This window comes from Taudactylus pleione, unplaced genomic scaffold, assembly GCF_031769625.1.
Source record: "Taudactylus pleione unplaced genomic scaffold, aTauple2 ptg000073l, whole genome shotgun sequence".
Taxonomy (NCBI): Eukaryota; Metazoa; Chordata; class Amphibia; order Anura; family Myobatrachidae; genus Taudactylus; species Taudactylus pleione.
In genome coordinates, this window is record NW_028284475.1 from 4363843 (window position 1) to 4435931 (window position 72089).

A 72089-nucleotide genomic window follows, 5' to 3' on the forward strand; every position below is an offset into this window, starting at 1 on the left:
CCCCGCCATCCCTACATACAGCGCTATCCCCGCCATCCCTACATACAGCGCTATCCCTGCCATCCCTACATACAGCCCTATCCCTGCCATCCTTACATACAGCTCTATCACCGCCATCCCTACATACAGCCCTATCCCCGCCATCCCTACATACAGCTCTATCCCCGCCATCCCTACATACAGCCCTATCCCCGCCATCCCTACATACAGCCCTATCCCCGCCATCCCTACATACAGCCTGTTAAATTCGTAAATAAACCTCTAAATACATTCCTGCCTATAAACCTCTAAGATTCACCTGCCTAGAACCTCTAAGACAAAACCTGCCTGTACCTTCTAAAACCACAAGATGTCGCTATTTTTATTATACCATTAATGAAATACCAAGACAGTTGATTAGCGGTCCGAAGCGCTAAAGATTATTATTCAGGTAAAAGTACAGATGTTACAACGCTATGATCTAATAATGAGCGCAAATAAATTGTACAAACATTAGGTCATAAGGTACAGTTAAAATACATGAAACGGTTATTAAAGATCAAAATACAATGAGCAATATGAGACAGAGAGAGAGAGAAAGAGAGAGAGAGAGAGAGAGAGAGAAAGACACATTAAAATACAATGAGAGATATATCAATGTCTGCTGAGAGCACATGTTCAAGATGGCTGGTGATGGTGTGTGTGTGTGTTTGTTTGTGTGTGAGGGGGGGGTTGGGAATGCTTCCTGCCCTATTGTCCAAACCGCATGGTCTACAAACAAACTCCATTATGAAGCTACCTCATTGAAATCTCCCATAATGCCATAGTTAATTAAATATGCAAGCTGAATATCATATGCCAACACATCAGGCAAACACTGCACCATTTAATATTCCAACATGTACCACACAAGCTGATTCCAATATACAACAATACTATCCTACTACAGACCTCATCCAGTAGTCACTAGACCGTGGGGAGGGGGAAGGGCCAAAGCACATGTTTTTCCTTTGTTTGCAAGCCTCATGATCCCTAGGCAAACTCCATCCTGCACCAAGCTGCAACTCCGCAAATCATCCATCAATGACCACAACCACAACAAAGACAATACACCTATCTGACCCACACAACACCACAACTGGGCAGAATCACCATTTCCCTTGTTCACCCCACATGGAGGCAAGCCATCTCCAACAAACCGCAGACAACATACCCATCTGACCCACACAACACCACACGGCAACCACCCACGACCATTCAAAGCTGCCATCAATTCAACCTCCACGATACAACACTGACACCACCCTATGATCACATTCATGAGTATACAACACACACCAAGCCCATCTCTCCCAAGCAGAGATACCGTTCAGAACACATGGCAAGGCCCCAACACAGAACACATGGCAAGGCCCCAACACAGAACACATGGCAAGGCCCCAACACAGAACACACCAGAGGATCTCAATCAACCAGCATCAATCATTCACAAATATCACAACAATTCCACAATCAATCCCTTTCCTGCATGCTAACAGACCACTGTACCCTACAGTGCAGATGAAAAGCACAGACCAGACAACCCATCATCCACTGCATGCCAACACAGACCCATGAATATCCTTAGAAAACGACAAACCACACACCATGCTAAGCTAATAACAGATTAACACCAAACATAGCTACAGACACCCAAATAGGCTAAATATTGCACATTTTATACTCAGCTATAATAACCCAGAGGAACTGAGACCCATTCTTCCGTTGTCTGGTCAGGGAGTGTACATCTCTCTTCCTTCTAAAATCTGCAAGTGTGTCTGCTAAACTGTGTTTTCTCAGGATGTGCATGCTATGTTCCCGCCCCCTTTTACCTGTGAGGTCATCAGAAAGGGAGTATCCTTTTGGTTATCTGAAACTACTGTTAATTAGATTCTACTCTCAGCTAGCTAGCTCTATTGATTAGACTGGAATAACCAGTCCTTTGGAGAAATCTGTTACAGGGCATTTATTGGACAATTCCAAATGGATACAAAAGGTCTCCAACCTCCTTTTGTATCCCCCAACATGCAAATCTAAGCTGCTATGGAAAACAACATTTCAAATAGATATTCTCTCTAACATTCATATTTCATAGCCGCATGTTCTGATCTTCATATTGATGTCACCGGAATGCTGTGGAAACAGAGTCGATCAGTACGGTTCCACACACAGTTCAATTGTCATTTACTAAGCCATAGTTACAGAAAACATTCATTTCTTAATTATCCTTTTTGCGTTACAGGACCATTGCTTTTAAATGTATGTATGCGGGGAAAACACCACTGAATTGCGTTGTGCGTCTGAGGGTCGGTGGGGCACTCAGCGAGCAGCACTAAGCTGGAAGGGCATCTATGTGTGTGTGTGGCCATGCCAGTATGATTTTGGGAAGGATCACTAAAAAAACTGACTGTATTCTGTTTAACATTGTGTGTATGAGTTGCAGGGAATTTTGCTACTTTTCAAATATAAGTCTGTGTGATATTATAAATGGGCCACATATACACACACACATATATATATATATATATATATATATATATACACATATACAAGCACACATGTATTTTTCTGATGTTCTTAAACTGCAAATTGCAAAATGTGTTTATACAGTGAATTTAATTCTCATACAGGAAGGAGGCTTCCAGCTGTGCTGTCGGAGCCTCCCTGTTTAGTCTGCCTGTGTTTGAGGAAGGCTGACTATGTACCTTTTGTTTACAAAATAGTGCTGTGAGATTTTATTGCTAAGATGGAGTCTTGGCCCTTTACAAGACAGCAATGCGCAGATTCCAATTGCAAACAGATTCTGTCTTCGCCAATTATCCGGTTTTGACAAGCCCTATCCCCGCCATCCCTACATACAGCCCTATCCCCGCCATCCCCACATACAGCCCTATCCCCGCCATCCCTACTTACAGCGTTATCCCCGCCATCCCTACATACAGCGCTATCCCCGCCATCCCTACATACAGCGCTATCCCCGCCATCCCTACATACAGCTCTATCCCCGCCATCCCTACATACAGCGCTATCCCTGCCATCCCTACATACAGCTCTATCCCCGCCATCCCTACATACAGCGCTATCCCTGCCATCCCTACATACAGCGCTATCCCTGCCATCCCTACATACAGCGCTATCCCCGCCATCCCTACATACAGCCCTATCCCCGCCATCCTTACATACAGCGCTATCCCCGCCATCCTTACATACAGCCCTATCCCCGCCATCCTTACATACAGCGCTATCCCCGCCATCCTTACATACAGCGCTATCCCCGCCATCCCTACATACAGCCCTATCCCCGCCATCCCTACATACAGCGTTATCCCTGCCATCCCTACATACAGCCCTATCCCCGCCATCCCTACATACAGCCCTATCCCTGCCATCTCTACATACAGCCCTATTCCTGCCATCCCTACATACAGCGCTATCCCCGCCATCCCCACATACAGCCTATCCCCGCCATCCTTACATACAGCGCTATCCCCGCCATCCTTACATACAGCCCTATCCCCGCCATCCTTACATACAGCGCTATCCCCGCCATCCTTACATACAGCGCTATCCCCGCCATCCCTACATACAGCCCTATCCCCGCCATCCCTACATACAGCGTTATCCCCGCCATCCCTACATACAGCCCTATCCCCGCCATCCCTACATACAGCCCTATCCCTGCCATCCCTACATACAGCCCTATTCCTGCCATCCCTACATACAGCGCTATCCCCGCCATCCTTACATACAGCGTTATCCCCGCAATCCTTACATACAGCGCTATCCCCGCCATCCTTACATACAGCGCTATCCCCGCCATCCCTACATACAGCGCTATCCCCGCCATCCCTACATACAGCGCTATCCCCGCCATCCCTACATACAGCCTATCCCCGCCATCCCTACATACAGCGCTATCCCCGCCATCCCTACATACAGCCTATCCCCGCCATCCCTACATACAGCTCTATCCCCGCCATCCCTACATACAGCGCTATCCCCGCCATCCTTACATACAGCGCTATCCCTGCCATCTCTACATACAGCGCTATCCCTGCCATCCCTACATACAGCGCTATCCCCGCCATCCCTACATACAGCGCTATCCCCGCCATCCCTACATACAGCGTTATCCCTGCCATCCTTACATACAGCGCTATCCCCGCCATCCCTACATACAGCGCTATCCCTGCCATCCCTACATACAGCGCTATCCCCGCCATCCCCACATACAGCGCTATCCCCGCCATCCCTACATACAGCGCTATCCCCGCCATCCCTACATACAGCGCTATCCCCGCCATCCCTACATATAGCGCTATCCCCGCCATCCTTACATACAGCGCTATCCCCGCCATCCCTACATACAGCGCTATCCCCGCCATCCCTACATACAGCGCTATCCCCGCCATCCCTACACACAGCCCTATCCCCGCCATCCCTACATACAGCGTTATCCCCGCCATCCCTACATACAGCGTTATCCCCGCCATCCTTACATACAGCCCTATCCCCGCCATCCCTACATACAGCCCTATCCCCGCCATCCCTAACTACAGCTCTATCCCCGCCATCCCTACACACAGCTCTATCCCCGCCATCCCTACACACAGCTCTATCCCCGCCATCCCTACATACAGCGCTATCCCCGCCATCCCTACATACAGCTCTATCCCCGCCATCCCTACATACAGCGCTATCCCTGCCATCCCTACATACAGCGTTATCTCCGCCATCCCTACATACAGCGCTATCCCCGCCATCCCTACATACAGCGCTATCCCCGCCATCCCTACATACAGCGCTATCCCCGCCATCCCTACATACAGCGCTATCCCCGCCATCCCTACATACAGCGCTATCCCCGCCATCCTTACATACAGCCCTATCCCTGCCATCCCTACATACAGCGCTATCCCCGCCATCCCTACATACAGCGCTATCCCCGCCATCCTTACATACAGCGCTATCCCCGCCATCCTTACATACAGCTCTATCCCCGCCATCCTTACATACAGCGCTATCCCCGCCATCCTTACATACAGCGCTATTCCTATCCAGTATATCTTACATGTATATGTACATGAGCATCAGGACCTGTGTGTGAGATGTATATGGGTCAGTATATGGCCGCATCGTGTTACCATGCTATACATGTACTGTAGCAGCCATAAGCATATTGTGATACTGTATCCGGATGCTTCTGGGTGTATACTGGGCACTAAATGGCCATACACACGGAAGAGGACTTTCTCGTGGGCGTGTCATTGGCGTGTAGTCAGTGTTGTGTCATGTTTATGAATCACGCCTATGCCGAGAGTGCACCTATTATAGGCGCAGCTATACACCTAGCATGGGTCAGGTGTAAGTGACGATACCAGCGACGACCATTGCTCTCGCGCACGGATAAACTGGAGCGGTGTGACATGTACGCATGAAGACATACATGTATTTATTTTATCATTCCGTGTTGAAATCCATTCTGCAGTCACTTGCTGTCCTGGTGTTGGCCAGTATTAGGCCGTTATTGTTGGTCGCCATTTGTGTATTATCTGGTAGTTGGGTGTAAGAGTAAATGACGCACTTTTGTACCGAGCATGTATTATTAATTATTAACAGTTTCTTATATGGCGCAACATATTCCGTTGCGCTTTACAATTGGAAACATTTATAGAACAAAACTGGGTAATAACAGACAGGTATATAGGTTACAATCTATAGGGAAATAGGCAGTAATACACAAGGATAGGTGCTATATATATTGCATTTTGGTGCAGCCAGACTGCAGAGTTTCTTGGTTGGCTGCATGATCCAGTCACACAGGAATGTCGGCCAATCAGGAGGATGTGGCAGAAAGACAATGCGTCAGTAGGTGAATAGCTTGCGTGAGCCGAACCACTTCTGCAAAATACACACTGTTGATGTGGACGACCATTAGCCACTTGTGATTGGCCGGGTGCATCTGGACCCCTCCCACAGAGACACATACTGTTATTAGTGCGGCTGCCGTGGTCTCTCACATCTGTTATCTGTTACTTGTATGTTTTTTATTAGTTTAACTTAACTCATTATTTTGTTTGTGTTTGCGACTGATCTTAATGATGTTTTACATGCTAATGGGCATATTCAATTGGGCACGAGGTTTAGCGAGGAAAAAACCTTGCGCTTCTTGCGGGCAATTTTGGTTTACCGCTGGTATCCAATAAAATAAAAGTGGTCGCAGGGTTTTCAGAGCTGAGAACCCTGAGCCGCGTAATAAAATAAATGTAAAAAATGGACACTTGCCTGCCCGGTGGTCTCTGCGGCTCCCGGTGGCCTCCTCTCCAATCATCTTCTCACTGGGGAGGGGGCTGCTGGGAGTTCTGGGGGCAGTTGGGAGGCTCCAGGGGCTGCAGGAAGGCACAAGGGCTGCTGGGAGTTGTAGTTCTCCCAGCGCCCATTTTGGGTAGGTGGGCGTACTTACACTGGACACACACACACACTAATGCGCATACGCACTCGCTCATAAACACTCACACACACTAACATACTCACTGTAGCTGCAGGAGACCGGGTCCCGACGCTGGATGCAGAAGACAGCAGTTCGGAAGGTGAGTATTACTGACTAATTAAGTTAATTGGAAACTTCCTATTGCTTAATTAGTCATTAGGAGGGGTGCCGCCGGGGTCCCAGAGTATTTCCCGACCTTTTTTTCCCCTAAAATTGTGGATTTTAGGAAAAATTGGTCATGCTCTACAGATGCGCAAAAAAAAACCTCCCGGCGCTCAAAAAATAAAAAAACCCCGCTCCTGATTGAATAGCAAAAATCCCGCTCCCGTAGACAATCCCTCGCGGGTGTGGGATTTTTGCTATTCTCACCCCCAATTGAATATGCCCCTATATGTGGCTTTAGTAGCTAAAGGTTGAGTCTCCCATATCCAAATATTCCGAAATACAGAATATTCCGAATTGCGGAATATTTTTAGTATGACTGAGAAAGTGAAACCTGTGCTTTCTGATGGTTCAAAGTACACAAACTTTTTTTAAAGCACAAAATCATTAAAATACAGTATACAATAAACTTGAGGCTGTGTGTATAAGGTGTATATGAAACATAAATAAGTCTCATGTATGTACACAAACTTTTTTTGATGCTCAAAATTATTAAAAATATTGTATAAAAAGACCTGCAGGCTGTGTGTATAAGGTGTATATAGAACATAAATGCATTCTGTGTTTAGATTTGGGTCCCATACCCAAGATATTTCATTATAGTATGCAAATATTCCAAACTACGGAATATTCCGATATCCAAAATACCCCTGGTCCCAAGTATTTTGGATATGGGAGACTCAACCTGTATTAATAACATTGATCCACTCCCCCTGCATTGATCCAGGGGAGCTACAGAGAAGAAGCACACCTGCCAGATCACAAGCTGCAAGGTGGGTGGCCTTCAGTCTGTGGCACGTTACTGTTATCAGGCTTATGGCACTTTAGAGTTGTGGAACTACAAAGCACAGCATGTCCTGAAAGAGGGCAAGCTGGAGTCAGTGTATACCCTGATGGCCGTAGCAATTACATGTTGCCTTGGGTGGTCATGAAGGCCAGACTGTGAAAATGCAACGGTAGGGATCCCTGAAATCATATTGAATGTATTTTGGGGGAGGTGGGGGCTTTCCCAGACTCCTGCATAATGCCCACTTGCAAGTATGCTCTGTATGTATGTGATACTTCATCAAGTACTATATAGGGCTCTGTAACTTTAGCATTTATAACTGTGCATCCACATCTCCTGGCAGAAACCAGGTACATGTACTACTGCTACCCACAGGTGTCAGCCTCGCGCACATACCACTGATCTCTCCTGGCATAAGACTGGCGCATAGGCCACCGTCGCTGTGCTTGACACATCCGACTAAAGACAAAGGAGTGAGGGCATTTCTCAGCTTCATACATAGACCCATCCTGAGCCTGCGGGCAGTGCCGTGTGTAATTTAGTAATATTAGACGCTGTTATATTGATCTTTGATATTTTCGTGTGTGTTTGTTTTACTGACCGGCAGCAGACTTACTGACACTTGGCACCCACACTGTAGATCCATCTGTACAGTGTAAGTTATCTTTTCTGCTGGGCTCCAGCCTCCTCTAGTGTCAGCAATTCTTTGCTTAGCACAGATGGTCATTGAGTTCCTGCATGAAATTATCTGCAGCAACAGAGCGACCTTTAATGAACTTAATGGAAAAAAATAAATAAATACACAGCCCCTTTTGTTCATTCCTATTACCGATCTGGAACCTCATCAATCGCTTGTCCATTTTTTTGGGTGACGGCAGTGGGACGGATTACTGGCGGGCTAATCAAGAGCACCCTGTGCCTTGCAATTAATATGGTTGAAGTTAAGTAGCGCAGTGGATTTGGATGTAGCCGTTCATAGGCTCAGACCTCCAGAACCGTTCATTTGAGTATTTATATAAGGAGATGCTCCTTTATAGGATTATGCAGGACAGCCCCCTCCCCTAAGTGTGCATAGATGCCCTCCTTCACGTTGTCTTCACCCACTTGACAGTAAACTGTTGTCAGCAAATATGTAATTCCACCCAGGTCACAAATATCACAGCCCTCCCCTTTAGGATCCCGTTTAATCCTTAATGAATGGTCTTCCGTTGATGGTCATGGCCAGATTAGTCCATGGGGACTTGTGCAGCAGAGGACGGATTCGGCTGATGTCAGACTCTGGATGTGGAATCATTTCTCAGCTTCCAAAGTTGTAATTCTCCGTAATCACTTTCGTAAGCAGTAAATCTGAGGTTTTATCCCCCAGTATAACTATAAACTAACGTGTAAATAACCGGCTCGGCAAGGGAACGAAGGGAGACATTCTCCTACCCCTAAGTCCTGACTGCTGGAGGGAACCTGGTGGCTGCTTTTCTTTGGCCATGCTGACTGATTGCTGACAGCAATGAATGACCGCTACCTCAGCCCTTGTCATCCCTATTGTCCATGGCGGTGCTAGTAATTCCGCTGGCAGATCAGTTAGCACAGTTCCATTATTTGCATTCCCTTGCTCACACTGTACATATATGTGACATGCAATGTAATAGTGTGTTGGACATATATGCTGGAGTGGGCACAGAATTGGGGTCCCATGACGACGGGCTACAGGCTTACATTTTATGTACACAATATATCCCCATCCTGTTATGTGCTAGATACACCCAGATTTGCAGTATACTATTGTCGGTGCCGACAGCAAATGTCTTTCTGTTTTTGTATTCAGTTATGGCATTAATACTGCCTCGCAGCTGGTACAATATGCGTAACACCGAGCGAGGGCATATTTCGTCCGGAAATGACATTAATCAGTGAGGCAGGAGCTGTGAAGGTGCTGGGACTGGGGAGGGGGGTACCATGGTCCTAAAAACAAACATGGATATAAGTTAAGATTACCGACACAACTGAAATGGACACCAGTAGTATTTCTGTATGTTGGTTGTTTATCTTGAATTAAGAATTTGAAGCCACAGACAAAAGAATAACCTTAGACAATGGAAGGCAATGTCCGGCCCTCCAGCTGCTGTGGAACTCCGCATCCCAGTATGCACTAACAGCAAAGCTGTGGCAGGGCCTGCTGGGATGTGTAGTTCTGCAGCAGTTGGAGTGTCACAGGTTGCCTGCCCCTAATAGGTTGATCTATAAGCCATTTCAATGCACCGGTATGTTCAGCAGATCTTGGGGCAAATGTATAGAGCAGTAATACAGGGGTTATTAGTATTACTGCTTCTCCAAAATGTATGAATAGGCGTACCGTGCTGAAATCAGAGTTTTCTCCAGCGGCGCCTTCGGTTTCTCTCAGTAAAGTCAGCTATGGCGGCGATGCGTGACGTTCACTTACTAGGCGCTGAAAATCAGAGCTTCTCGCTGCTTGTCTAGTTACACAGAGCGCCGTCTTTGTGTTATTTACCAGCCCTTGCGCAAGTTCCTTTCCTACCACAATGAAATCACGTGGCTCAGTCATATTATTGCGAGGTCAGTGGCGGGGAGATCAGCATTCCAATACCAATATATATATATATATATATATATATATATATATATATATACATATATAGTAAATTTCTCATCCTACCCAACAATGTTTTTCTTTCAAGCTCGGAATTGAAATGTTGTTTTCTCAACACAATGTGCAAAGTGCCTTAACGGATCCCTGATTGCAGCAGATCGTCTGTACGATGTATGTGACATGAAACATATATTACGCTCACTGCATACGTCAGCCTTTTGTTGGCGCTGTAGACACAGGCCCCGCCCACACGACCTCTCTTGATTGGTTCCATAATGCAACATGTAACAAAGAGCACACGCACACGTGACGCCCATCTCACACAATTGTAGAGGTTACACTTTTACTGGCCCAAACTGTTGTAATGAATGTTGAAGAGACACACTGTATTACCTATCTGCCTATAGATGTACGTCTACACGTTACTCTATAGGGAATGCCCATAACTTGGAGTAACACTGCTGCAATAAAGTGGACAACACCTGCCCCTTATGTCCAATCAAAGGCTTCTCTCTCCGCCGATCTATCTGTGACTGTTCATGACCCTACGAGACCCTTGAGAGGGGTACAGAAAAATGGACTAATGTTATATAGCTTTCATAAGTTTACAGGGTTACCCAATGTGCACAGGAAACTAATGGATTTTAATTGACATAAAGGACAAATCAACTCATTTGAACATCTATAAATGGAGAGGGTCAAACTCGTATCTTTATTTGCCCATGTGACCCCCCCAGGTCCCAATCAGAAATTACGTCATGCATTGATACTGACAACGATGTGACCAGTTTGTTTTTATAAACATATATGTTATATAAAGTACAGGGGGTACATGTGCCTGGGGTACTGTGTCATACAATAAAATGCGCGTCACTGTACAGATCATACAGAAGGAACAGTCGGAGGTGACGTTAGGTCATAGTGGGCAGAGGAGTTAGTTGTGCAGAAGACTTGGTGACTGGTTCCATAGTTCTCTTCTAGTCTCATCTAGGATTAGGTCTGGAGGTTCCCACTCCTCGTTACGGCTGGGCTGACTGGTGGATAGATCTTAAATCATCCAACACCGAGCTTATACAACACAAGAAAATCTAATTTGTGGGGCGTTGCCACCAATCAGTCCTCCTACTATTTCACTTTCAAGCCAATACGGTTGTCACACTGCCGATATATATCTACAGCACTGGAACTGTTCCCAAGATGGCGTCCGGTCCACATGACAACAACCTTTAATAGTAGGACTCTTTCTCCACCCATCCTGCAAGTAAAGGTGGAAAACAATCAGATATCTGTGTGATCACAAGAGCAAAATATCAGGTTTTTATTCTCTTGGTAGAATGGCGGCTGCAAATTTTCCTTTTTCCAATATAAATAGTATTTAGAGGATACAAAAGCTGTGTAATGCAGAATGAGCCGTCCAGTGTCCTCTTACTGGCACTGCCGAGAATACGTAAGGACCTGTTGGGTGGGTGGGAATCGAGAGGGTCTGTGGCTAACCGCTAAACTAGGAACCCCCTGGAGCACATACAGGGCTGGATTCAGAGTGGGCGGAGCTGCGTCTATTGGCGGTCACCGGTCTGCAACTTCATGCAAATGCCGCTTCAAAGACTTTCCCTGGTGTAGATCCGTGCGTCCCATTGTGCAAGCGCTGGGACGCCCCCATTTCTGCATCCGTAGGCGCTGTAATACCTATTGGTGCAAGTTTATACGTATCATTAAAACTGGCACCAGCCCTACGACAGATGCAGGTTGGCCTCCTCCCTCCCAGTATGGCCTCCTACGTGAGTGGTCCTGCGTCTGCGTACGTAAGCACTGTCACCAACAGGCCTGCGTCAGTCCCAGACCACGCCCATTATATGGATCATCTCTGTGCGCGTGCTAAGGCGCCGCCCTATCTCCACCCAGTATCGCCCACTACATTTCACCACACTTCCCTTGGTGCTTCTGAAATCGCAACTGCGACTCTGTACGAAAGCAATAGGGGCACATACATGGTGCGACTTAGTTGCAGTAGCAAAACATCGCTCCACTCTGATGTCAGCAGGGCATACACCTCTGTATCAGGTCTACAAGGCGTTCACATGAATATGTGTATGTGGTGACATGATTTAGAAAACATTTTATACTTCAATCCACATTTACGCCGTCTGGATAACTGAAACTGATATTATAGAGAAATTCTACCATAAACTAAAAACGTTTTGGGTGGAGTTACAGGAATTCAGATCTTCTTGCGTTCCTGACGGATTTAATGGCTCGAACCGCACTTCTGCCCCCTCTTAGCACTGGGGTATGAAGCAGGCCAAGCGGTCGTCACTGTCCCTCCCTGATGACCTTTCCAATCATGTCAATGCAAACTGTTCATGTAGAAAGTGCACCAACAATGGCCTGGCCTGCGCGCAACTGGCAATGTGACAAGAGGAGAGAGAAGTGCATCCTGGGACCATTACAGTCACCTCACTCATATTATCTCACTGAGCTCTGAGTTTTTCCTTTATATAGACTTTATACACATAATTAGGTGATTCTCAGGGGTGCCCATCTCCCACCAGTTTGCCAAAAGTCTCTTATGACCGAGAGAGTTGTGGATAATTATTTCTGAAGAGTCTCTCACCCATTTTATCTGCATAATTCAACGCTGAGAACTGGCCACCTGGGAAATAATTGCTGAATCTGTTTCCCTTTGGTTTCAATGAGATTGAGTTCTCGAGAATATGCACGAAAATAAAATTTGGTATACACTTGGTGTAGCAGAAAGACGCCTCCTGCAACCTTCAGTGATCCGCAACTGCGTCTGAGTACTCAGCCATCAGATCACTTGCGCGGACATCATTCCATCTGAGTAAGCCTCACACTGCCGGGGCGGTATGCAGTCGGGAAGCCGGCGGACTTAATCCCGGCGAGGGTTAAATGACAGGCATCTAAATCTAGACGTCTGTCATTTTACAGACGCCGGGAGACCGGCATCCCGATCGAAGGGATGCTAGGCGCCGGGCGCGGGCAGTCGCCGGGGGGAGGGTTAGCTTTAGGGCTCCCGGGGGGGAATTAGGGTTAGGCACTCCCCCGGGAGGTTAGGGTTAGGCTAGGGGGAGGGTTAGGGTTAGGCACCCCCGGGGGGGACTTAGGGTTAGGCACTTAAGAGGGGGGATTAGGGTTAGGCACTGGGTGGAGGATAGGGTTAGGCACCCCTAAGGGAGTGTTAGGGTTAGGGGAGGGAATTAGGTTAGTCTATATTTACCTCAGGGACGATCAGGATTTTCATCCATGTCGGGAAGCCGCTGTCGGGATTCCAACCGCCGGACGCGAGTCCGGCGGTAAATCATACCGATTCCGCCGGGGCTGACCCTGGCCTCTGTACGCCTACAAAACGGTGGTGACGCATCCCCGTTTTATACAACAGTCCCCGCCCCCTGCCCAAAAAGGGCACTGAGAGCGATCACAGAGAGCTCATGCTCAGAAAGGGTCCTGCATTAGGCCCGCTGTTTCCCGCCATGGGGGTCTACGGCAATGCATCAATGTGACACTCGCCGGAAGAGAACCAGCGAAGACCTACCACTCAGGCCAGGGCTATTCCTCCATTCTGCTTCGGCGTAATGCCAATGGAAAATTCCAGTGCTCTATTACGGCGCGTGGCAGAACCAATGAGGCCTGTACGCTGAGTAAGTGCTTTGGGGTAATTGAGCTGAAGAAGAAAGACGTACACCAAAAGGGGGAGGAACCTCATGTCATACAATTGCTATAAAGTAACAGTCCACTGTGACGCCAATAACCACGATGCATAAACATCCCACAGGCCGGCCTCAGCCATTCCCTTACCTCCTGGGTCACGACGCAGGATCAGCTTGCGCACCTCATCGTACACAAAGATCAGTAAGCTGTACGGGAAGGCACAGAACCACCAGGTGACTCTATGGGGAACGTAAGATACAAGAGTCATTAGTCACAAGTAGGACAGCAAATAGTTCCAGCAGATATAACATTGGCACATTAATTCACTAATATGTGGCCGATAGCAACACAGACATTATGGCACTGGCAAAGTTATTGAAAACATTGTATCAGTATAATGTAACTCCATGGATGAATTGATAAAGTTGTTTTGTTTTTTTTGAGTTTTTAAAAATACACTCCTCAGTTTTGTGCCTGTACATCGTGAGCGCCATCTATAGGACATAAAGATGTAGTTTACCAGAGGTATGAAAAACAAAGTTATAAATAGCGGCAGATAAAGCAGAGCTTACGCCAGTAAATAGATATACAGATGTACAATGCTGCCTACGCGCTTATTTAACATATTTGTCTTGACAATTATGTTATTTTTTTTATTATTTCTCCTATTCTACAACTAGACTGAAAAGCTTTTTTGGGGCAGAAAATAGAAAAATGCCTAAGCGAGTTTGCGTTTTTATTGCCACCATGTCACATGTGGCCTCTAGTGATACCTATAGATTGTAAGTTCTATGGGCGGTATTCAGTTGTTATAGCGCACCGATCTCCCGTCTAAAGTGATGGGAAATCGCGGGGCGCTATTCAATTGTTGCAGTTCTTCGTGCTGATCTCGCCCAAAGTGGTCAGGTTTTGCCGCGTAAAGCAGCTACCCCCGACCAAAGTGCTGGGCATGACCGCGAAAAGTGACTTTTGGGCGCCCAAACGTGTACCTTTTCGCCCATTTCAGCTCGCACGCCGCTGGGGCTGTGAGCTGAAATGGTGCGCCGGCAGCTGATCGTGCCCGACAGGAGGAACAATTGAATAGCTCCTGTTGGGTGCGTACAGGGGCACAAGAATTGAATTCCACCCTTTGGGAGAGGGTCTCTGAATGTGCCTCCTGTTGTGTTGGTAGACAGATGCTCCAGGAGGGAATATGTTATATAAAAGATATAGTATATATTTTGAAAGTAATGACTTCTTTTTATTCTTAAATTTGGCTCTTGGGCCTTTATCATGTATCAGCCCTACAGGAGGTTTTCTGTACTGTACCGGAAACCGCTCACAACATCAAGTAAAAACTAGGGACAATTTACTAAACCCAAACCACCCTAGCTACTCCACTTTCCTGGCCAGTCACACCCCAAATCAGATATAGTACCTCATTCAGAGGCGCTCGCAAAATGCGAGCGCTCGCTCTGAATGAGGACGGCCGCATCTCTAAAAAGAGCCGGCCTCCTGGCCGCTCGCTAAGCTGTGGGTGACCACCCACAGCTTTAGCGAGCGGCCAGGTTGATGGTCGCGATGGTCAAGACCATCGCGACCATCGGGGGTTACGACAAGACCCTTGTGGTAGTGTCTCATCTGCCGCAAGCCCCAGAGAGCTTCCGTCTCTAATACAGCCGGAGCTCTCCCACTGACATCACTGGTGATGTCAGTGGAGCCGCCCACAAACGGCAGGCGTTCGTTTGGGAACGCCTCCATTTGTGAAGCCACCCCCCCGCCACACCTACAAAACGGGGCGAACTGTCGATCACCATCGACAGCTCCCCCTCTTGTAGTGAGCCCCAGAGCGAGAGAATTTCTCTCTCGCTCCGGGGCTTGCGCACGCGCAGTGCGGCCGCTGCGTGTGCGCAGAGACCAACATCGACCCGCTTGCGAGCGCTCAAGTGCTTGCGAGGGGGTCTGAATGAGACCCATAGCACCACCCACAAACCAATTGGTCCCATCCATATATATTTTTTATATATTTAGGCCACCGGTGCAAATCAAGGACTAGAGCAGGAAAGTGACATTTTCATTAGTTAAAACCCAAAAAGCTAATTTTCAAATGATGAGATACACAAAAGAGCCAATGATACTGGTGAGACATTTTATGACACTGGCTATGGGATAGCCGACGTAGGCGAGGGAAAGTGGGAGAGCGAGGAGAAGTGTCAAAGAGGAGGTCCCACTAAAGTCAGCCTCTCGCAGAGACTGTCTGATAACAGAGCGTCATCGCTTCTACTCACACTACCAGCAGCTGCTGGCTTTCCTGTCTACTTACTTAAGTGGGTACATTCGCAGGGCCACGTCCATCCCAGGACAGTAGGACAAGAAAGCGGCCAGAGCAGTCTCCTCTAGAAGGCCAAAGATCAGTATCTTGTTCCTGCAGAAAGAGAGCCACAGACAGGTCAAAAACTTCATTCGTACTGTCGTTGCTCATCATAATCTACACCCAGGGGGTTTCAGCTCCTTACTTCATGCCTTGCTGGAAGACGGAGTTCCTCCTGGTCTTACAGATGATCAGATCCGCCCACTGCACCACCACGATGCTGGCGAAGAACGCCGTGTGACACGTGAACTCCACCACCTTTCGCTGTTCATACGTCTGGAAAATAACGGTATGAGCTATGGTGGGAGAAGAGACTGCAGAAGACTTTCATGGCATAAGAGGTGTGGGTCCTTCTCCACCCCCGGTGAAGGCTCCAGTCATCTCTGAATACAAAGATTCATGATATTTTGGGGCGTATACAATCTATAGAACATACACTGTGTGGGAGATGGTATACTGTCAGAATGTCGACATTAGAGATGTGTGCAGACCCCCATGTTTTGATTCTAATTCGCCATCGTGTTTTGGTTTTGGCAAACCCACCCTCAAGAGTTTTGGTTGGGTTTTGGTATTCTTTAAAAATGTATAAAAACAGATATTTCCAATCAGTTTTGACCACCTCACAGCACCTAAAGTCACAAAATAGGGACTTAACTGCAAATACATCTCGAAACACACAAAACCCGGGTTTTACATCTGACTTCTGACTCAGTTTGACTCTGAACGACAAAGTTCCGGTGTGTTCAGCTCTCAGCGATACTGAACCGCTGATCTCTAGTCGACATTGACATTAGGTCATCAAACAATATATATTGACATGGTTAAAATATCAACTTGTTCATAATGTCAACACCTGAATGTTGATAGTATATGTTATTATTAGGGGATATGGTCAATATCCTGGCAAAGGGGATGCCGGTGCTTAGAAAACCGCCGCCGGAATCCCGTCACCTTTCAGAATCCCGTCACCGGCATACGAAGATAAGTAGTGGGGTTAGGAGGAGGGTTAGCATTAGGTGTTAGGCACTAGGGGGAGAGTTATGCACTAAGGGGAGAGGATTAGGTTTAGGATACGGGGAGGGGGAGGTTAGGTTCAGGCACTAGGGGGGGAATGTTTAGGGGAAGGGTTAGGATATCTACCAGCATCTGTTGGTATCCTAACCCTAAATGGTGACTATGAACATGTTGACATTTTAACCATGTCGACATATTGCTTGTTGACCTAATGTCCATGTGGACATTTGGAATCTGTTGAAATTCTGACTGTTCTCATACTACACCCGTGGGGGGACTCCTTGGACTTCTTAGGACAATAACGTGGTATAAAGACCATGGCAGGTAGATGGTGGCTTCATAAGAGTCCGCCCGTTGTGTTATAGATGCGATACTTACCCACTGCTGCCCGTAGCTGTCTTCCACATCATTACAGGACCTGTCATCCCAGTCTAAGCGTATGCCAATCAGTCTAGAGGGCAGGAACCCGTTCTCCGCCAGGATTACAAAGTAGGTGAAGAACCCGCCAAGCGCCTGGATCATACCTGGAAAACGGGGGGGGGGGTTACTGATTTGTGGAAAGCAATCATGGCATAATCCAGAGCAGTTACCCCTCTATAAAAAGAAGGGAGAAACATAAGTGTAATTGTGCTTCTCTATGTAGCTGAGAGGACCAGCAGAGCATCTATGAGTGTTGGCTTCAGCTCTGCGGTGTATGACCTTAAAGACCCCATACATCAGGCGACTGATTCCCCAATCCGACCGATTTCGCTGGTTGGAAATGCCGATCAGTGGCCATCGATGATCGCCGATCCAGCAGGGAATCTGTGAAAGTCTTCATGTTAAAAACTCAGATTTGCTGGTCAGGATCATATTTTGATTGTGATCAGCAAATTAAGTAAAACAAACATGTTGGATTACAACGATGCCCCAGCCCTGGCATCTGTGGATCGGGGAATTGGCCCAATCCATCACTGATGTATGGGGGGCTTAAGTCTGAGTGACAGGCTTGCAGTCTCCTAGGTAACAGAAATACTATGCACAGATTGCTGTATTCACACACAGAGTGATGGCAAATTTAGTGGAAATAATCAATATGCTGTAGATTGTCAATGTTGCTGTTTGTCCTATATGAGCACCTCTTACAGAGGGGAAGGGAGATAATAATACAGCATCACACCAAACTTTAATTTTTATCTCATGTATGGGGGGCTCCAGTTACAACTGAAAAAGTTCAAGGGTTCCTGTTATTTGTATTGTAAAGTCACAACTAGGTGGACCCATTAATACAATGTACAGCTAGCATGTACCAAAGGCAAGTGTGCAATGCATTCAAGTGGCGTAGGGGGAGGGGCTGGGGGGGCGGTCCAGCGATTCAGACGCACAGGGCATGCCTCTGATGTGGGTTTAATCATACACTTGCACTCGAGGGAAAATAATCTGCGTGAATTGGGTTAGGATACTGCTGCAGATACTATGTCATCAGCCACTATAGAAATCTAGATTGCAAGCTCTTCAGTCCAGACAGTAAATTCGGAACTATTTTTCAGCATTCTACTACGTCTCCCTGCTTTCCTTTAATTACCGGCCACATCAGCATTCATCTCAGGCAGATGAAATACAGCAGAGGAATTGTCAATGACCTAGCCATGTATTATCCGCAGACAGGCAGTACAATGTATTCCCGACTCTCAGTAATACAGCGCAGCTCCCTGTCTGGTCACCGCTGTAATCTGTCATCTCACTTTCTAAACAGAGCAATTAATGGCTAAGACCTGGAAAAACAAATTGGCCAATTTTTGCTTCTCGTTTGAAAAGCATACTAATTAAATAATGAAAGTAATTCCAGCGGTAATGAATAAAGAACACAGAGCTGTATATGCTTCACAGAGTCATTGATCTAGGACGACAACAAGCGAAATAAGGGAAGGGGGTTACTCAAATTCTCCATGCACTATATGGCATGTTATAGAGTGGGTACATATATATATATATATATATATATATATATATACAGTCAGGTCCATAAATATTGGGACATTGACAGAATTTTCATATTTTGGCCTCTATTTACCACCACAATGGCGTTGAAATTAAACAAACAAGATGTGCTTTACCTGCAGACTTTCAGACTTTTACAGCCACAGTACAAGGTACAAGCTACAGTACAAGTCACAGTACAAGCCACAGTACAAGGTACAAGCTACAGTACAAGCCACAGTACAAGGTACAAGCCACAGTACAAGCCACAATACAAGCCACAGTGCAAGTCACAGTAGAAGCCACAGTGCAAGTCATAGTACAAGCCACAGTACAAGGTACAAGCCACAGTACAAGCTACAGTACAAGCCACAGTACAAGTCACAGTACAAGCCACAGTGCAAGTCACAGTACAAGCTACAGTACAAACCACAGTACAAGGTACAAGCTACGGTAAAAGATACAGTACAAGTCACAGTACAAGGTACAAGCTACAGTACAAGCCACAGTACAATATACTGTACAAGCTACAGTACAAGCCACAGTACAAGCTACAGTACAAGTCACAGTACAATCTATAGTACAAGCCACAGTACATGATACAGTACAAGCCACAGTACAAGGTACAAGCCACAGTACAAGCTACAGTACAAGTCACAGTACAATCTATAGTACAAGCCACAGTACATGATACAGTACAAGCCACAGTACAAGGTACTGTACAAGCTACAGTACAAGCCACAGTACAAGCTACAGTACAAGATACAGTACAAGGTACAGTACAAGCTACAGTACGAGCCACAGTACAAGCCACAGTGCAAGCCACAGTGCAAGCCACAGTACAAGCTACAGTACAAGTCACAGTACAAGCTACAGTACAAACCACAGTACAAGGTACAAACTACGGTACAAGATACAGTACAAGTCACAGTACAAGCTACAGTACAAGCTACAGTACAAGCCACAGTACAAGTCACAGTACAAGTCACAGTACAAGCTACAGTACAAACCACAGTACAAGGTACAAGCTACGGTACAAGATACAGTACAAGTCACAGTACAAGCCACAGTACAAGCTACAGTACAAGCCACAGTACAAGTCACAGTACAAGCTACAGTACAAGTCACAGTACAATGTATAATACAAGCCACAGTACAAGCCACAGTACAAGTCACAGTACAATGTATAATACAAGCCACAGTACAAGCTACAGTACAAGCCACAGTACAAGTCACAGTACAAGCCACAGTACAAGGTACAAGCTACAGTACAAGTCACAGTACAATGTATAATACAAGCCACAGTACAAGCTACAGTACAAGTCACAGTACAATGTATAATACAAGCCACAGTACAAGCTACAGTACAAGGTACAGTACAAGCCACAGTACAAGCTACAGTACAAGCCACAGTACAAGTCACAGTGCAAGCCACAGTACAAGCCACAGTACAAGCTACAGTACAAGCCACAGTACAAGCTACAGTACAAGCTACAGTACAAGCCACAGTGCAAGCCACAGTACAAGCCACAGTACAAGTCATAGTACAAGCCACAGTACAATATACAGTACAAGCCACAGTACAAGGTACAAGCTACAGTACAAGCCACAGTACAAGATACTGTACAAGCTACAGTACAAGCCACAGTACAAGTCACAGTACAAGCTACTGTACAAGCCACAGTACAAGCTACAGTACAAGCTGCAGTTCAAGCCACAGTACAAGGTACAGTACAAGTCACAGTACAATGTATAATACAAGCCACAGTACAAGCCACAGTACAAGTCACAGTACAATGTATAATACAAGCCACAGTACAAGCTACAGTACAAGTCACAGTACAATGTATAATACAAGCCACAGTACAAGCCACAGTACAAGTCACAGTACAATGTATAATACAAGCCACAGTACAATGTATAATACAAGCCACAGTACAAGCTACAGTACAAGGTACAGTACAAGTCACAGTACAAGATACTGTACAAGCCACAGTACAAGCTGCAGTTCAAGCTACAGTACAAGATACAGTACAAGTCACAGTACGAGCCACAGTACAAGATACAGTACAAGATACAGTACAAGGTACAAGCCACAGTACGAGCCACAGTACAAGTCACAGTACAAGATACAGTACAAGCTACTGTACAAGCCACAGTACAAGCTACAGTACAAGCTGCAGTTCAAGCCACAGTACAAGGTACAGTACAAGTCACAGTACAATGTATAATACAAGCCACAGTACAAGCCACAGTACAAGTCACAGTACAATGTATAATACAAGCCACAGTACAAGCTACAGTACAAGTCACAGTACAATGTATAATACAAGCCACAGTACAATGTATAATACAAGCCACAGTACAAGCTACAGTACAAGGTACAGTACAAGTCACAGTACAAGATACTGTACAAGCCACAGTACAAGCTGCAGTTCAAGCTACAGTACAAGATACAGTACAAGTCACAGTACGAGCCACAGTACAAGATACAGTACAAGATACAGTACAAGGTACAAGCCACAGTACGAGCCACAGTACAAGTCACAGTACAAGATACTGTACAAGCTACAGTACAAGCCACAGGACCTCATTCAGAGTTGGACATTCAGATGTGTCCACATACATCTTCCTTCCGTGCGCTACAAGTCGCATTGAACAAAGCTTGAGCGCTGTGCAACTCAGTAGTACCGAGCGTCTTTTGGTGCAATTTTTTACCGTCAAAAGCGATGCAAATAGGACACACAAGCAGCTTCTGCTGATTAAATGATATGCGTCACGTCTGTATTCTGTGTGCGGCTGCGGCTGTATCTGCATGCGCAATGCTGCGTTACAGTGTCACCGGCAGCACACAGAATACAAACATGCCGCATATCATTTTATTCAGCAGCAGCCGCTTGCAAATAGGACACATTTTAAGGCTAATTTATGCACGCCCATGCGACGGCGTTTAAATGGTCAGATACGCCTGCGTTCTTCTAATCACACCTCCTATGGAACCCTCTCCCGGGCTAGTTGTGCGATATGTAGAACGTAGGCTACAGCAGCTTACACCAACTTCAGATGGCGTAAGCTGCGGGCACCAAATGGGAACTTGGTAAGTCTAAATGTGGTCCACAGTGCCCAATAATGAACTGTGACAGGTCTTTGTCTCCATCAGCTGGTCACAAGTGGTAATGCACCCTGCCCAAACATCCAAACTTTATTGCAGGGACTACAGACACTTGAGTCTGCCTCACCTGAGATTGCCTATGCTCACCAATTTGCCCGTATGCCATGCTGATTAGGCGCTCGTTCACCAGTTTATCTGTCCTTGGGTTCCTGGGCTGTCTCTTCATTATATCACTTTCAGCAGCTTCGTATGCCAAGGAGATGGCGGGTACCTGATTTAAAGAGAGTACAAAAGGGACTAGCTTTAAGGTGTGCCAGTCACCTGTAACCCAATAATAAGTAGATTGCAGTCAGTCATTAGATACTAGTGTACTGATAGGCCGAATTACTGTTTCCATCCACCACAATATGGCTGCCTCTGTGTGTACATGTCTGATACATTTTAATGCAAGTATCTCTCTTGTAAGCGGCTACTTACACCTCACCCTTTCTTCCCCGCAAAAGCGGTCGCTGTGTGTGTAGTTTAGATAGTGTGACCGTGCAGACCACCTGGAAAGTTTCCTCCGCCTGTAGTCCGGCCCTGCGTATACCTAGGTTGGGTGGGGCCGTAGCCGTGAGACACCTGGGCAGTCAGACCCCCATTATAATCTGCCCAACCGCCAATGTGGAAAACGCGGGTGCATAGTATCTTATTGGAGCAATTCCAAAACCCAGGCTGTGGCCTCCACCCGCGTATGTGCAAAAGAAAGCTTTCCTGGTGCTTTGTTAGGGGGGGGGGGGTCATAACTGAGGCCCCTTGTATGTGTTCTTAATACTTCCACTGATCTGTTCCTCTTATTGCAAAGACATTCGGTCATCTGTTTTGTTTCACTTCTTTTGTTACAATATATGATCTCAAACAAGACCTCACCCGTCACTTTGTGCATTAGGTTTTCTCTGTGTAATTATATCGTCATATGTTGGCGTTATTCCTGTACTCTGCAGTGTTTCAGTGTTACTGTAGGTGCCTTATATATACAAGCTACAGATAATATAATGATAGTTACACAACACATAATGTGAGGATATACCCACCATGTCTGTGCCCAAATCAATACACAGGATGGTAACTGTGCCCAGTGGGAGCGGAATATTGACAATAATAAAGAATAAAAACGGCGTTATTTCCGGGATGTTGCTGGTCAGCGTGTAAGCGATGGACTTCTTCAGGTTGTCGAAAATAAGTCGGCCTGAGGAGGAATGGGAGAAAACAACTTGGCTGAAAAAGAAATATTCCATTCATATTGTACATGACAATGATTAAACTCACCTAGAGTAAGCGTTATAGGCACTCGTAATAACTCACAGGGAACATTACACTGGTGTTTGTTTAGTACAACATGGAAGAATGATGTTTTATGAATAGAGATTAGATGCAGTCATTGACTAACATGTAGTATTGCAGGTAATTATTAATAAAATTATTCATGATTGGCATAATAATATTAGTGGACAGTTATCGCCGGTGACTTTGGTTATATAGTTCCCCTCCCCAGCTCAGGAAATCGTGCTCTCTTTATAATGAATCCTTTCCGCAGAATGACCATTTTTTAGTGTCTACATTACAGGGTGACATCTAGATCATACAAACCTTCTTCCACCCCAGTCACGATGGAGGCAAAGTTATCATCCAGCAGGATCATGTCGGCGGCTTGCTTGGAGACATCGGATCCTGCTATGCCCATGGCCACTCCGATGTCTGCTTTCTTCAGGGCCGGAGAGTCATTAACGCCATCTCCTGTGACAGCCACAATGGCACCCTACAGGGGATAGTTACACTTAGTAGCAGTGATAAGTTATAACCAGGGTGTTTGGGGTGACGGGGTTGTGGGGTTAATGGTGCTACAGTGCTCAGAAACGCACATTTGGTCAAGGTCAGAAACACGCGGGCGCAGGCCAATGCAGTATATGAAACAATGATGTTTCAAAGAGCCATACCATGCAGCCCCATCTGAATATGTTCTAGTGTCCTCTACACAATACACAGAGCATTCTAGAGACTTCTACACAATACATAGAGCATTGTAGTGACCTCTACACAATAGTCAGTGAATTCTTGCGACCTCTGTGCAATACAGAGAACATTCTAGTGACATCTATAAAATACACACACATAATTCTAGATACTTCTATACAGTACAGAGGCATCCCAGTGACTGATATACAATGCAGAGATCATTCTAGTCACCTTGATAAATTACACAGATCATTCTAGAGATGTATATACAATGCAGAGGTAATCTTGTGTCCAAAATATGATACAGAGAGCATTCAATGTACCGTTTTACAATATAGATAGTAATCTGCTGATTAATATGGAAACATAGAATTCAATGGCAGAACAAGACCTACAGGTCCATCCAATCAGCCACGTCATCTCTGGTATAGCTTTATCCGCATGCCATTAACACCATTTAATCCTAAACCTTTATTTGACAATCGGTATTCGGCTCACAAGCCCGCAGCAGTATTATATTTGAAGCCCACCCCTCTTCATGTTAATACTTGTACATCATTGGCATGCTGCATGGCGGTGCTAAGGTCTTATAATACATTCCTAGGAAACTGGCGCTATCACTGATTGAAGAGTTGTTTTTAAATTACAAGTAGTAAGGAAAATGAGTGTTGTGATGCCGGGTAATGGTGTGGTCATACGGAAGATGGACTGTACCTGTCTCTGACAGCCCTCCACGATGATCAGCTTTTGCTGCGGCGAGGTGCGGGCGAAGACGATCTCTGTGTGGTTCTTCAGCAGGTCGTCCAGCTGTTCTGAGGTCATGTCCTTCAGATCGGATCCATGAACCACACAAGCCTTCGCCTCTCTGCCAAGGGATCGAAACGTAGGGTTCATTTGCTGGTAATCTAATATTCCAGACGAGGGCGGAATGCTCTACCTATTGCTCAGTGAACGCTGCCATATTTCTTGGAATGTCAGCTCTCCATAATGTCCTAGCAAAATGATGTCTAGGGCCTACTTATCAAAGGTTGAAAAGCACTATTGTGTTTAGCAAAGACAGGTACTATTTTCTGAGGAGAAAAATGGCACAACTGTATCTCTATATATAAAAGTTTTTTTTTTTAAATAAGGAAATTCATCACTCCTTAATAGCATCATAAAATATTGTGAAATTGTAGTGAAAACATTTTTATTTACCGTCAGGATACTTTTAACAGGTCCCTCAGTTAATTTAGTATTCTGTAATAATCAAGCTCTGCCACAAGGTAGCACTGCTGCTACACCATTGATACTAACAATCCCATACATCCAACATTTGGTCCATGAGGAACCACTAAATGGATAAGAGAAGTCAGCTTATAAAGGCTGCTACTAGCAATGTAGCTAGATATATAATGTGTGGAAAACTTTCAGACGTTTATCAGAACAGAACATTTTAGCGTAAAGGGCCTGGTTTACAGGAGGCTGCAATTTAGTGGTGGGTAACTGTAGAAGTATGGGCACTGCGGGGGTATTTTGAGATACATGTAAACACCCGCCTATGCCAGGCTGCGCTGGTCACACTATACCATGGAGACCTGCAGCGGGAGACACCAATGTTATTATGTCAGTAGTCAGCGCGGGGCGACATTACTGAATAAATATCACAGAATAATCTGAGTAGTCTTGGAGTGGTTACAGTTGAAAGTCCAAAGATCATTAAGTATGACAGTGGAACTACAAGTCCCAGCAAAACCCTGGCAGCCACTACTTGGGCATGCTAATGCTATGTATGTTTTTCTTTTGTGTACCGGCTGCCCGGCGCTGCAGACCTTTGTGGAGCCATGATAGATACAACAGTGGCGGTTTTGAGTGTCGACACCTGGTGGCCGTATATTGTACTGCAGTATATATATTTTTGTTTAATTGCCTTTTTTTTTGCACAGTGTTTTACGGCTTACGAGGATTTCATGACATTTTAGTCTCCTGGCACTCTTTTACCATCCATTGTATTTACTTTCCCGTCTGTCCCGATAGTAGCACGGGAAAGACTTACCGGGGGTTCACTTGATTTACTGGGATGTTAAGACGAGCTGCAATGTCTTCCACTGTCTCGTTCCCCTCTGAGATGATGCCAACACCCTTGGCAATGGCTTTGGCAGTAATTGGATGGTCTCCTGTTACCATGATGACCTGGAAGACAGCAGAGAGCATTGCAGCCTGATTATTCTTGGGAGCTTTCTGCCCCAGCTGTGAGTACGACTGCGAATGGGTCTGATGTAGATCTGTACATTATGTGTGAATGTAGGAATCCCATATAATAGCATTGGAAGGAGGGAGCATCAGAAGGAGTCGTGGTGTACCCCTTCTTGTCATTTAATACCTGTATTTGTCATCACACCATCAGTGGGTACCTGAATACTATGACCCGGTCCCCCCTCCAGAAACACTTCTACCTTGATCCCGGCACTGCGACACTTTCCGACGGCGTCCGGCACAGCGGCCCTGGGCGGGTCGATCATAGAGATCAGGCCTATGAAGCACAGGTTGTCGGTGGGGAAGTTGAGTTCATCTGTGTCAAACTTGAATCCCCTTGGGAAATTTTCCGCAGGCATATAACAGTGACAGAACCCTGGTGGTAAAGATGGAAGAGACCAACAATGAACATCGCTCTGATCCCCACATTCTATACAATTCTGATACGTATTTGACTAACTTTCCATGACAGTATGCGCGCCTATATTAGGGTTGCTATAATATCCCTTTAATCAGGAGCACATATGACCTACACAGGTTCTGGGGCTGGCTGACTTCAATTCTGCATTTCACCTGGTTTTAATCAGCCACAGAACCAGTGTAATTCATATGTGTCCCTGATTAAAGGGACATTATAGCAACACTAGCCTATATAAGTAAATGGCAAATGCTGTGTTGTTTGCTGGTCACTTGCAAGGGTGCCCCCTAGTGGCCGAGCAATCACAACACGTGGTATAATTGTTGCAAGCCTTTGCCAAGCAATAACAACAGCATTATTATTCCATTCCAGTGTATGGGAGGATTCACCAACAAAAATAAACTTTCCAGGGCCGGTGGCGTCAGGTGACCAATGTAATTATGCACTGTTCACAAATATATTCAGCTGTTGTGGGTCTACACGTCCCAGCACACCTTACCAGGGCTGCCTGGGTATGCTCGACCTTGTAGTACTTTCTTCTAGCCGGAATGGATGACCATGTGCAGCCTGTAATGCATACATGGAAATAGAGCTGGTGACCCACCCAGTACTCGCTCTCCCAGCCCTCCAAGCTCAAAGTAGGCATTTTGGAAGGCGTCTTTCATCTCCTCGTCCAGCGGCTGCTCCTGTCCATGAATCATAATGCTGGAGCACCTGTCCAGGATCCTCTCTGGAGCCCCCTTCATCACCAGAAGGTAACTGTCTGGACTGTCCTCTCGCTCGTGAATAGACAGCTGTGGACATGAGAGAACAGAACAGTCACTAGTTTGTCATCCATCTCCAAACCCTCTTTAGCGTCAGTAGAACACGCATACCCTGGTACCCTGGCTCCTGTGCTGCTCATCACAAAGCAGACACATCAATAATGCATCGATGTCCTATTAAATATATAGTGTCACAACAATAATTCCGGTTTATGCAATTTATGCTTATACACAGCAAGGTTTAACGATATTTTAATTGCTGTCGTTTGCTATTCCCTATTGGTCTTACTGCAGTGGCTGCCTCGCCGGCTTCGTGGGTCTTTAAGTTCTGTGGCGCTGCCGAGGTATGAAGCATAACGAGGCATAAAGCTTGTTCTGACATTAATGAGCTCTGGGCTGCATGTCAGGGGAGGGATAATAAATTTGTTTTTTATTCATGTTCTCCGAACCAGTCTGCTCAACGGCTAGGACTCAGTCATTAAATATAGAGTATAAATTGGTCTCGCTGTCTTGTCTGATGTCTGCAGATCCCTGTTTTTCTGTAGGGTCCTTGTCTCAGGGTCAGTAATGGTTAAAGAAGGAGATTCATTAAACCTTCTTTATTTTTACACTGCAATGTAGACTTGAGCTGGTACGCCCCTCCAAAACCTAAATCTTTCTGAGCATTTTGGAGGAGATGTATCAAACCTCCTAAAAAGGACAAGAATCTAGCAATCATTCGTCTAGTACATTCTATAAAATCATAACTAGAATATGGTGCTATGGGGAGCGCCAAAAGCAGGGCGGATTTCCTTCCTGTGCCGCTCCCACCTTCCCAACACGATGTAACACTGAGGGGGGGTTTGGAGCCACCAGCACAAGGCCAAAGAGCACTGCCTGGGGCGTGTTTACCCCAGCTGGCTGCAGGGTGGGAGTAGGGCAGTAACGGTGTCGCACCCAGGGCCCTGGGGAGTGGCACAGCTAGCACACCCCTAGTCACTCCACTTGACCTCTTTACAAGATTTGATAAATCTCCCCCGAAGAATGATCTACAGTGATTCGGAGTGGGGTGTACACTATCTCATGTACACATTACAATAGCTAGCTATTTTTTTCCAAATTTAACCACAAGCAGGAACATTTATGGAATCTGGTGAAACAGTGTTTGACCGTTGTAACTAACCAGACAGAAAAATAAGAGAATTTGATTGGCTCCTATTAATAGCACCATATTTTCCTGTTTCACCTGTTTTCATAAATGTATTCATTAGACTACGAACAGGGTGTACACATCCAGCTAGCACTGACTGTGCTTGTCCTCCAGTAGTAAACACACCTGTAAATTTTAGTCTACTGGTCGTTGAGGGACGTATGTAACCTCACACAACAGGATAGTACTCAACATATCACACACTGCACAATAGAGATACTCAAACTGATTTGAAAACGGTTTTTGAACTAGTTCGTTGAATCTGTGCAAAAAAAATTAACCAAATCATCGGAAATTGCCAAAGTTAGCAAAATCTGACCATGGTTCGAGACTCAATGCCCAAGGCTGTTTGTAAAACCTAGAGCCTGCTGGATGGTCATTGAGCCTTGTTGGATGGTCATTGAGCATGTTGGATGGTCATCAACACTGTTTGGTTATCATTGAGCATATTGGATGGTCATCGAGCCTGTTGGGTGGTCATTGAGCATGTTGGATGGTCATCGAGCCTGTTGGGTGGTCATCGAGTCTGTTGGGTGGCCATTGAGCATGTTGGATGGTCATCGCGCCTGTTCAAAGTTCATCAAACCTGGCGGGCTTCATGTTCTAAGCGCTTGTGCCACATTCTTACATATAGCAAGTTTAGTACATTTCTTGAAGTCGCCTGACTTCCACTTCCCAACTGCGAATGTATCACCTCCAAATCACAGACTAACAAGTTCAGTGCCATGAATCTGGCTTGGTTTGAACAGGCTTTAACAGTACAATGAATGGAACTCTGTGCACCTGTTTTCTACCAGTCTCCCCTGTTATAGAATAACATCCAAGGTTGTTCTCACCTGATATTTGTTGGTAGAATTAAATGGGATTTCGGCCACTTTGGGATTCCGGTCTCTCATCTTCTTTACAGGGCCACAGGAAAGCTCTATGCACTTGAGAAGAGCTGACTCTGATGCGTCCCCTGCGGTGTCTCTCTGTATAACAACATAGTGACAATGAGCATTATACATGGAAATTTGTGAGCCCTTCTCTTTATAACTAGAAGTATTAGACCACTGAATAATATGATGGGGCCTCAGTAGTTGGCATATCTGTGATTAAGGGGAAATGTATCAAAACTGCTAAAGAGGACAAGTGGAGATGTTTCCCATAGCAACCAATTAGCTACTATATATCAGTTATCTAGAACATAAAATACTAGGTACTAGCTGATTTGTTGCTATGGGCAAATTCTCTATCTGTCCTCTTTATGAGTTTTTTTATATTTCCTTTCTATGACACAAGCAGGGCCCGTCACCCCCATATGCACTGAGTCCTTTTGGGACCCAGGCTGTAGACCGTGGCCAAAGATCTCTCTTGCCACAAGGAGAGCTATGTACTTTACCTCAGATGGCATGCGCTAGGTTGTGGCGGAATCAGTATGATTTACCGCCGGCCGCATGGTTCTAATCCCGGCAGCAGCAGCCTGGCAGAGGTGAAAATCCCGACCTAAACCTAACCCTCTTTTAGGGGTGTATAACCCCAACCTGCCCCCCAAGTGCCTAACCCTAACCCCCCTCTAAGTGCCTAAACCTAACCCCCCCTTCCCCGCAGCCTAACCGTAAGTCTCCCGGGGGCGGTGCCTACCCCTAGCCTCCCTCCAGGGGTGCCTAACCCTAAATCCCCCCAGGAGCCCCTAACCTAATCCTCCCCTCCCCGCCGCTGTCTGCGCCCGGCACCCAGCTTACCTTCGACCGTTATGCCAGGTGTTGGGCTCCAGGCATAGGTCTAATGACAGGATTTCGACGCCTGTCATTAGTACCTTTCCGGGCATTAGACAGTCGGGAAGCCGGCGGTCGGGATTTCATCCATCGGCTTCCCAAATGCTTCCCGCTGTGGCAGTGGGGGAGGTTTTAATTTGATTTTATTTAAAAAAAAAAAGAAATGAAAAAAACAACCATGAAACTAATTTTTTATTTTTTTTGGCCAGGTGTAGTTGAAGGTACCCAGCCTGTAAGTGACCTTTCTCCTCCCCGCTCCCATCCACCGCGCTTCGTAAGACCCAGGAGGAGTGAGGTGACAGGTCAGCGAATGACCGGACCACCGCTCGCCTCTTCTTGCACTGTATAATGGATAACAACGTTCCGACAAGCGCATCACTCACTCACTTTGGAAATAGGAATCTTGTCTTGGCCCACTTTAAAGACGGCACGGTTGCAGACACCAGCGATACGAGACAGCGAGGTCCAGGTGGGGGATCGTTTGTCAAATGTGGTTCCTAAATAACACAAAATAAAGCCTATTGTCGGGGCTTGTGACTGTCACAGATGTATGTCACACTTCATAAATAAGATTTGGGAGGGGGGGTTGTATCAAGCCTTGGGGAGAGATAAAGTACCAACCAATCAGCTTCTAACTGTGCTTGAAAAATGACAGAAACCGATTGGTTGGTATTTTGGGGTCTATGTACTTAAGCCTTCGAGAGAGATAAAGTGGACTGAGATAAAGTACCAACCAATCAGCTCCTATCTGTAATTTTTCAAACACAGCCTGTAAAGTGACAGTTAGGAGCTGATTGGTTGGTACTTTATCTCCCTCTTAAAGCGCTTACAATCAAGCATCAATAATAAACTATATAAAGAGCTATTGGACTATAAAATGGGTTCCTTCTGACCTCCGCTAAGCTGTTCATCGACAACCATCTCCCTATGTACAGTTGTCGGCTCCACCTCCTTTCTTGCTGTATTACTATTGGCTGTCCCTTGTGACTGTTGGGACAACCAATTACAATATTGCAACAGGAGGCAGCGACAACTTCATCCTGTGTAAGAATGGTCAAGATAGGTGGCATTGGTTGTCATCAAGAAATGTTTAGCAAGTTGCTCATCCACTATAAGGGAGTCATGGTCAACATTTTAATAGTATTTGGTGGAAATATAGGTAAACCGCTGGACACTCAGAGGTTTCAATCGAAATTAATTGCCAAACCTGACTGGTCCTCAGTGGTGTCCGCCTCGTGGATTTGGTTGTCGAACCACATGTGAGCCACGGTCATTCGGTTCTGGGTCAAGGTTCCTGTCTTATCGGAGCAGATGGTTGAGGTGGACCCCAGGGTCTCCACCGCCTCAAGGTTCTTCACCAGGCAGTTTTTCCGCGCCATCCTCTTTGCCGTCAGGGTCAAGCACACCTTTGGGAAAGGAGGTATCACAGCCTTACTAGATGTTCCGAGACTTTTTGTGCACATTCTAGTTTAATCTCTGTTCTTAGTGACCAGAAGTGATCCATATATGGTGGGGCCTTACCGTGACTGTGGCCAGGAGACCTTCTGGCACATTGGCTACGATAATTCCAATAAGGAAGATGACAGCTTCCAGCCAGGAGTAACCGAGAATGAGGGACAGAACAAAAAATGAGACTCCTAGGAAGACCGCCACTCCGGTAATAATGTGGATAAAATGTTCTATTTCCATGGCGATCGGTGTACGGCCTACTTCCAGGCCTGAAGCCAGTGTGGCGATGCGTCCCATTACGGTGCGGTCTCCTGTGGATATAACAATACCCCGAGCTGTCCCTATAAGTAAAGAAAAGAAAATGAGAAATATGAAGGGTTTTCCTACCTTCATTGCTTTAAACCGTTTGAGTAAGGGATTCACCATTGTAATAGTGGCCTATCTGTTTGTGCCCAGTGACAGTATACTCAATTTTCTCTGTGTGATGGAGAGCAAGTATGGTCGGAAGCAAAGTCAAATGTAATACAACCGTTTGTCCTATGACCAAAACGGTCGGATCTTATTTGATTTGGGTGCCTATCTGGGTGGCCAAATGAAATGATGTTCCTGCCAGTCAAGTGGTAGGATTGGCTTATATGTGTGATCCCCTTCGGGCTGCTTTATTGAAGAGCAAGTAGCCCAATTGAAAACGAGTGTTAGATCTTTTTGCCGTTGTACCCTACACATTATCCACTGACCATTACCGCTCTGAGTTCGCGTTTCTTCCTTGGATGGCTAAATTGCGGCAATAAGGGATTCATCAATCTCGTTCACCAGCAAAAAGAAAATAAATATAATATGTGTATAATGAACTAATGAAGTTGTGGGGTAAGAAATTTGATAAGCTGTCTGAAGATGGGAGTTTTCAGGGAACGCTGGAAGGTTTGGAGTCTGGGGAAAGTCTTATTGCGCACGGTAGGGAATCCCACAGATTGGATGCAGGCCCCCCCAAAAAGTCCTGTAACCGTGAATGGGAGCAGGTGATGCGTGTGGATGAGAGTCGCAGATCTTGTGCAGAGAGGAGCAGGTGAGCTGGGAGATATTTTGTGATAAGATTAGAGATGTATGTTGGTGTAGTCTTATTTATGGCCTTTTATGTTGGAAGAAGTATTTTGTATCGGCTCCGGTAAGATACAGACAGCCAGTGTAAGGTCTGACAGAGCGGAACAGCAGAACGTTTTGTAAGGAAGATGAGTCTTATCGCTGCACTGAGAATACATCATAGGGTTGAAAGTCTGGTTAGGGGAAGACCAGCAAGGAGGATACTGCAGTAGCCTATGTGGGAGCTATACTTATTCAGTGTCTGAGTATTGTACCTTTCCCCATCCCCAGTCATCCCCCGCTTAATAAAGCAGTACTCTTTTGAAATGGAGAATTTTTGGATACTGTAGTAAGCAATTCAAAAAGTCCCACTCTGGCAACATAATTACAAGACTCTTATTCCTCAGGCTGCATAGAGGCAGAACAACATACACTGCGTGTCTGCTGTGACCCCCTCTGAGCCGCGGAGCAGCCTCTCTATTGAGCAGGCACCTGCTGCCGCGGGATCATCCGCCCCATGATTAATAGGCAGCTGTGCTCCACGCATAGTGTCCGCAGCCAAATGCTGCAGATGTTTCCACAGAGCAGATACCGATAAACTGATAGAGATACTCAGATTCATTTCCATAGCTACACAGGATAAGCTATCACACAGGGCGAGCTTTGAGTCAGAGCTAATGTTATCTGGCTGTCACCAAAGATGATATTATACTAGTATTGCATAGTTGTTATTTTATAATAAGGTTAACTATTATCAGAAATTAAATGGGGAGAGACATGCTGCTTAGTGGAGTTGGATCGTGCTTCCTGACTGTTATTATTTATGGAGAGGGGATGTGCATAGGCTGCTTAGCTGTTATCAGTGATGACATGGGAGAGGATTGTGCTGCCTGGCTGTTATCACATGTGTAGTGGGGATGTACATGGGCTGCTTAGCTGTTATCAGTGATGACATGGGAGGGGATTGTGCTGCCTGGCTGTTATCACATGTGTAGTGGGGATGTACATGGGCTGCTTAGCTGTTATCAGTGATGACATGGGAGGGGATTGTGCTGCCTGGCTGTTATCACATGTGTAGTGGGAATGTACATGGGCTGCTTAGCTGTTATCAGTGATGATGTGGGAGAGGATTGTGCTGCCTGGCTGTTATCACATGTGTAGTGGGGATGTACATGGGCTGCTTAGCTGTTACCAGTGATGACATTGGAGAGGATTGTGCTGCCTGGCTGTTATCATATGAGTAGTGACGAGGAACATGGAAATGGAAGAGGTTTGTGCGGCCTGAATGTATAAAAATAAAATAAAAATATATACTTCCCTTCTAAGCATCCCTAGCCTGATCTGCATGGGAGCTCGATGGCTATACTCAATATCACAATACTACCTGTGACTCTTATAAGAGAACAATGTCGCACTAGGTAAGATCGGACCATACTGCTCGCTGTGACGTGTGCTTCCTGATGGGCTGCCAGGACCAGGCCCATCCAGGCCAGACCAGGCCCATCCCCTCCGCATACCCACCTTCCACACAGTTGGTTGAGAAGAATGAGATGTTCCTGGTCTCCAGGGGGTTTTCATGGGTGAACTCCGGGGAACGAGTCTGTGGTTCTGACTCTCCGGTCAGCGAGGAGTTGTCCACCTGGCAGATGATATGTAATTGGCATTATGCGGCATTAGCAATGGCAATGGCTCTGTATAATCACATATCAGGTGAGAAATAAGAGCTTACAATTTATTTGGACCATCCACTCCTATAGAACCATGTTATCAAAATTCACACCTCCCTTAAGTTGTCCTCTCGCTGCCCCCAGGTACTGGACACGTGGATATAAAGGAGCACCTAAAAGTGGAACCCTCTCTGGTGTCCCCATTGGTATAGTCAGCTTTGATGTTAGGTTACAGAAGGAAGGGTCACTGCACCAAACCTTTGCCACCAGGGTACGGTGTAGATATATGTGTTATTATATCATACAGATGAAATGACTTTGACTCTTTGCACCTTGCAGCTATTGGATGAGATGATCCTGATGTCAGCTGGGATCCGGTCTCCTCCCTTGATCTCCACCAGATCCCCGACCACTACGGCTTCGGCATTGATCTGTAGCTTCTCTCCCTCGCGGATCACCAGAGCTTGCTGTAGGAACAAGAGGGTAAATGACGTTTATGACTGAAATAAGGGATAATGTCATAGTAGATGAGGATCTGCCTTGAGCTGACCACACACGGATTAGCCTGTTTTTAATTTAGCCCAGCGCCACATGTATAACACATATAACCCTGTTAGGTTGAACCACTGTACTGTGGAGCCAAAGGCCAGCTCACATCACTGCTCACAGCCCTAGAAGACTCAGAGGGGAGGATGGACCAAACCATCTAAACAGTGGGGGTGTTAACCTTAGCAACCACTCAGCTTGTAGCTATCATTTATCTGGTACATTCTATAAAATGATAGCTAGCAGCTGATTGGTTGCTTTGACAACACCTCCACCTGTCCTATTTAGAGGGTTTGATACATCTCCGTCACAGTCCATCCATAACTTTGCAATAGGCCGCCATAGAGATTTATTGGAGAGCTGAGGATGGTGTGTAGCTGTGTTCCACGTTGCAGGGCGGAATAGAGGATGGAGTACGGCTACATGTAACAGGGAATGTCAGTCCCCAGGGGGTCCTCCCTTATTAATGGAACTGGTCTGATAAGGGAGTGTCAGTGATGATAATACATTATTACAGTAAATGGTTTATAAGCTGTGCAGGTGGTTGGGAAATATTGAATCTACAATCTGATATGAAGCTTTGTGAGTGGTTACACGAGCTCTCCCCAGGAGCCCCTGTTATACCGCAGATGCTGGGAGCATATTTCTATGGGGACTGCTTGGAACGTTTTCTGAAAACTGCTGGCCTTACTCACAGCCCCAAATAAGAGGCGACCTTGGTATTTAATGGGCACTCTGACATATGTATAAGTTTCCCTTTCCAGGGTATTGCCTCCGACCCCGAAAAAAAAAATATTCACAGACCCCCCCCCCATAATCGGAAGCAACTGAAATAGCGCCTTCTTTACCCCTTATACAAGCATTTGTCTATGTGCTGTTTTGCGCAAACAAACACCAGGCCTATCAATACTTTAAATAATAATAATTCTGACTTTGGGGTGAGGGAAATTGGAATTTTACAAAATTATATTCTGCTGCTCCCCAAAAAAACTTGTTGCCTCGTTTTCGTCTCTCCCTGCACAGCAGTCTCCATACAGGTCTGTGGTATGACCGGTGGAGATGGCAGCGGGTCTTCCTGGGATGGGAGGATGTTATGAAGAAAAAATCTGTATCTTTCAAATGTTTCCATTTCTGCTTTACAGACACGGATCTTTCCATCTAACACACGTATACTGATTGTTCCTGATGGAGACATGTCAGCGTCACGTACCTGGGGCACCATGTTCTTGAAGGAGTCCATGATTTTGGAGCTCTTGGCTTCTTGGTAGTAGGAGAAGCACCCGGTGACAATTACGACGGCAGCTAAGACCACCCCCAGGTACAGCTAAGAAATGGCACAAGAGACATCGGTGAGACATGAAGCCGGTTACAGTAGCCTGACATATGTAGAAGGGAAGTTAGATACACCTACAGGAACAGATAGTCCATAGCAGCTGCATAATTACCAGGAACAACCGTAGGGTTTAAAGATTTGTTCCTCAAAATGGGCCTGATTCAGAAGGTGCAAGCAATGGGACGCCCGCTTTGAGCGTTTTTAGGCGCATCCATCTGATGCGACATCGAAACCAGCATCTGTCCCACGCTAGGTGCAGGTTCTCTGCTGAGTATGGCCTCCGATGTAAGAGATTCAGCGTCTGAGTTCCACCAGTTATGCGACATGCCCGCGACACTGCCAGAACACGCCCATCTGTGTGTCCGCATAGCCATATCCCGGTCACCGCCCAGGAACCCCCCAGTACATTTCCAAAGCATTTCTGTGACCGTGTGGCACAATTGTCGCTGCACCTCTGTGGGCTCACACCTTGGGACGCATGTACCGCGCAACTTTTTATCCACCACTTGCTCGAATCTCGGAATTGCGTGCGACTCAGAATCAGGCCCCATGTCCCTATTTTTCAGTATTATATAGGTTGACTCTTAGGGAGTGATTCAGAGGTAGACATAGGGAAGTCATCGGACGCAATTGTCCAATGGTTTCCCTCTGCGCATGCGTCCCAGCCGCACTTTGCATGCGCACAGATCAAAATTGCACTTGCAATTTCAATGGCAATTTCTGAATGGTAACTGGGGGGTGGCTTCCAGTCGCGGATGTGTTGGTGTATAAATACACAGTTGCACTGACACGTTGGCCATGGCCAGTCAGATTCTGCGCTTGCCATTGGTAGGTGCAATATCCGATGGACCGGCCGATATTGCGTCTTTGTAAACACATCGGCAGACTTACACCGCAGCTGGTGGACATCTCAATAGGACGCATAAAGACGCATTAGTGCAACCGCGTCCACCACTGAATCACCCCCTTCATCTCTGAGGTTTATAAATTAGTTTTTACTATTTGCTGCGGGGCCCAGCTGTGGAGCGTTGCCAAAAGTGTTGGATGTTTCACAAGTAAACACTGGTTCCCATAAGTGTTGTGCCTACCCGTACTGTGCTATACTGACATTGTCATTGATTGGTTCGTCCTCCATAGCGATTTGAATGCCGTAGGCCAAAAAGCAGAGAATGGCACCAATCCACAACAAAATGGAGAAACCACCGAATAGCTGACGGCAAAACTTCACCCACTCAGGTGTGGTGGGGGGAGGTGTGAGGGCGTTAGGCCCATCTTCTGCCAGTATTTCTGCTGCACGCGTGTTTGTCAAACCCTGTGGGTGTGAAAACAGGAATCATTTTTGTCAGGAATGAAGGATGTTAAATGTCCTTAGACAATAATAATAATAATAATAATAATAATTGTCCTTAGACTCAGGAATAATAATAATAATAATAATAATAATAATAATAAGCAGAATTGTCCTTATACTCAGGTATAATAATTATTGTCCTTAGACTCAGGTATAATAATAAGAAGAATTGTCCTTATACTCAGGTATTATAATAATAATTGTCTGTATACTCAAGAATAATAATAATTAATAATAATAATAATAAGAAGAAGAAGAATTGCCCTTAGACTCATGCATAATAATAATAATAATAATAATAATAATAATAATAATTGTCCTTAAACTCAGGTATTATAGTAATAATAATTTACCTTATACTCTGGAATAATAATAATAATAATAATAATAATAATAATAATATTAATAATAATAATAATAACTGTCCTTAGACTCAGTTATTATAATAATGATAATTGGCCTTAGACTCAGTTATTATAATAATACTATTAATAATAATAATTGTCCTTAGACTCAGGTATAATAATAATAATAGTGATTGTCCTTAGACTCATTAATAATAATATTAATAATAATAATAATAATATTGTCATCATCATCATCAAAATACATGAGTGGTATGACAACAGGTTTAAAAAATAGTCTTATGTTTGTCACTCTCTGACATAGTTATTCAAAAATACAATCATTTCTCTAGTGGCCATTTTAGGTTATTTAGTTGCCTATCTATTACATAGAACTGAAAAGACTGACTTTCTGTGGCTTCTAGGATTCAAAAGTAGAAATAACATAGGACAACAAAACAACAGCAAAAATGTACACTTATATCATACTATTTATGACTTCTCAATCTACTTTATTGCTGTTTTCTTTGTTATGAAAACATCAAAACTTTAAAAACTTAAAAATCAATAAAGTATTTTTTTTCCTATTCCAGTCCCCACCAATGTCATTCAGAGATTGCAGTAGTGATAGGAGGAGAGCCAGGGCTGTTGAGACAACCACGGGGCCTGGGTACGATGGGGATGTGACCAAATGAGGGAGGCGTGGCTCCGTCCCCTCCGGAAAAAAAGTCCATTTAAAATACTATGCCTCATTCTGTCCCGTTCAGCAACTTTTTACTGCTGGTGATACTCCGTAACAGCTGAAGGTAAATAGCAAAAGCTCTATCTCCAGTGAAAACAGACAGTTCCATCAGAGTTAGGGCTTTTTAGGACATGATAAGTAGACCTCTCAAGTTGAACAGATACACACGTTTCATTAACTTAACACAATAAAGTCCTATGTCCTAGAAATCTTTATATCTTTTTCAAAATGTCTGTGGAGGGAAGGTCAGCATGGCAGCCAATCACACACACCAACTGATAGCTTTCAGCATGTCATGTAATAACAGACTAAGCGAAAGACAAGTTGGGGTAGGATATTACAGTGTTTAGTGAAGACAGAAGGCGTTTCTGTGAAATAGAGAGGACCAATCACAGGCCACAGTCAACATATTGCAATTTGTGATTGGTCTTCCCACTCACACCCTCCTGGCTTCCGCCTAGTTTACCTAATTGAACTTTAGATGGATTGTAACGGTGCTTCTTACCTTGGACAGATCAGTGCCATATTTTCGTGCTATTTCATCCAGAGAGAGTTTATGGTCATCCTGAAAAATATATGTATATATTAAATAATTTTTTATTTTGGGACATGAACGAACATCTGTAAAATACATGCATTTATATTTGACTAGTTGAATTAATATTGTAACTCAACCCATATAAATCAGATTTATAAAAATAAAATACCTTATTTGTGCTCTTGACTGTTATAAGTAACATAATAATAAGTAACTCTGAGGTGAGACATTATGGGTCACATAATAACATTACATACTGTAAATAGCAGAATAGTGCTATAATCTCAAAGTAACCAATCAGATAGAAGTGTCATCTACCTAGTGCCCATTACTATTGGAAGCTAACATCTGATTGGTTGTTATGAGTCATAGCACAGTCTTGCAATGAAAATCACTGGATTTATTGATCCCTATCAATTTTCTCGTTCCTCACCATGGTAACTTCCTTCTTCAACTCGTCCATCTCCTTCTCTTTTTGCTTCTTTTTGCCCCCTCCATTGTCCGCGTTTGTCGCCGCCGGCGAGTACTCCCGCCCATCCTGTGAAATGAGAAACAGTGAGATGATCCAGGGCCTATTCCTGAGATATTTTTTGTATTTCCTGCTCAATATTTTAGAGCGAAAGATTTCTCACTCTGCGTTAATCACCTGAGACTCCTGTATGGAGATCATTTGCAGTAATTGCTCATTTCATAAAATCATTGCCCTGCACAGCATTTTTAAATAAATGTATATTGGAAACAATTAATTATTATGGGGAGATGTATCAAATATTCGAGAGAGATAAAATGGAGAAGTTGACCATAGCAACCAATCAGCTTCTGTCATTTTATAAGCTGGGCTAAATAAATGGCAGTTAGTAGCTGATTTTGCTATGAATGACTTCTTCACTTCATTGCTCTCAGAAATTTGATACATCTCCCCCTGAATGAGCAATTATTGCTATGTGATTAATCACCTAACATCGTGTGATAGACTATTGCCCATTTAGTCTAACTTCAAAGTTGCCCAGACATGGGCCTATCCTACCGCTCGGCGCTCAGAAGCTGTCAAATTGAGTCTGGCCAATCGTTAATGAGGCACGACAACTGGTTTACATCCATGACTGGGGCCAATTAGTGTGGTAAGAATATGAACCCCCACCAACCCCACATAGTGATGATCTGCGACTGCGACCATCTTCTGACCGCATTTACCAACATGCCTCATTATCAGGCATCATGACCAAGTTTGGGCCGTACAAGCAGCAATATCAATCTCAATTGCCCGAAATGATCTGCATGTATGACCGCAGGGGGGGGGTTCCGAGTACCCAGAAACCCCCCCTGACAGCCTCGAAAGCAGACGCCATTTTATTAAGCCCCGCCCATACGCGGGTTAATGAGGAGGCGGAAACAATATGAGACTATGCTACTAGAATTGCGTCATTTGACTCCGCCCCATCTCGAGTGACCCACGAATCACGCCATTTTGCCACTAGGGGGAGGAGCCTAGTAACATGGTGCCAGGACTGCCAGAACTGTAATTTCTATGGAAAGTAGATAAACTCTAATATGGTAACAAGTGAAATACTTTGCATTACAGTCTTTGCCTCTTATTTTACTTGACTCTTTGGGATAGATTGAATAAGCAATTAGGAGCCTGATTCAGCAAGGAACGCAGTTTGCGTATACGCACGCAATCAGTCGATTAATTTGCCCTGTGCATGCATCGCAGTGCTCGAGACAGCCTGTCAATCATTTCTTAGTGCCGCTGCCTGTCCGCTGTGTTCGCATACCCGATCGCAGTGGCCGGCTTGCGCACTGCGATGCATGCGCACATTGCAAACATCGGCAGGCTGCGCATTGCGTGCGAACGCACACTTGCAATCCAACCTGAATCAGGCCCAAAATTCACAATCTGAGATTTTCAAGATACATTTCACCTCCCCCAAACTCTCCACTTTTTCTATATCTACATCAAGGTATTGTTTCAGTCACAAATGAATTCATCCTTGTTGAGACCTCTCTCTCCATAACGCCATTACAGGGGCGTGCATAATTAAGGCAGTGCGGCAGCATACCTAGCCACACCGTAAGTTAGACACAGGAAGCGGCCAAAATCCTGCTGCAGGTCAGGTCAACCACTATTATGCTAAAGGGTTCGATGGTTCTCGATGTTGCCGATGTTTTTGCAAGCCTGCGTACTGATCAAGCATAGACAGAGAGGAGTGGCTGAAAATCCTACCAGTTAATTGCTAAGACCTCTGTCAGCGGAACTACGGAAGGAAAATTCCCATAAGCTTTATGGTGCCTGCTGAATTCCACACCACCTACCCTCAGACATCTCATTTATGCTGGCGACACTGTGTGGCCAAAGGGCCATAGATCTGCCTATTCGGTGAGAGTGTATAATTTTGGGAGGACCGTTACTGTCGCTTTACATGGGTTACCTCCATCCGGTTCACTCCCAAACCTCTCGCCATGTGTCGCACAACCCAATTCCTGATGTTGATAAAACTTTGGATAGACTTAACAGGCAAATCTGTAATGGGGCCAAGACTTGATTGGCTACGGAATGGAAATAATTTTCTCCTCCGGCTCTATCAGCGGTTATAAACAAAATACTGTTTGTTGCATCCATGGATATATATTTCCGGGCTACTTTCTGATACAGTGCGGTCCTTTCATAAAGTTTGGACTCCCTGGTATCTAGGGGCCTGATTCGCAGTCACGCGTAATGCAGCTGGTCACGCAATTAAGCGATCACATGCGCAAAAAGTTCTGAAAACTGCTACGACGCGGGCGTTACACAGAGTGCCATCGATTCAGATGGTATCAGACGGAGGAAAAGTGATTGGCGCTCCTGGGCCTAGACTGGTAGTGCACGCGAAAGTGGGCCATTCAGGGAGCGCGTTATGGGAGTGCCAGTGTAGGTGGGTGTGTTCCCTGACGCACAGTCGCAGGCACAGGAGGTCGTTGTTCGATGGAGAAACTTCACATGCCATGGGGCTAGTGCAAGTATCGATGGTGCGACCGATGGTGACATATAAGGTCATACTAATCGGTATTACAGTGTGCACGGGAGCTAAAAGTAGGCATCTCAGTACATACACATTCGGTGGCGCGGATGTACACCAGGGTAGGATTTGTAGGCTGTTTGCATAGTCGCGTTGCTGCATGCGTTTTTGTGTGCGGCCCAGAACCAGGCCCTGTGTGACAACATAACGTTACCTGGTTCCTGTGGTTTTTCAGTTTTTGTTTTTTTTATTCTCAATATCTACCTCCATCTGGCCTGAGGTTTTCTGTTCACCTGTGCTGGCTGGTGCCCTTATTTCACCTCCCCCTCCCGTTCCATTTTCACTTCCCCTCAGCCGTTACTTCACCACCTACTCTTTTTAGGCTTCCCCTTCCCAGTTATATGGTAAAAGGACATTGCAGTCACACAGTCGGCATGCTGTTTATAGGGGCTGATTCAGCATTGCACGTGGATCTGTGTGTGTGCAGGACCCGTGATCGCGCGCAGTCCCTGCTATGCCTCTGCCTGGCTGACAAACAGAGGAATTTAATGGGCGGTGAGGGGGCGGCCGTCGTTCCCGGAAACGGGACGTGGCGAGGACGCAGTTTCATGGCCTCGCAAGCCTGCCAGCCTGCGAAAGCTGAGACATACTCAACTGGCTGGCGGCCTGGCGCCATCCACCGTCGGTGAGCCCAGCCTGCAACCTCGGTCGCAGTGCTGAGATCGCAAATGCAGCAGGGGGTGTCATACAGGGGGTGTCATACAGGGGGTGTCTTCCAGGGGGGGTCATACAGGGAGTGTCATACAGGGAGTGTCATACAGGGGGGGTCAAACAGGGGGCGTCATACAGGGGGGGTCATACAGGGAGTGTCATACAGGGGGGGTCATACAGGGGGTGTCATACAGAGGGTGTCATACAGGGAGTGTCATACGGGGGGGTCATACAGGGAGTGTTATACAGGGGGGGGTCATACAGGGGGGGTCATACAGGGAGTGTCATACAGGGGGGGTTCATACAGGGGGTGTCATACAGGGAGTGTCATACGGGGGGGTCATACAGGGAGTGTCATACAGGGGTGTCATACAGGGAGCGTTATACAGGGGGGGTCATACAGGGAGTGTCATACAGGGAGTGTCATACAGGGGGTGTCATACAGGGGGTGTCATACAGGGAGTGTCATACAGGGGGGGTCATACAGAGGGGTGTCATACAGGGGGTGTCATACAGAGGGGTGTCATACAGAGGGGTGTCATACAGGGGGGGTCATACAGGGGGGGTCATACAGGGGGTGTCATACAGGGGTGGTCATACAGGGGGTGTCATACAGGGAGCGTTATACAGGGGGGGTCATACAGGGGGAGTCATACAGGGAGTGTCATACAGGGGGTGTCATACAGGGGGTGTCATACAGGGAGTGTCATACAGGGGGGGTCATACAGAGGGGTGTCATACAGGGGGTGTCATACAGAGGGGTGTCATACAGGGGGGGGTCATACAGGGGGTGTCATACAGGGGGTGTCATACAGGGAGGTGTCATACAGGGGGTGTCATACAGGGGGTGTCATACAGGGGCTGTCATACAGGGAGTGTCATACAGGGGGTGTGTCATACAGGGGGGGTGTCATACAGGGGGTGTCATACAGGGGGTGTCATACAGGGGGGGTCATACAGGGGGTGTCATACAGGGGGTGTCATACAGGGAGTGTCATAAAGAGGGTGTCATAAAGAGGGTGTCATACAGGGGGTATCATACAGAGGGGGTCATACAGGGGTGGTCATACAGGGGGTGTCATACAGGGGGTGTCATACAGGGAGTGTCATAAAGAGGGTGTCATAAAGAGGGTGTCATACAGGGGGTGTCATACAGGGGGTATCATACAGGGGGTGTCATACAGGGGGTATCATACAGAGGGGGTCATACAGGGGTGGTCATACAGGGGGTGTCATACAGGGGGTGTCATACAGGGGGTGTCATACAGGGGGTATCATACAGAGGGGGTCATACAGGGGTGGTCATACAGGGGGTGTCATACAGGGGGTGTCATACAGAGGGGGTCATACAGGGGGTGTCATACAGGGGGTGTCATACAGGGGGTATCATACAGAGGGGGTCATACAGGGGTGGTCATACAGGGGGTGTCATACAGGGGGTGTCATACAGGGGGTGTCATACACCTCCTGCTTCATTTGCATATTAGCCAGGACGGAATTGCAAAGTTGCCTGCGTGCGGCTTTGCAATTCCGTCCTAAGCTGAATCACGCCCATAGTTGAGTTTATGGCTTTATTAATGCTTTGTCACACCTTACTGCCTCTGGTTTTGACCGTCTTATGCTTCTTTATGCCAAACTTTGCTTATGGTACTTTTGTAGTCTGCAACCCAAAATGAAATGAAAGAAAATCGCCTTCTTTACAACGTGGCATAGCCACACAAGCGGTTCTGCGCTATGCAAGTCCGAAACTCTATTCATCTTCCTCTACCGCGGTCCGTCCGTCTCCACAGCTTGTAAAGGAAACCTAAAAAAACCTAGGTGATTCTTATTTCTATGTTAGAGGATACATGGAGTTCCTGCCAGCATTTCTGCCTGCTGATTGTAATGCCATATGTAGAAATGATTCCATCTGTTGGACGACTCCTAGCTCACCATTCCTACCGTCACCTCTGTCCTGTCCTCAGGCCAGTACACTCCTCTGACCTCTGGCCTTTATTCCCATAGGACAGCTGGTTCCCATAAGAACACACTTATTCTGGGACTGGAATCCGCCAAGTGTGCGGGTTGGGCCGTGAGAAGAGATGGAAACACCTTTGTGCTGTGTATTCAAATTCTCAATAGTTTCGGGGGAATCATGAAACCAAAGTCCTGCAAGCAAATTACGCACAGGGCGGACGACTGAGGGCCTGCTTCAGAGATGGACGGAGCGCCAATGTTTACGTCGCTGATCGACGTTTTACTACTGTGCATGCACGATAAAGTACAGGAATCCCTTTTTTTGTGCACGCGTAAACCCTAGTGTCCTAGGCCGTTCACAATTGCGTACGGGATCGCTAAGACTTGAAAAGGTGTTTGCGATCTCCTGGGCGTTTCAGGGTGGAGACCGGGAGGTGACCTAAAGTGATCGCAAAGAGAGGCCCTTTCATGGGCGTGTTATGGGAGTGTCTGGGAGCGCTGTTGCCTTCCCAATCGCACATCCAACGCTTCACCAGCCCTGCTTAGCTGATTATGAGGAGAGGAGAGTAGACCCTGGGCTACCGTAAATGTCGATGGAACGACCGATGTTGCGTCGATGTTTACAGTCTCCATCGCAAATGCACAGACCACGCAGCCTGAAAGTGTCGTCTCACTGCTCGCACACATTTGCATATTCCCACAAACGCTATTGAGAGAGCGACTGCGAGCGCGGCCTCATTACCAGTCATCTCTGAATCAGGCCCTGAGCTGGGAGAACACGGACACAGCGAGTAATCCTGCACCTGGAGAAACCAGGCTGCACTGCATGGGGTGCACATACATTATGCATGCAGGGTAAATAGCGGCTGCTTTAACATGTAGCCCCCAATTGCTGGGCAGCTTTAATTTTACACTGCAAGTTAGGTTTGAGCTATGACAGGTCCCTTACCAAATATAAGTCTCTCTGTTACATCTCCCCACTCCTGCAGTGTGGCATGGTAGTACCCAGGGGCATGTAAGTCCCTCTGTTACATCTCCCCACTCCTGCAGCGCGGCATGGTGGTACCCAGGGGCATGTGAGTCCCTCTGTTACATCTCCCCACTCCTGCAGCGCGGCATGGTGGTACCCAGGGGCATGTAATTCTCTCTGTTACATCTCCCCACTCCTGCAGTGCGGCATGGTGGTACCCAGGGGCATGTAAGTCTCTCTGTTACATCTCCCCACTCCTGCAGCGTGGCATGGTGGTACCCAGGGGCATGTAAGTCTCTCTGTTACATCTCCCCACTCCTGCAGCGCGGCATGGTGGTACCCAGGGGCATGTGAGTCCCTCTGTTACATCTCCCCACTCCTGCAGTGCGGCATGATGGTACCCAGGGGCATGTAAGTCTCTCTGTTACATCTCCCCACTCCTGCAGCGCGGCATGGTGGTACCCAGGGGCATGTGAGTCTCTCTGTTACATCTCCCCACTCCTGCAGCGCGGCATGGTGGTACCCAGGGGCATGTGAGTCTCTCTGTTACATCTCCCCACTCCTGCAGCGCGGCATGGTGGTACCCAGGGGCATGTGAGTCTCTCTATTACATATCCCCACTCCTGCAGCGCGGTATGGTGGTACCCAGGGGCATGTAAGTCTCTCTGTTACATCTCCCCACTCCTGCAGCGCGGCATAATGGTACCCAGGGGCATGTAAGTCTCTCTGTTACATCTCCCCACTCCTGCAGCGCGGCATGGTGGTACCCAGGGGCATGTAAGTCTCTCTGTTACATCTCCCCACTCCTGCAGCGCGGCATGGTGGTACCCAGGGGCATGTGAGTCTCTCTGTTACATCTCCCCACTCCTGCAGCGCGGTATGGTGGTACCCAGGGGCATGTAAGTCTCTCTGTTACATCCCCCCACTCCTGCAGCGCGGCATGGTGGTACCCAGGGGCATGTAAGTCTCTCTGTTACCTATCCCCACTCCTGCAGTGAGGCATGGTGGTACCCAGGGGCATGTAAGTATCTCTGTTACCTATCCCCACTCCTGCAGCGCGGCATGGTGGTACCCAGGGGCATGTAAGTCTCTCTGTTACATCTCCCCACTCCTGCAGCGCAGCATGGTGGTACCCAGGGGCATGTAAGTCTCTCTGTTACATCTCCCCACTCCTGCAGCGCGGCATGGTGGTACCCAGGGGCATGTAAGTCTCTCTGTTACATCTCCCCACTCCTGCAGCGTGGCATGGTGGTATCCAGGGGCATGTAAGTCTCTCTGTTACATCTCCCCACTCCTGCAGCGTGGCATGGTGGTACCCAGGGGCATGTAAGTCTCTCTGTTACATCTCCCCACTCCTGCAGCGTGGCATGGTGGTATCCAGGGGCATGTAAGTCTCTCTGTTACCTATCCCCACTCCTGCAGCGCAGCATGGTGGTACCCAGGGGCATGACTCCTGCAGCGCGGCATGGTGGTACCCAGGGGTATGTAAGTCTCTCTGTTACCTATCCCCACTCCTGCAGCGTGGCATGGTGGTACCCAGGGGCATGTAAGTCTCTCTGTTACATCTCCCCACTCCTGCAGTGTGGCATGGTGGTACCCAGGGGCATGTAAGTCTCTCTGTTACATCCCCCCACTCCTGCAACGCGGCATGGTGGTACCCAGGGGCATGTAAGTCTCTCTGTTACATCTCCCCACTCCTGCAGTGCGGCATGGTGGTACCCAGGGGCATGTAAGTCTCTCTGTTACATCCCCCCACTCCTGCAACGCGGCATGGTGGTACCCAGGGGCATGTAAGTCTCTCTGTTACATCTCCCCACTCCTGCAGTGTGGCATGGTGGTACCCAGGGGCATGTAAGTCTCTCTGTTACATCTCCCCACTCCTGCAGTGTGGCATGGTGTACTGGTGTACCCAGGGGCATGTAAGTCTCTCTGTTACATCTCCCCACTCCTGCAGCGCAGCATGGTGGTACCCAGGGGCATGTAAGTCTCTCTGTTACATCTCCCCACTCCTGCAGTGTGGCATGGTGTACCCAGGGGCATGTAAGTCTCTCTGTTACATCTCCCCACTCCTGCAGCGCAGCATGGTGGTACCCAGGGGCATGTAAGTCTCTCTGTTACATCTCCCCTCTCCTGCAGCGCGGTATGGTGGTACCCAGGGGCATGTGAGTCTCTCTGTTACATCTCCCCACTCCTGCAGCGTGGCATGGTGGTACCCAGGGGCATGTAAGTCTCTCTGTTACATCTCCCCTCTCCTGCAGCGCGGCATGGTGGTACCCAGGGGCATGTAAGTCTCTCTGTTACCTATCCCCACTCCTGCAGCGCAGCATGGTGGTACCCAGGGGCATGACTCCTGCAGCGCGGCATGGTGGTACCCAGGGGTATGTAAGTCTCTCTGTTACCTATCCCCACTCCTGCAGCGTGGCATGGTGGTACCCAGGGGCATGTAAGTCTCTCTGTTACATCTCCCCACTCCTGCAGTGTGGCATGGTGGTACCCAGGGGCATGTAAGTCTCTCTGTTACATCCCCCCACTCCTGCAACGCGGCATGGTGGTACCCAGGGGCATGTAAGTCTCCCTGTTACATCTCCCCACTCCTGCAGTGCGGCATGGTGGTACCCAGGGGCATGTAAGTCTCTCTGTTACATCCCCCCACTCCTGCAACGCGGCATGGTGGTACCCAGGGGCATGTAAGTCTCTCTGTTACATCTCCCCACTCCTGCAGTGTGGCATGGTGGTACCCAGGGGCATGTAAGTCTCTCTGTTACATCTCCCCACTCCTGCAGTGTGGCATGGTGTACTTGTGTACCCAGGGGCATGTAAGTCTCTCTGTTACATCTCCCCACTCCTGCAGCGCAGCATGGTGGTACCCAGGGGCATGTAAGTCTCTCTGTTACATCTCCCCACTCCTGCAGTGTGGCATGGTGTACCCAGGGGCATGTAAGTCTCTCTGTTACATCTCCCCACTCCTGCAGCGCAGCATGGTGGTACCCAGGGGCATGTAAGTCTCTCCGTTACATCTCCCCTCTCCTGCAGCGCGGTATGGTGGTACCCAGGGGCATGTGAGTCTCTCTGTTACATCTCCCCACTCCTGCAGCGTGGCATGGTGGTACCCAGGGGCATGTAAGTCTCTCTGTTACATCTCCCCTCTCCTGCAGCGCGGCATGGTGGTACCCAGGGGCATGTAAGTCTCTCTGTTACATCTCCCTACTCCTGCAGCGCGGCATGGTGGTACCCAGGGGCATGTAAGTCTCTCTGTTACATCTCCCCACTCCTGCAGCGCGGCATGGTGGTACCCAAGGGCATGTAAGTCTCTCTGTTACATCTCCCTACTCCTGCAGCGCGGCATGGTGGTACCCAGGGGCATGTAAGTCTCTCTGTTACATCTCCCCACTCCTGCAGCGTGGCATGGTGGTACCCAGGGGCATGTAAGTCTCTCTGTTACATCTCCCCTCTCCTGCAGCGCGGCATGGTGGTACCCAGGGGCATGTAAGTCTCTCTGTTACATCTCCCTACTCCTGCAGCGCGGCATGGTGGTACCCAGGGGCATGTAAGTCTCTCTGTTACATCTCCCCACTCCTGCAGCGCGGCATGGTGGTACCCAAGGGCATGTAAGTCTCTCTGTTACATCTCCCTACTCCTGCAGCGCGGCATGGTGGTACCCAGGGGCATGTAAGTCTCTCTGTTACATCTCCCCACTCCTGCAGCGCGGCATGGTGGTACCCAGGGGCATGTAAGTCTCTCTGTTACATCTCCCCACTCCTGCAGCGCGGCATGGTGGTACCCAGGGGTATGTAAGTCTCTCTGTTACCTATCCCCACTCCTGCAGCGCGGCATGGTGGTACCCAGGGGTATGTAAGTCTCTCTGTTACATCCCCCCTCTCCTGCAGCGTGGCATGGTGGTACCCAGGGGCATGTAAGTCTCTCTGTTACTTATCCCCACTCCTGCAGCGCGGCATGGTGGTACCCAGGGGCATGTAAGTCCCTCTGTTACATCGCCCCACTCCTGCAGCGCGGCATGGTGGTACCCAGGGGCATGTAAGTCTCTCTGTTACATCTCCCCACTCCTGCAGCGCGGCATGGTGGTACCCAAGGGCATGTAAGTCTCTCTGTTACATCTCCCTACTCCTGCAGCGCGGCATGGTGGTACCCAGGGGCATGTAAGTCTCTCTGTTACATCTCCCCACTCCTGCAGCGTGGCATGGTGGTACCCAGGGGCATGTAAGTCTCTCTGTTACATCTCCCCTCTCCTGCAGCGCGGCATGGTGGTACCCAGGGGCATGTAAGTCTCTCTGTTACATCTCCCTACTCCTGCAGCGCGGCATGGTGGTACCCAGGGGCATGTAAGTCTCTCTGTTACATCTCCCCACTCCTGCAGCGCGGCATGGTGGTACCCAAGGGCATGTAAGTCTCTCTGTTACATCTCCCTACTCCTGCAGCGCGGCATGGTGGTACCCAGGGGCATGTAAGTCTCTCTGTTACATCTCCCCACTCCTGCAGCGCGGCATGGTGGTACCCAGGGGCATGTAAGTCTCTCTGTTACATCTCCCCACTCCTGCAGCGCGGCATGGTGGTACCCAGGGGTAAGTAAGTCTCTCTGTTACCTATCCCCACTCCTGCAGCGCGGCATGGTGGTACCCAGGGGTATGTAAGTCTCTCTGTTACATCCCCCCTCTCCTGCAGCGTGGCATGGTGGTACCCAGGGGCATGTAAGTCTCTCTGTTACTTATCCCCACTCCTGCAGCGCGGCATGGTGGTACCCAGGGGCATGTAAGTCCCTCTGTTACATCGCCCCACTCCTGCAGCGCGGCATGGTGGTACCCAGAGGCATAGTTACTCATTTTTTTTTGCTTTGCTCTCAACTTTAAATCAGCTCCAGGATATTCTATAGTGGATTATAACAGAGGAATCTGGGGGCTTTAAGAGGATTTACTACCATCCCTATTCAAACTTAGTGGTACAAGTATATATAAAATTGCCATTATTACGTCAATAAATGTTTTGCCGCTACTTATGGTGGTTATAGGAGAAGTTGCTTTTGACTTTCTCTTGGTAATACTCGGAGCAATAATAGTTTCTTATTGCTCTGCTGGCCACTGTTCTGCTCTGCAGAGCACATCTCGGGGCTCAGCACACTTATGGAATGGAGAACCACATTTTTGAGCATCTACCTGTAGTTCTAATGCTATTACTAGAATAAGAAAACAAATAAAAGCTCTTCAATATGAAAATATAGATGTAATATTTAGATTTATATTATAACCTGTAATATATTCCATAATGAGGATATACTATATCTATGATGTAGCAGCAGTGAGACAGTCCTTGCATGAGCTTATTAATTTACATTTGTTTTCGGAACCCCATGCAGTTTTTTCCCCGTTATTTTCCAGTACCAGCCCATGCTGAGACACGTTTTTGTTTAACCTTTAATTAACCCTTTCTTTTCATTTTAACCGATTGAAGCCTGCACAGATCATACTGATCTGTGCAGTGCTCCGCCCAAACTAGCTTTTTTGTTGGTTGTAAAACCGACCTTTAGTAAATCTGCAAATCCTATTCTTCTATGTGAAAGTATCGATTGTTTGTTCGATGTTCTAAGGTGTTCTAAGGTCGGGTTTACGGTCCATTTGCAAAATCAAAGGGAAATCGAGTAAAAACACCAAACCGACCTTTAGTAAATTGACCCATCAGTCTAGGTTTGTTTTTGTTCCGTATAAAAGTATTGCAGAGACTTTGCAGTGCATCAAGGAAAGACCCCGGGACAGACAGAGGGCCTGATTCAGAGCCGCTCGCAAAAAGCGTGCGCTCTCTCTGAATCAGGGCGTGTGTTTTTTGTTTGGTTTTTTTGCGGCCTGTTACCACCCACAGCTTATGCGAGCGGCCATGATGATGGTCGCGATGGTCAAGACCATCGCGACAATACTTGCGACTAGACCCTTGCGGTAGGGTCTCGTTGCCGCAAGCCCCAGTGGACTCCCTGCACTAGTAGAGCAGGAAGTCCACCTACTGACATCACTAGTGATGTCAGTAGGGCCGCCCACAAACGGAGGCGATCCTGCAGGAACGCCTCCGTTTGCTCAGCCACCCCCCTTCCCCGCCTTCCAAACGGGGCAACTGTCAATCAACATCGACAGCTGCCCCTTGCCCAGGATGCGAGCGCCGGAGCGAGTGCTTTTTGCGCTCGCTCCGGGGTTCGCGCACGCTGCGCATCCGCACTGGGCCCCCATCGACCAGCTTGCGAGCGCGTCTGAATCAGGCCCAGAGCTCTGAAACATATAGAGAATCCATCCGAGGTAGCGCACTCATCTTTACCACAACCCGGGACACTAATGCCGCTGTGACGCCGTCTTTTTACGCAGCGTGACTGAAGCTTTATGCTAATGCCTGTCCTGTGTGTGACTGGCAGGAGGTGCTTCCAATGGGAAGTCACAGTGCAGCCAGTGCAGTCACGGACTGCAGTTGGCTCACTGAGGTGGCATATAATACTGGGGGGGCTGCATAGACAGTCACATCCAATCAAACCAAACACACTGAACGGCAAAGGCTTAGGGCCTGATCCAGAGCCGCTCGTAAGCGGCCGCTCGTTCGTTCTGACCGATGTTCGCACATCTGCGCATGCGTACGGATTGTAATACGTATGCGCAAACCAGTCAGTGCGGCCGAAAATCGTTTGTTCGCTATATAGCGAATGCCTGCTAATTTGAGTGACAGGAGGAGGCGTATGTGGGTGGTAACAGGGGAAGGTGCTTGAAAACAGGGAGTGGATATCAGAACGCAGGCGTGCTTAAAGGTCAAAACGGGCGTTTTATGGGTGTGCATAATTAGTACAGCAGCGTCATTGACCACGTCACTTGTTTTTTTTTTTACCCCGAACTGCTCACAAAATAGCAGTTGAAAAAACCAGCCACAAGAATAGCGAGCAGTTCATACGCTGTTCGATGTGCTCGATTAATCTAATAAATAGCGGACATGACGTAGGATGCGAGCGGCCAGGGGGCGTATTTTTTCGAAATTACAACCGCAAGTTTTGCTTGCTCGTTCAGACTTAGAGGCGTGAACAGACCGCAATTAGCGAACGGTTCATTTGAATAGCCACCCCTTGTTTTAGAACGAAGGACACACCTATCACACTGTATACAGACATAGGACACTACACCCCCAACATGACCATAATACAATTCTATTACACTCTATACAGACATGGGACACTACACCTCCAACATGGCCTAACCACTGTACATGATCATAATACACTTCTATTACACTATATACTGACATAGGACACTACACCTCCAACATGACCTGACCACTGTACATGATCACAATACAATTCTTTTACACTGTTAGGGGAGGGTTAGGAGATGTGATACAGCAAATCACATCTCCTAATATGACCTGACCATTGAACATGATCACAATATAATTATAATACACATATGATTATAAAGTCACAGCAGAGTTTAGTGATTATGTAAGGACGGGATGTAGTTTATATCCCGGCTTTCGGGATGCAGGCGCTCAAAATGCAGATGCTGGAATCCCGACACCAGTCAGAATACCTGCGCCAGCATCCCGACCGGGGAGCGTTAGGGTTAGGCACTAGGGGGAGGGTTAGGGTTAGGCACTAGGGGAGGGATAGGGTTAGGCACTAGGGGAGGGTTGGGTTAGGCACTAGGGGAGGGTTAGGCACTAGGGGAGGGTTAGGCACTAGGGGAGGGTTAGAGTTAGGCACAAGGGGAGGGTTAGGGTTAGGCACTAGTGGGATGGGTAGTGTTAGGCACTATGGGAGGGTTATGGTTAGGCACTAGGGGAGGGCTAGGGTTAGACACTAGGGGAGGGTTAGGGTTAGACACTAGGGGAAGGTTAGGTTTAGACACTAGGGGAGGGTTAGGGTTAGGCACCTGGGGAGGGTTAGGCACTAGGGGAGGGTTAGGGTTAGGCGCTAGTGGGATGGTTAGTGTTAGGCACTATGGGAGGGTTATGGTTAGGCACTAGGGGAGGGTTAGGGTTAGACACTAGGGGAGGGTTAGGGTTAGACACTAGGGGAGGGTTAGGCACTAAGGGGGAGGGTTATGATTATATACTAGGGGGAGGGTTATGGTTAGGCACTAGGGGAGGGTTATGGTTAGGCACTAGGGGGTTGTTTAGGGTTAGGCACTAGGGGGTTGTTTAGGGTTAGGCACTAGGGGAGGGTTATGGTTAGGCACTAGGGGAGGGTTAGAGTTAGGCACTAGGGGAAGGTTAGGCACTAGGGGAGGGTTAGGGTTAGGCACTAGGGGAGGGTTAGGGTTAGGCACTAGGGGAGGGTTAGGGTAAGGCACTGGAGAGGGTTAGGCACTAGGGGAGGGATAGGATTAGGCTCTAGGGGAGGGTTAGGATTAGGCACTAGGGGAGGGTTAGTGTTAGGCACTAGGGGAGGGTTAGGATTAGGCATTAGGGGAGGGTTAGGGTTAGGCACTAGGAGAGGGTTAGGCACTAAGGGAGGGATAGGATTAGGCTCTAGGGGAGGGTTAGGATTAGGCACTAGGGGAGGGTTAGGGTTAGGCACTAGGGGAGGGTTAGGATTAGGCACTAGGGGAGCGTTAGGGTTAGGCACTAGGGGAGGGTTAGGGTTAGGCACTAGGAGAGGGTTAAGGCTAGGCACTAGGGGAGGGTTAGGGTTAGGCACTATGGGAGGGTTAGGGTTAGGCACTAGGGGGAGGATTAGGGCTGGGCACTAGGGGAGGGTTATGGTTAGGCACTAGGGGGTTGTTTAGGGTTAGACACTAGGGGGTTGTTTAGGGTTAGGCACTAGGGGAGGGTTATGGTTAGGCACTAGGGGAGGGTTAGAGTTAGGCACTAGGGGAGGGTTTGGCAATAGGGGAGGGTTAGGGTTAGGCACTAGGGGAGGGTTAGGGTTAGGCACTAGGAGAGGGTTAGGCACTAAGGGATGGATAGGATTAGGCACTATGGGAGGGTTAGGGTTAGGCACTAGGAGAGGGTTAAGGCTAGGCACTAGGGGAGGGTTAGGGATAGGCACTAGGGGAGGGTTAGGGTTAGACACTAGGTGAGGGTTAGGGTTAGGCACTAGGGGAGAGTTAGGGTTAGGCACCTGGGGAGGGTTAGGCACTAGGGGAGGGTTAGAGTTAGGCACAAGGGGAGGGTTAGGGTTAGGCGCTAGTGGGATGGTTAGTGTTAGGCACTATGGGAGGGTTAGGGTTAGGCACTATGGGGGAGGGTTATGAATATATACTATGGGGAGGGTTATGGTTAGGCACTATGGGAGGGTTAGGGTTAGGCACTAGGGGAGGGTTAGGGCTAGGCACTAGGGGAGGATTAGGGCTAGGCACTAGGGGAGGGTTAGGGTTAGGCACTAGGGGAGGGTTAGGGTTAGGCACTAGGGGAGGGTTACGGTTAGGCACTAGGGGAGGATTAGGCCTAGGCTCTAGGGAAGGGTTATGGTTAGGTACTAGGGGGTTGTTTAGGGTTAGGCACTAGGGGGTTGTTTAGGGTTAGGCACTAGGGGAGGGTTAAGGCTAGGCACTAGGGGAGGGTTAGGGTTAGGCACTATGGGAGGGTTAGGGTTAGGCACTAGGGGGAGGATTAGGGCTGGGCACTAGGGGAGGGTTATGGTTAGGCACTAGGGGGTTGTTTAGGGTTAGGCACTAGGGGGTTGTTTAGGGTTAGGCACTAGGGGAGGGTTATGGTTAGGCACTAGGGGAGGGTTAGAGTTAGGCACTAGGGGAGGGTTTGGCAATAGGGGAGGGTTAGGGTTAGGCACTAAGGGAGGGTTAGGGTTAGGCACTAGGAGAGGGTTAGGCACTAAGGGATGGATAGGATTAGGCACTATGGGAGGGTTAGGGTTAGGCACTAGGAGAGGGTTAAGGCTAGGCACTAGGGGAGGGTTAGGGATAGGCACTAGGGGAGGGTTAGGGTTAGGCACTAGGGGGAGGATTAGGGCTAGGCTGCTGGGGGGGGGGGTTAGGTTTAGGCTACGGGGAGGGAGGGTTAGGGGTAAGGTTAGGATACTCCCTGTCGGGGAGTGCCGGCGTCGTGATTCTGACCGCTGGGATCCTGAGCACGGGCATCCCGTACCCAACCCATAAGGACATGTTGCCCCAGGATACACACTGGTATATATACAATGCGTTAATTAATTCATTAAAACGCAGGTAAAATGTTTCATGTGCAGGTAATAGGATTCCTTTCTTGTGGTTGTTACACCTGCGATAAAACAGGAAGTGATTGTACTGTTCAGGTTTAGCACACATGGCAATTGCTTCATATTATACGCATCTCATCGTGTTTACAGTGCGCTCCCAATGAGATCAATATCATATCTCTGAAATGTAGCAAGAAGCAATCAGGGTAACGTAACACAGGCCAAATTACAAATATGTACAGTCTCATTCCATTCAATGATTGTTATTATGACACCCACTGACTTGCACGTAACGTGTATTATAATAACCTGCCTTTTCATTGTATTAGCTCCAGTGTGTATGCAGCCTTATACAGATCTCACATCTCCCAGCTGAAAGCAGCACTGGCTTTGTAGTAATGGGTGCGTTATTCCTTGCAGTACACTCATTTTCATAATTAAAACTGATTTTACAGATATTATTTGCAGGTATCTCTACACAAATTAGCATCGCTTGAGTGTTATAGGATGACATTGTTATTAAGGGGCCGATTGGTAGTCAAGGGGCGTAAAATGGAAAAAAATTAATTAAATTCATGCAAAAGAGTGTGTTTCCGCACATGAGCGGAGCTGCCCTTATCTGAAGACGTGCATTCCTCCATATTGGAAGAATACTGTACATACCTGCCTTACAACACTCCGTCAGTGTATATTTACACCGGATGGTGCAAATATACTGTATACCTCTAAACATGAGTCTATATGCTGGTGTGCATGAGCCATATTTGTGTAATCACGCCCTCACCGTTCTTTTTCTACGTTAGAACAGCCCCTCCCTCCCCCTATCCGCCTCTCCAGTAGTAAGGTGTAATACAAGCAAAGTGCATGTGGTTCTGCGTACGCTGGCTTGCTGATCATGTGCGAATCATATAATCACGCAAGATACGATACAGGAACTGGTATAGTACTCATTCCGCACCAGCCTCTAAGTGCCTGCTAATGGTTGTCCTAACCTATGTACTTGTGAGATGGTGATTTCAGCTTAGTTTCACACTTCGATAGCAGTTTGAGTTTTCACACTCCCTCCCTTCATGTATCTATGGTTTATAATAAAACGTGGCAGGAACCAAACAGTCCTGATGGTGCTTTACTAGTTATCTCTTAGCACTGCGGAGATGCTGATAAGCCTGAACGCTATTTATCAAGCATTAAATCAGCAGAATAATGGACACGTGAAAATATTTACAGTTCATCCTTATTAGTCACTGATAATCTGGCCCCGGGCGCAAAGGATGGGCTACATCAGTTATCAAACATTAACACGCGCAGGATTATTGTCAGTGAATAAAGCTGTTTTGTTCTGGTTTGTTGTCAGAGAAACTAGCCTAGGACTTCCTTATGCCAATGTGCGCAAGCTGCTAAACCCTTCACAAGTACTAAGAGAATTCAAGCATCAGAGAGACAAGACTGGTAGCAAGTTCAAGTTGCAAATATAATCAGATTTAAAGATTAGACCCCCCCAAATATTATAGATGGGACATTTGCACACAAAAAAATGAAGTGGGCCAGTTGGATTGGTTCCAGGGAAACGGGAAAGTTTTTGATATCGTCGTATAGCAGGGTTTCTCACACGCTGTCCTCAAGGGACCCTAACAGACCAGGTTTTAAAGCTATGCATGCCTTAGCACAGGTGACTTCATCTGTACCTCTAGTCAGTTGGATGATGCCATCTGTGCTCAAGCATGGATATCCTTAAAACCTGGGCTGTTAGGGTGACGTGAGGAGCACATTTGGAAACCACTGATGTAGGGTGTGTGAGGCGAGACTATACGCGTGTGTGTAATGTGACGTCCCAACAGATTTTCAGGGGATGCATTCATGTCATAACATAGATGTGTCCTTATTATACGCACCCGTGTAACGTGTACAGCTACACGGCTGGCTGCAGTGCCAAGGGATGACTGAAAGAATGTATGTGTGTGCATGTCTGTCTGTCTCATATCATATATAATCAGGTGCATACACACAACAGGATAAATGTAATACTCACCCCTCTCCCCATCTTCTTATACTCCCTGTGGAATTCAACGGGGAATCAAAGGCACTAAAATAATAAGAAAAAAAAAACACCAAATAACAGTGAATCAAGTAATTCCTTCTTTAAATAGCAGCGGTGTGTGTTTCTCCTTCTCCGCAAAAGAACCACTTGTTGAAACTGGAGCTGGTTTGGGGACAAGCTCCTCCCTCCCTGGGGGAACTCGGGACCCTCCTTCTGCCCCCCTGGAATCCTGGTGGCAGCTGACAAAAGTTTGGCGACACTAGCAGTCACTCAGAGTCTGGGGTGATTTCCAAACCCCCCCCCCCCCTCTCCTCCATGGTTGTCCCTGTATGTGTTGCTTCCTCTCTCCCCTTCTCTGTCACTTTGAATTCTCTCTTTCCTCCATTCTCCAATTGTTCCCCTCGCCCTCCCTCCCCTCGTTGCCCTATTTCTAAATTTATCTTCTTTTTCCTTAGATCTATCCCTCGCCCATCACGTCTCTCGCCTGATTTCTCCTTTTATCTTCCTTCTCCGTCCATCAGCTCCCTCATCTTTTTTTTTTTTTTTTAAATAATGCTCCAGCCTTCTCCGTCTTTTATAATAATTATCGTTTCCATCTTCATCGGTTTATGCAGCAGCTCCCGGCCCCCGGGGTCATTTCTCCTAAATAGATTGCATATTCCTCATTAATTCCTGACATCTCCCACCTCCTGCCTTACCCGCATGTGAGCTGTTATCTCTCTCATCTGGCTGAGCCTTTTCCTTTAAGACCCCATCTCACCCCCCCCCCTTCATTATACCATCTGCAGCTAGAGCGCTTACACTCCCATTCTTTGTAGTCTTACCCCTTCCTTCTATATCTTTGCTTTCTTTCCCTGTGTCAGATTGTGCAGCCCCCTACCTCCCCCCTTCGAAGAAAAATACTGCCCCTCTCCTCCCTTCTCACCCTTGTGTCCCCCCCACCTTGTGCACATGTAGGCGGCCTGGACAGACCTCCCCGCTGCCTCTGTGCAGCTGGATAAATAACATTACCACATTTCAACACATGCTCAAAAAACAAAAACAAACAAACAAAAAATAAAATATTTTCCCTGCGGGCGAAAACAGCTAATCATTTTTTATTTATTTTTTACATTATTTTTGAGAAGCTAAGTAGATTGGTGATTTAACCATCTTTAAAGATGAAATTCCAGACTAATTGCATTTGTAACCCCACTGCGGTTGTGTCGAAGAGTGTCAGCTCTTTGGGCCACTGATACTTGAGAATTCAGCTCTGTATTTATTTCAAGAATAGTCATTTAGGCCTTGGTATTGGGTCCAACAATGGCACTGACTCCCTGCCTAGTTTGTGGCTAGGAACGGGGAGTCACAGTAGATTCATGTGCCTTGGCAATGATGAGAATTGGCAGGTTACTCAGCCGCTCTGTCTCGCTGTGTCTAACTAAACTGGCTGTCTCTATGCCCTTGGTCAGTTTGAACTGGTGGCTCGGTCTGGGGTGCAGGGACTCACACCAGCTGCCAACTTTAAATTTAACATCCCCACAGCCCGTCCCACTCATTAAGCTCTAGCATAATATCACATCACCTGTAATAGGAGGAACGGCTGGGGTCAGGCTTGGGTGCTAATATCACTAACTGTACGTTTCCAGCTATATATATGGAGACAGGGAGTGTGTGATGTGATGAGAGAAAAATAAGAGAGAGCGCGGTCAGATAGATAGATAGATATGGGATAGATAGATATGAGATAGATCGATATGAGATAGATAGATAGATAGATAGATAGATAGATAGATAGATAGATAGATAGATATGGGATATATTTTAGATAGGAGATTGATAGATATGAGGTAGCTAAATCTATGGATAATTAGATATGTGAGATAGATAGATAGATAGATATATATGAGATAGATAGATACATGTGGGATAGATAGATAGATAGATAGATAGATAGATAGATATGAGATAGATAGATACATGTGGGATAGATAGATAGATAGATAGATAGATAGATAGATAGATAGATAGATAGATATGAGATAGATAGATATGAGATAGATAGACAGATATGAGATAGATAGATAGATATGAGATAGATAGATAGATAGATAGATAGATAGATAGATAGATAGATAGATAGATAGATATGAGATAGATAGATAGATAGATAGATAGATAGATAGATAGATAGATAGATACATGTGGGATAGATACTTAGATAGATAGATAGATAGATAGATCAGGCCTTTAGTTTGCACAAAGATATATGAGTTAGAGGTAAATTATCCTTTATAGAAGAGCACAGACAAAAGGGCTTTTGTTAGCGTAATAACAAGACCTCCAAAATGTTCAGCTTTTACTCCACTATGTATTTATGAATTCACATTACGGTGAATTTATAGTGCCTGATCAGAGCTGAGGCCCTGAGGTAGGCGTTCTCATGGGAACGTCTCCGTCTGGGCAGCCACCCCCCCCGGCCCGCCCACCAAAGGGGGCGTGCTGCCACTCAACATCGACAGCATGCCCCCTTTGGTGCGAGACCCGGAGCGACAGATTGCCCGTCGCTATCCGGGTCTCGCGCAAGCGCACGACGGAGCCGGCTCCGTCGTGCGCATGCGCTCTGGGCCACCATCGACTCAGTTGCGAGCACACAGCGCTTGCGACCGGGTCTGAATCAGGCCCTGAGGCAGCGGCAGTCACAGTGATGCAGTTATACCCTTTCTCCCTGAATTTGGAGGATATCTTCCGAAACCCGGGATAGTAGACCGGCCTCTGGGTTAGTAGACGGTCCGGCGGCTCATTGTACAGCGAGGGGCGAGGCTGCAAGGACGCAGTTATTAACAAGAAAACATTGGCAAGTAAGCAGCGAAACTCACAACATTTAGCGGCCTAACATAGACGGCTTGGAAGCTTTCCCTCACCTCTGAGACTGAACTCACTGATCTATTACTGCTCTGCACTGACCTCTGACATTTACCCACACAGATGGAATAGCTGCACAGAAACAGGCCGTCCTTGGGCAGCTGACAGGTTATGGTCCAAAGTGTGACTCCCCCCCACCATTACTTACCAGTTTAAGGTTCCCAAGGGCATTGTGTGTGGGAGGCGACCCCCTCAGCCCTGAGGTAAATCTCTCTCACCACATAATGAAACGTATTACTCATAAGTGATAATTAGTTGGCCACCAGCGACATAACTCGTCACCTGACTCCTGACCTGGATGTCCATACTCTGGGCCTGATTCAGAGCCGCTCGTAAGCGGCCGCTCGTTCGTTCCAAGCGATGTTTGCAACTGCGCATGCGTACGGATCGTAATACGCATGCGCGAACCAGTCAGTGCGGCCGAAAATCGTTTGTTTGCTAAATAGCGAATGCCTGCTATTTTGAGTGACAGGAGGAGGCGTATGTGGGTGGTAACAGGGGAAGGTGCTTGAAAACGGGGAGTGGAGATCAGAACGCAGGCGTGCTTAAAGGTCAAAACGGGCGTTTTATGGGTGTGCATAATTAATACAGCAGCGTCATTGACCACGTCACTGGGTTATTTTATAGTCAGAACTGCTCGCAAGATTGCGGTAGCAAAAACCAACCACAAGAATAGCGAGCAGTTCATACGCTGGTCGATGTACTCGATTAATCTAATAAATAGCGGACATGATGTAGGATGCGAGCGGCCAGGGGGCGTAGTTTTCCAAAAAACGACCGCAAGTTTTGTTCGCTCGTTCAGACCTAGAAGCGTGAACAGACCGCAAACAGCGAACGGTTCATTTGAATAGCCACCCCTTTTTTCTGAACGAGCGAGCGCAAATAGCATCCGGCTCTGAATCAGGCCCTCTGTCCTCTGAGTTTGCCGAAGCTGTCATTACATTAGATTGCAAGCTCCTGAGACAACAGTTTGCGAGGAATAGAGCAGCATATCAATTCCCCAGGAAACCTGTTTCCATTAAAGTCCCCAGTTTGCAGAAATGTAATTTCAGTCTCCTTTGCTGGCATGTGGCAGCGGACGTGACGGGTGCTTTGATGCAGATTGCACAGGACGGGGCCTCCTCACCATCTCAGACATCTCATTCTCCCTCCATTTCTCTCCGTCATTTCCACTCTCACCACGTTCTGCCGCGGAGTGGAGGTGACGGGGGAGAAATTGCCTTTTGTATGCCACCTGCTGTTCCCGACGTTACCTGCCCTCAGTCTCATTTTTTTTAATGCCATTTTCTCTCAGGATTACTTACGAAGAGGGGCTCATGTAGTTATGGTCGCAAGCAGATTTTGTTCCCTTTTCTAGCTGCAACCTTGCACCTTTTCCTACTGTGCACGAGCACCAAAAATTCTGGGGCTTCCTTGGCCCACGCCGAAAGAGACGCACTTAGGGCCTGATTCAGACCCGGTCGCTATCTGCGTACGCTCGCTAGATGCGTATGCTAAATTTTCCAAAGTAATGCCACGGGACGCGATCGCTCGCCAAGGCATAAGCACGTCCACCATGTCTTAGCGAGTGTGATCGTACGCCCAATCGCAAAAGCAGTGCCGCCCACCAGCACATGTCATCTCCAGGAAGTGTATTAAAACATTGGTACATCGAGCACCATCGTATGCTAACGCAGTGGTTGCAGGAGCTTTACCCTACCGCAAGCATTGCGAGGAAATCAGGGTAATAAAATGGCAGGTGACGTGTACTATGACGCTGCCTGTTAATTATTCACGCCTCTGAAAACGGCGTTGAAACACGCCTGCGTTCGCATCTCCAACCCCCCGTTATTAGTGTCCTGCCCCTGTTACCACCCACAAACGGCCTCTCCCGTCACTCATTACCCTGGGCTGCCTTTGCTGGGCGAGCGAGAGGGTTGCGAATGCAGTGTGTAGTTCGCGCAGGCGCAGAACGAAGTGTGCGCATGCGCGTACGCAGAACATCAGGCCGCTTGCGAGCGCACAGCGCGAGCGAGCGGCTCTGAATCAGTCCCTTAGTTGCTTACGGGACGCAAATTGCATCCAATGCTGGCTGCTAAACAGATGCGTATGCGCCATTCTGGAAATGGATGACTTGAGGGCGTTGGACCTCTGGCGCAAAATACGAGCTGATCATAATGATGATCGCAGGTGGCCACGTCTGTTTGTGCGTCTAAGTCCCTCCCACCTGTGCTAATAGTATTAATTGCTGCTGCAATCTATTTATATGATCACAGTGATATAAGCGATGGGACCGCGGTAATTAAGCATCGTTCCAAGTTACCTTTAAAAGGGAAAAAGCAAAGTATATATTTATTAGCGTATTTGCTTGTTTGAATCCCTTTTTACATGCTTCCAGCGACTTTAATTGCTATTAATTGCACTGTCCGGCCATGTGTTGTAATGTGTATGAGAGATGGACGCAATGGCGAATACGCACACAAATCGAGCGATTGTTTGCCATCGCGTATGCTTATAAGCTGCACTGCGTGTGTGCAGCGATCGCATTGCGATTACGGACGCACAGAGGGATCCATCACAAAGTGAGTGACAGGCAGCGAGCGCTTGGGCGTGGTAATGGTGGAGGGGTTAGAAAAACGCAGGCGTATCTGACCGCCTGAACGCAGTGTATGGGCGTGCATAAATTAGCCCTTGTGATCTCCTACGCAGCTCTGAGTGTTGGGAGAGCTGCCAAGAACAGATGGCCGCTCGGTGTGTGTCGATGTTAACGATATTTACGCAGGTAAGCGACGTCGTACGCATGTGAGAAGGCAGCAGTGGGCGTCTTTATGCCGGCTGTGCTTTGACATGCATTTGCGTATTTTCACAGATGCGTTGCATACAAAATTGCGGCTGCGATCAAATTAGTGACCATCTCTGATGCAGGCCCTGTGTACTGATTTTTGAGCATTAGGTACAATCACCTCCTGATGTAGTCTAGGCGCGTTTGCCTCTGTTTTCTGCCGGAGTAAAGGAGGCACGTGAGGTAGTCTGCCTGCATTTACTACCATCTCAGGATGTGTACAGGACCCAACATTAAAATACTTTTTCTTTACTTTAATAATTTATACAGGTACGAGAATCACAACGTGGGAGCATCTTAGCTAAGAGTGGGAGTGTCTGTGTTATAAGTGGGGGAGTTTGGCCTATGAGTGGGAGCATCGGGGTTATAAGTAGGGGAGTCTGATCTATGAGTTGGAGCATCTGGGTTATGAGTGGGAGTGTCTGGTATATGAATGGGGGAATTTGGCCTATTGGGTTATGAGTGAGAGTCCTTGAGTTATGAGGGGGAGCTTATGGGTGGGGGTCCTTGAGTTATGAGGGGTAGCCCCTGGGTTATGAGTTGGAGCTTCTGGTTATGAATGGGATTGTCTGGGTTATGGGTGGGGGAGTTTGGTCTATTAATGGGAGCATCTGGGTTATGAGTGGTTGTGTTTGGCCAATGAGTGGGAGCATCTGGATTATGAGTGGGCATCCTTGAGTTATGAGTGGGAGCATCTGGTTATGAATGGGTGAGTTTGGTCTATGAGTGGGAGCCTCTGGGTTATGAGTAGGAGCCTCTGGGTTATGAGTGGGAGCGTTTGGTTATGAGTGGGAGCGTCTGGTTATGAGTGGGAGCGTCTGGGTTATGAGTGGGAGCGTCTGGTTATGAGTGGGAGCGTCTGGTTATGAGTGGGAGCCTCTGGGTTATGAGTGGGAGCGTCTGGTTATGAGTGGGTGAGTTTGGTCTATGATTGGGAGTGTCCGGGTTACGGGTGGGAGTGTCTAGATTATGATTGGGAGTGTCCGGATTATGGGTGGGAGTGTCTAGATTATGATTGGGAGTGTCCGGATTATGGGTGGGAGTGTCTAGATTATGATTGGGAGTGTCCGGGTTATGGGTGGGAGTGTGGAGGTTATGAATGTGTGTTCTATATAAATAAATGGTAATAATTATATAATCTTCCAAGAACCCAGGACACTGGTTGAGCAATCCCCCTGTGTGGTAGATGTCTCTGCGTAAATATTGTCTATGAGAAGATGTGTACTCGCTATAGATTACATGCCAGCGGCTCAGACATCTCTATTAATTACTAAACAGGAATTAGCATCTGTGTTACTTTATATCCAGCCTGCGCCATCTTCAGGGAAAACGGGTGGTCGGGGCTCTCTCAGCTGCCTTTATCACATTAATTGTACCATTATGCTTTAATCTCTCTCTCTCTCTCTTTCTGTCTGTCTCTCTCTCTTTTTACTTCTTTCTATTTGTTTTATGTTCGTTATTTCTGTCTAATGCGCTCTCCGTCTCTTTTTATCTCTCTAATGAACTCCCCTCATTGTCTCTCTCTTCCTCATTCTTTCTCTCCGATTCATTCACATTCTCCTCTCTCTCTCTCTCTCTCTCTCTCTCTCTCTCTCTCTCTCCCTCCCCCCCTCTCTCTCCCTCCCTCCCCCTCTCTCTCTCCCTCCCGCCCACCTCTCTCTCTCTCTCTCTCTCTCCCTCTCTCTCCCTCCCCCTCCCCCTCTCTCTCCCTCCCTCCCTCTCTCTCTCTCTCCCTCCCTCCTCTCTCCCTCCCTCCCCCCCTCTCTCTCTCCCTCCCTCCCCCCCTCTCTCTCTCCCTCCCGCCCACCTCTCTCTCCCTCCCTCTCCCTCCCTCCCCCCCTCTCTCTCTCCCTCCCCCCCCTCTCTCTCTCTCTCCCTCTCATCTTTTTGTTCTTTCTCCCGGTCTTTTTTGGTCTCTCTCTCCCTCTTTTTCCCAGTCTTCCTTTTTTTTCTTTTTCTCTCCCTCTCATTCTCTCGCTTTCGGTCTCTCATTCTCTCTTTCTCTCTCCTGTTCTCACTCCCCCTTCTGGTCACATACACCTATTCTCAAATCTCGCCAAAAAGCCCCATTTGCCACGCCACAGACTTTGCGAGTTAGCCGTGCCATGCCACCCGCGAGAAACTTTTTAACAAAATATGTGTCTTATTCATATCAGTAATGCGACAAAAGTATAATGCTCGAGCACCCTGACTGCTGACACTGGCACATCATGTACTGTGTGCGGCTTAGGCGCTAATCTGGGTGAGGTCCGCTTCAAGCCTCGCACCACGCATCGTTATGCTTAATCTGCAAATTTGTACCAATTCCTTTGTGACAAAAGTGCTAATCCTAAGTGCCGAGGACACAATAAGCAAATTTGTGCGCGGCTACGATACAAAATTCAGGAAAAAGTACTAAGGTACAGGGTTTACTGCTCGGGGCAGAGTGCCTAAGCCATGGCAGGCACCTTGTGTCAGATGTAGGGTCCTAGTAAGGCATGCCGGGCCCTGGCTCTTTTCTGGGCATGGCCCAATGCAGTAGGCATGGCCACACCTCCTTTAGGGATGCCATGTGCCCCTCAGCATGGGGCAAATCCAGAGGGGGTGCGATGCGATAAATGTGATCACTCCCCCCCCCCCTAATTTTCCCCTGCACCATCAGAGGAGACAGCTGCTGCTGATCAGCGACAGCAGACCCCCTGGTCCTTCTGCAGTCCAGCACACCATCAAGTCCAGGCCCAGGTAATCAGTACCTGCGTCCATGTATAGATGCAGGGCCGTAACTAGGGTGGTGCGACATGTGCCATGGCACAGGACACCACAAGGCAGGGGGCGCTGTTTGGGCCGGTCAATGTTTTGTGTATAATCATTCGCACTTGTAGCTTCCTTTTGTTTTATCCCCGGCATCTCCTGGTCGCCCCTAATTCCTCCCCACTTCCCCTCCATCGAGTACCCTTGCCGGTGAGTTCAGCTGCCGGCATAGGGTGCATATACCTCTGATACACTACAAGTAGCGCTCTTTCTATACCTTCAGTCGGTGATCTACACTGCGAGCTTCAGGCTTTTGCATGGCTGTTCTGATGAACAAATTAGATTCGTCACGCCCCTTACCCATGAGGACATGCCCCTTTGTCAGGTGCACATCTTATATCCCTCTTTGAAAAATAGGAGGGGGGCGTGCCAATGCTCTTTCTGGCCCAGGGCACCGAAAAGTTTAGATACGGCTCTGTATAGGTGCATGAGGGCAAACCATAGATGCCTACGCTCCCGGAAGTCGCGGGAGGCTTCCGATTTTTCGGGTAACCCCCTGCACCCCCGGTAGAGTAGGCATTTCTCCCGCATTCCTGTCCACTTCCTAGAGAAGTGGGCGATCGGGTTGTCTCCGAGTAGGGAGCGTGGTTTAATGACGCGATTCCACAAGAATCGTGTCATGTGGCCCCGTCCCCTATTTAAATATGCGCTAATCACTGCAATTTACCGTGAGGGCGGGGCTTAATGATTCAATACATCAGGCCCTGCCCCCATCGGTACCCACCTGCTTCTCCTCCCTGAGCTTCTCCCAGGGAGAAAAAAAATAGGTAGGCAAGTATGGGGCAAATGTGTATTACAGTGCATTTTACATCAGTGAGTACAATCAGAGCTTTTACCCGGACAGTGGGTCTCATTCAGACCCGCTCGCGAGCGCTGTACGCTCGCAAGCGGGTCGATGGTGCCCAAGTGCGCATGCGCACGACGGAGGGAGCTCCGTCGTGCGCATGCGCGAGACCCGGCGAGCGACGGGGAAGCCGTCGCTCCAGGTCTCGCACCAAAGGGGGTGTGCTGTCGATGTTGAGTGACAGCACGCCCCTTTGGTGGGCGTGCCGGGGGCCTGGCTGCCCATGGGAACGTCTACCGTCTGGGTCCGGCCCCATTGACTTCACTAGTGATGTCAGTGGGAGTGATTTTGGCTCTGATAGAGCCAAAATCACTCCAGGGCTTGCGGCAACGAGACCCTACCGCAAGGGTCTCGTCTCAAGCCCGATGGTCGCGATGGTCTTGACCATTGCGACCATCATCATGGACGCTCGCATAAGCTGTGGGTGGTAACCCACAGCTATGCGAACGTCCAGGAAGGACGCACAAAAAAAAACAAAAAACGCCCTGATTCAGAGCGGGCGCTCGTTCAGAGCGTCCGGCTCTGAATCAGGCCCTGCGTTCACCATCCTGTCATTCAGCAGAACCATAAAACCAGTCCAATAGATTTGCTATTCCCAGTACACCCCCCCACCCGCTGAAAGGCTTATCGCCGCGAGATGGAAATCTGGTTTTAATGAATTTCTTTTTATAGTTTAAATACCTTGCATTATTCATGCTGACCTGACCCTGTGCTTTATTTTCTTTTTTTCGCTGCTTTTGGTTACTTGTAGGTTGTAATTGCAGACAGGGTTCCATTCCCTGTGGTGTCTGCAGGACCCTTGACCTGTTTGGATGCTGTAATCCGTTTGATGTGTCCCAAGCAGTTCCAACAATCAGCCGTCCGCTGGGAGCCGCAGGTGGGGAGGTCGGTCGCGGTGTTCCGTTGACACAGCTGAAAGTCTCCACATGAACGAAGGTTGTCAAACAAAGCATTTGGTCTTAGAAGTATTGCAGAGATTTGGGGTCCAGAAAAGTGGCAAACGCTTAATTCCTAACTGCTAGTAAATTACCATCAACTGTCACAATAAAATGACAAATTGCAATAACAGTCAGGTCCGGTGCCGCCATTAGGCCAAAGTTAGGGGGTTCCGTAATGGTCACTCATCCAGTTTTTTAATGCTTTTACATGGAGCGCCGGATGGTAGTGTGAAGAAGAAGCAACCAGCAGCTTCTTACATGTGATTCGCTGGGAATGTGGCGCTTGACTATGATGTCACTGAGTAGCAGTGGATGAGCCCCCAAATCCTGAAGCCAAGGGAAGAAGCAGAGTGTTAGGCACCGGCCCTGCACACAGGATTAAGTGGTAATGCACCGGTCGCATAGCAGAGCAGGCAGCCATTTTGTGGGCTGAACAAATATTTATGGGAACGCAGTGTATTAAGGGGGTCATTCAGACCCGCTCGCGAGCGCAGGACGCTCGCAAGCGGGTCGATGGTGCCGAATTGCGCAGGGAGCTCCGTCGTGCGCATGCGTGAGACCCGAATAACGACGGCCAAACCGTCGTTATGGGTCTCGCACCAAAGGGGGCGTGCTGTCGATGGTGAGTGAAAGCACGCCCCCTTTGGTGGGCGTGCCGGGGGCGTGGCTGCCAGACGGAGGCGTTCCCATGGGAAGGCCTACCGTCTGAGTCCGGCCCCACTGACATCACTAGTGATGTCAGTGGGAGTGATTTTGGCTCTGATAGAGCCAAAATCACTCCAGGGCTTGCGGTCACCGAGACCGCAGGGTGTCGTCACAAGCCCGATGGTCGCGATGGTCTTGACCATTGCGACCATCATCATGGACGCTCGCTATAGCTGTGGGTGGTAACTATGGACGCTCGCTATAGCTGCGGGTCCATGAGGCCGCTCCAAGTTGAGGGAGGAGGGCCCTGATTCAGAGCGAGCGCTCTGGTCAGAGCGTCCGGCTCTGAATGAGGCCCTAAGTCCCTAGAAACCAGTGATATCACTAAGGCATAAAGTGTGTCAGTGAGGTCATTAGTTCCTAGTGAAGTATTAGACTGACATTTTACTGGTTCTGATCACAAAATGGCTGTCTGCACTGATGTCACCATTATAGGTACAGTTATTGAGAACAGAGATGTGGATGATTTGGTCTGCTGCACCTTGCATACAAACCATCAAGCAGGAAAGGAGAGGGGGCTGTTTGCTCGGTGCCAGACTTCCATGCTTGTTTGAGGCATGCGTACGGAGAGGGGTGTCTGTTTCAGACGGATCTTGCGCACTCATCATGGTCTGGGCGCAAGTGCCGCTACTAATGATGCAAATGGATAAAACAATGGGCCTGATTCAGAGCCGGACGCTCTTTGAGAGCGCTCGCTCTGAATCAGGGCTTCCCTGTTTTTTTTTTAAAGATGACCTCCTGGCCACTCGCTAAACTGTGGGTGATCACCCACAGCTTTAGTGAGCGGCCAGGTGATGGTCGCGATGGTCACGACCATCGGGGCTTGCGACGAGACTCTTCTGGTAGGGTCTCGTTCCAGCAAGTCCCAGTGAGCTTTCAGCTCTAATAGAGCCAGAAGCTCACCCAGTGACATCACTCGTGATGTCAGTAGGGCCGCCCCCAAACGGCAGGCGTTCCTTCGGGACGCCTCCGTTTGGCCAAACACCCCCCCCCTGCCCACCTCCAAAACGGGGCAAGCTGTCAATCACAATCGACAGCTGCCCCGCTTTGGTGGGAGACCCGTAGCAACGGAGCGCCACTCGCTGGCTGGGTCTCGAGCATGCGCAGTGGGGGACCATGGACCCGCTTGCGAGCGCTGTGCGTTCGTGAGCGGGTCTGAATCAGGCCCAATATACGGAACCTGAAAAAGACATTTCTTCCTCTTGTTATGACTTCAGTATATACCTGCTATTGGGCTTTGACTGAGCAGAAATCCACCCCAGCTTATTACAGCCGGCTGGCAAATCAATCTAGGAAGTGCAATATGGATTACAGAACAGGTCCCATTGAAGGTATAGCACTAATTCTGAGCTGCCACCAAAGGCCTTCCATGGTGTGAGAATGGGCATGAGCCCTCTTTTCAACAAGGAGCACCCTTAAAACTTTCCCCTCCCCACCCCTTTATGTGACAAAATAAAATTGTGCACTGCTCCGCTAATGAAACGCGTAAGTGCACCTACCTATATCTCAGCCTTCACATCTGCTTCCCATCTTCTGCTTTCTGACAGACTGGTGCTGCCATCCAGCGCCCTAAAGACATTCACCCTAGGAGAATTACAGGTGCAAATCCACTACTGTTTTTTTGCACTGTACATCGGCCCACACAGGGAAGTGATAGTCATCCAAGAAGAGGACACCGGTAAAAAATACCCCACTAACATATGCTTGGCACCACAATGGCTATTTAGAGAAGGTGCAATGAGAGTCATTTATGCGAACGATCTCACATCATTTTTTTAACACACCATCTTTTGACTGCACTCGTCATTGTTGCCCACAGGTTCGAACTTCTTAATTCAGCAGTGGGATCCCACTCCGGTAATGACCCGATGGGCGCTTGTACATGTGCAGTAAAGTAATCACATTCATTACACTTTTTAAACTTTTTTGTCCTTGCATGAAAATTGTGATACATAGCCCAATAAATAATTTCTTCTTATTGGCGCAGTACGCAGCAATAAACAAAATTATCATTTTCAGGCTGAAAATGTAAGTCATAATAATTCCCTCTGAAAATGAGGGGTGTTTCTTTAACACAAATGACTGTCACTGACATTGTTTTGTTCATTTCCCTTAGGGATTCAATTTAAGCCATTAATGGTTTACAGTTTTGCAAAATATCGTGGTTCTCATGGCAACCACAGTCACATGACAAGTGAGCAGAGAGGTTTTGGAACATTCCTAACATTTCCTCCTCTTTATTCCTTTCCCATCATGACCACAGAGTAGCTGGATGACTGACTGGCTCATACTCGGGTTATCCTCTCTGGGGGGTAAATTTACTAAAGGTCAATTTTAATCTATTAAAAATAAATCTAAAAGGGACTCCATCACATCGACAGACGATTTTTTTCTTTATATTGTTTTATAAGTGTTAAGTTTAGATCAATTTTTAATCGAATAAAGTCGACCTTTAGTAAATTTAACCCCTGGGGGTAAATTTACTAAGATGGGATTTCTATTAAGAAGCGATGTTACCCATAGCAACCAATCAGATTCCAGGTATTATCTTCTAGAAGGTGCTAGATAAATGAGAAGTAGAACCTGATTGGTTGCTATGGGCAACATCACTTCTTAATAGAACTCTCATTTTAGTAAATTTACCCCCTGGTATCAAACAGGAACTATATATTTCTCAGGACAGAGGGACATTTTTGTGCACTAG

The 72089-nt window shown here is 47.5% G+C and overlaps 1 protein-coding gene across 1 annotated transcript; it reads right to left on the bottom strand.

Annotated features, from left to right (window-relative positions):
* Positions 1 to 10843: 10843 nt before the first annotated feature.
* On the bottom strand, positions 10844 to 59104 carry LOC148532557 (sodium/potassium-transporting ATPase subunit alpha-2). Its single transcript, XM_088467598.1, has 24 exons — positions 59082 to 59104; positions 58375 to 58428; positions 40005 to 40109; positions 39539 to 39598; positions 37705 to 37908; positions 36474 to 36587; positions 35050 to 35184; positions 34572 to 34689; positions 32043 to 32311; positions 31729 to 31927; positions 30909 to 31018; positions 29601 to 29735; positions 27416 to 27605; positions 26594 to 26769; positions 26194 to 26330; positions 24873 to 25023; positions 23793 to 23961; positions 23237 to 23391; positions 22311 to 22434; positions 17471 to 17616; positions 16224 to 16354; positions 16031 to 16132; positions 13876 to 13967; positions 10844 to 11317 (listed from the first exon to the last, which is right to left on the bottom strand). The coding sequence occupies exons 2-24, from the start codon at positions 58384 to 58386 to the stop codon at positions 11289 to 11291; spliced, it is 3063 nt and encodes a 1020-aa protein (XP_088323724.1). The 5' UTR covers positions 58387 to 58428; positions 59082 to 59104; the 3' UTR covers positions 10844 to 11288.
* Positions 59105 to 72089: the final 12985 nt, after the last annotated feature.

Coding starts and splice junctions, on each gene's coding strand:
- LOC148532557 (XM_088467598.1), bottom strand. Junction 36,588..37,704: donor ACGAACCAATCAATGACAAT/GTCAGTATAGCA, acceptor GCCATTTCTTAG/CTGTACCTGGGGGTGGTCTT. Junction 11,318..13,875: donor CCTGCGTCGTGACCCAGGAG/GTAAGGGAATGG, acceptor CTTTACTTGCAG/GATGGGTGGAGAAAGAGTCC.